The sequence below is a fragment of the Ovis canadensis genome, chromosome 5 (assembly GCF_042477335.2).
Source record: "Ovis canadensis isolate MfBH-ARS-UI-01 breed Bighorn chromosome 5, ARS-UI_OviCan_v2, whole genome shotgun sequence".
NCBI classification, from domain to species: domain Eukaryota; kingdom Metazoa; phylum Chordata; class Mammalia; order Artiodactyla; family Bovidae; genus Ovis; species Ovis canadensis.
In genome coordinates this window covers 114,947,588-115,019,676 of record NC_091249.1, presented here as the reverse complement: position 1 = coordinate 115,019,676, position 72,089 = coordinate 114,947,588, and the positions used below count along the sequence as shown (strand labels likewise).

The following is a 72,089-nucleotide window of genomic DNA, read 5'->3' as shown; positions in this document are numbered from 1 at the left end:
CCGCTTCCTCACCCACATAGAGGAATGTGATTTTAGCTGACAGATTCAGTTTGCGTTCAAGTTTGTATGTTCTCCCTGTGAGAGAATAATTTCTATTTTTCAATACCAGTTCCAACAAATTGAAACAGACTGATTACTCATGATCAAGGAGGTGGGGTCACATGATGAGAAAGTGGATTCTTACCTACTGGTAGCATTACTTCGCAGGTAACTCTGCAATCCTAACCCTGTTTCTGTTTGGAATGCAGTAGGGGGAGGAAGCATTGTATTTCCAGAAAAATGGAGACTTGGGAAAGTCAAATGTTGGGATTTTATCCTACTTAAAAAGTTTAATGATATACAAAAGTCCTAGAAATGAAAAAAAAATCCCCATCAAAATGACTATACAGTGAGTTCATGTGCTGAAGTGCCATGGATGTTTACAAAGGACATGAGATTCCTGTGTCAGAGACAAAAGACTTTACTACTCACAGCAAAAGCAGCCGTCGCTCACCACTATTATACTTTTAAAAGGTTACTATGTTATATAGCAAATCATTATATAGTTTGAGATTTTGAGGATGCTATGAAAAGTGAAAGTGTTAGTTGCTCAAGCATGTCTGACTCTTTGTGACCCCATGGACTATAGCCTATCAGGCTCTTCTGTCCATGGAATTCTTCAGGCAAGATTATTAGAGTGGGTAGCCATTCCCTTCTCTTGGGCATCCTCCTGACCCAGGGATCAAACATGGGTTTCCTGCACTGCAGGAACATTCTTTACCATCTGTACCACCGAGGATGGTAGTTATCTGTAATTAAAATTATAAATATAAAACCAGAGACTCCTTTTGATGGTGTATGTGCTGTTGCTCAGTAATGTCTGACTTTACAATACTATGGACTCTGTAACCAGCCAGTCTCCTCTCTCCATGGGATTCTCTCAGCAAGAATACTGGAGTGGATTACCATTTTCTTTTCTCTTCCAGGGGATCTTCCCAACCCAGGTCTCCTGTGTCTCCTTGCATTTGTAGGACGATTCTTTACTGAACCACCTGGGAAGCCCCTTTTGCTGGACACTATTCATATCTACTACGGTGGGCAAGAATCCCCTAGAAGAAATGGAGTACCTTCATAGTCAACAAAAGAGTCCAAAGTGCTGTACTTGGGGGCAATCTCAAAAATGACAGAATGATCTCTATTTGTTTCCAAGGCAAAACCATTCAATGTCACAGTAATCCAAGTCTATGCCCCAGCTAGTAATGCTGAAGAAGCTGAAGTTGAATGGGTCTATGAAAACCTACAAGACCTTCTAGAACTAACACCCAAAAAATATATCCTTTTCATTATAAGGAACTGGAATGCAAAAGTAGGAAGTCAAGAAACACCTGGAGTAACAGGCAAATTTGGTCTTGGAGTACAGAATGAAGCAGGCAAAGGCTAATACAATTTGCACTGGTCATAGCAAACACCCTCTTCCAACAACAAAAGAGAAAACTCTACACCTGGACGTCACCAGATGGTCAATATCAAAATCAGTTTGATAATATTCTTTGCAGACAAAGATGGAGAAGCTCTATACAGTCAGCAAAAACAAGACCGAGAGTTGACTGTGGCTCAGATCATGAACTCCTTATTGCCAAATTCAGACTCAAATTGAAGAAAGTAGGGAAAACCACAAGATCATTCAGGTATGAGCTAAGTCAAACCCCTTACAATTAGACAGTGGATGGGACAAAAGGATTCAAGGGATTAGATCTGATAGATAGAGTGCCAGAACTATGGACAGAGTTTCATGACATTGTACAGGAGGCAGTGATCATGACCATCTGCAAGAAAAAGAAATGCAAAAAGGCAAAATGGTTGTCTGAGGAGGCCTTACAAATAGCTGAGAAAAGAAGAGAAAGCAAAAGGCAAAGGAGAAAAAGAAAGACATACCCATTTGAATGCAGTGTTCCAAACAATAGCAAGGAGAGATAAGAAAGCCTTCCTCAGCAATCAATGCAAAGAAATAGAGGACAACAATAGAATGGGAAAGACCAGAGATCTCTTCAAGAAAATTAGAGATATGAAGGGAACATTTCATGCAAAGATGGGCTCCATAAAGGACAGAAATGGTATAGACCTAACAGAAGCAGAAGATATTAAGAAGAGGTGGCAAGAATACACGGAAGAACTATACAAAAAAGATCCTGATGATCCAGATAACCACGATGGTGGTCTGATCACTCACCTAGAGCCAGACATCCTGGAATATGAAGTCAAGTGGGGCTTAGGAAGCATCACTATGAACAAAGTTAGTAAAGGTGATGGAATTCCAGTTGAGTTATTTCAAATCCTAAGGGTTGATGCTGTGGAAGTGCTGCACTCAATATGACAGCAAATTTGGAAAACTCAACAGTGCACACAGGACATGAAAAGGTCAGTTTTCATTCCAATCCCTAAGAAAGGCAATGCCAAAGAATGTTCAAACTGCCACAGAATTGCACTCATCTCACATGCTAGTAAAGTAATGCTCAAAATTCTTCAAGCCAGGCTTCAACAGTACACGAACTGTGATTTCCAGATGTTCAAGCTGGAATTAGAAAAGGCAGAGGAACCAGAAATCAAAATGCCAACATCGATGGATCACTGAAAAAGTAAAAGAGCTCCAGAAAAATATTTGCTTTATTGACTACACAAAAGCCTTTGACTGTGTGGATCACAACAAACTGTGGAAAATTCTGAAAGAGATGAGAATACCAGACCACCTGACCTGCCTCTTGAGAAATCTGTATGCAGGTCAGGAAGCAACAGTTAGAACTGGACATGGAACAACAGACTGGTGCCAAATTGGGAAAGGAGAATGTCAAGGCTGTATATTGTCACCCTGCTTATTTAACTTATATGCAGAGTACATCATGAGAAACACTGGGCTGGATGAAGCACAATCTGGAATCAAGATTACTGGGAGAAATATCAATAACCTCAGATATGCAGATGACACCATCCTTATGGCAGAAAGAGAAGAACTAAAGAGCCTCTTGATGAAAGTGAAAGAGGAGAGTGAAAAAGTTGGCTTAAAGCACAACATTCAGAAAACGAAGATCATGGCATCTGGTCCCATCACTTCCTGGGAAATAGATGGGGAAACAATAGGAACAGTGGCAGAATTTATTTGGGGGGGGGGCTCCAAAATCACTGCAGGTGGTGACAGCAGCCATGAAATTATAAGACGCTTATTCCTTGGAAGAAAAGCTATTACCAACCTAGATAGCATATTCAAAAGCAGAGACATTACTTTGTCAACAAAGGTCTGTCTAGTCAAAGCTATGGTTTTTCCTGTGGTCATGTATGGATGTGAGAGTTGGACAATAAAGAAAGCTGAGCACCAAAGAATTGATGCTTTTGATCTGTGGTGTTGGAGAAGACTCTTGAGAGTCCCTTGGACTGCAAGGAGATCCAACCAGTCCATTCTAAAGGAGATCAGTCCTGGGTGTTCTTTGGAAGGAATGATGCTAAAGCTGAAACTCCGATACTTTGGCCACCTGATGTGAAGAGCTGACTCATTAGAAAAGACCCTGATGCTGGGAAAGATTGAGGGCTGGAGGAGAAGGGGACGACAGAGGATGAGATGGTTGGATGGCATCACTGACTCAATGGACATGACTTTGAGTAAACTCCGGGAGTAGGTGATGGACAGGGAAGTCTGGCTTGCTGCAGTCCATGGGGTCGCAAAGAGTCAGGCATAACTGAGCAATTGAACTGAACTGAAATCATATAATGCTGGAATCAAACTTGACCCATTTATAGAGCTCTACCACTGTTTTGATTTAGCAGGAAAGCAATGAAGTGTTATGTTGTGAATGTGAGTTTGAAACAGGAACTCTCCTGGGTGAATGCCTTTGATCCACACCAAATCCTTTCTTTTGCTAAAATCCCCCCTCAGACTTTCCAACTGATTATACATATTTGTCCTTTATGCTTCATCAGTTTCTCAACTTGTAGATAAAAATAAAATGTTTTGCTCAGTGAATCTGTTCAATTGTAGTCACTGCAATTATGACTTTATTTTTAAATGATCCATGTGGTATTTTTTATGCTGTATAATAAATTAAAATTTTGTTTTAGGGAATTTCACTCTATTCTTTGTAGCAGCATAAGGTAACAGTTTTGCTCTACTTTCAAACAGACTTTTCACTATCTTCTCTCACTGTCCTCTGGAGTGTTAATTACATGTGAAATCAGCCATACTTCTTTCAAATTATTATATTTACCATGATTTATTTAACTATAGATTTCCACAAAAATATACTAATGATGTTGTTTTGTGTCTCCCCCTCCTTATTCTCATCAGAACATCTTCCTGACCTTTTGAAGGGAATTTGTGTGTGTGTGTGTTTATCATATTTTTATAAAAATTATTTCTTAGTAATTTCTAAGCCATGAGGTGACACAGATTAAATTTTATGACAGAGTTTCAGTTGAACAAAATGTCCCTTAAAATGCAGTAGCAAAAAAGGAGGTTCTCGTTCCACTATAGTCATGGGAAGCAAAGTATGAAAAACTGGATGTTTCTCTTTCTCCTACGGCACCCATTTTTCTGTTCACAACAGTGATGTTTTTACACCATGAACAGCTAACACCTGGTTCCAAATGCAGTAGTAGCTTAAAGTTATATGCACATCAGTTTCAGCTATAGAAATTTTAGGTGTTCACTCAGGCATTAGCAGCAAGGTAAAATTTCCAAAATTTTACTAAGAATGTATAAATATGCCATGTCAAATCATTATTCCATCATATCCTGCTATAAAGTCTAAATGCTTTAGAAACCAAGTAAATTAAATTTGGCCACCTAACAAACCTGTATGGAATCTGTTTATTTGCTCATGCACATTTGTAAAAGAAGCAACGTATTGATCCAAAAGATAAATATTCAATTTATGAGGTAAGAAAAGTTGGACCATAGCATCAATATATTTATTCAAAAGATAGAATTAGTTTTTAAGTGTATTCAAATTTTTAGCCTCTGCGATGATTCATTTATCATGACTGAATGATAATATTCATTCATTCATTCATTCTCAACATGTGTCAGAGCCTGGGAAGCATTTACCTGGTATACAGAGTCTCTGACCTAGTGTAGCAGCCTGGCAGTAAGCTAGCGATAAAATAAATCAGTGAACTAAATACGTAAAAAAGGTGATGAGTACAAGGGAAAAAATGACCAGTTCATTCTGAGAGAGAATAAAAATGATGATGTCAGACAAGAAAGGTCTTTCTATGAAACTAAGACTCAGAGCTTGCTTTGGCAGCATATACATTAACCTGAGACTCAGGAGGTGAGAAAAGCCTCTATGGAGATAGTTGTGGGTCTTGTAATTCTGCTGGAGCAAGGAAAATAAGTGAACGATCAGAAAATGGACTGTTGATTAAAACAGTTAGCTGATCATGGAGTAGGAGCTCCAGGACACAAGTGGTGACCGAGCGAGAGTGAGTTCGACTGGCCGCAGTGCACAGCGCTCAGAGCAGACGAGGCAATGGCACGGACTGGAAGGGCTCGGGCTTCATGTCACCATGGAAACGAACTGGGAAGACAGGCAGTTAATTGCAATATAGTCTTAATTAAAAGTAAGCGTTGTTTCAGCACTGTGGTCTCAAATACTTTGTTTGGTGGTATGGCATCCTACCACCAAAGAGGTGGCAAAAATACACAGAAGAACTGTACAAAAAAGATCTTAATGACCCAGATAACCACGATGGTGTGATCACTCACCTAGGGCCAGACATCCTGGAGTGCAAAGTCAATTGGGCCTTAGGAAGCATGACTATGAACAAAGCTAGTGGAGGTGATAGAATTCCAACTGAGCTATTTCAAATCCTAAAGGATGATGCTGTGAAAGTGCTGCACTCAATATGCCAGCAAATTTGGAAAACTCAGCAGTGGCCACAGGACTGGAGACGGTCAGTTTTTACTCCAATCCCAAAGAAAGGCAATGCTAAAGGATGTTAAAACTATGGCACAATTGTAAACCTCTCACACACTAGCAAAGTAATGTTCAAAATTCTCCAATCTAAGCTTCAACAATACCAAGAACTTCCAGATGTTTAAGCTGGATTTAGAAAAGGCAGAGGAACCAGAGATCAAGTTGCCAACATCCACTGGGTCATAGAAAAAGCTAGAAAATTCCAGAAAAACATCTGCTTCTGCTTCATTGACTATGCTAAAGCCTTTGACTATGTGGATCACAACAAACTATGGAAAATTCTTAAAGAGATGGGAATACCAGACCACATTACCCGCCTCCTTGAAGGTCAAGAAGCCACAGCTAGAACCAGATATGGAATGATGGACTGGTTCAAAATTGGGAAAGGAGTACATCAAAGCTGTTACCTTGCTTATTTAACTTATATGCAGAGTACATCATGAGAAATGCTGGGCTGAAGCACAAGCTGGAATCAAGATTGCCAGGAGAAATATCAATAACTTCAGATATGCAGATGACACCACCCTTATGACAGAAAGCGAAGAGGAACTAAAGGGCCTCTTGATGAAAGTGAAAGAGGAGAGTGAAAAAGTTGACTTAACACTCAACATTCAAAAAACTAAGATCATGGTATCCAGTCCATCACCTCATGGCAAATAAATGGAGACACAATGGAAACAGTGACAGACTTTATTTTCTTGGGCTTCAAAATCACTGCAGATGGTGACTGCAGCCATGAAATTAAAAGATGCTTGCTCCTTGGGAGGAAAGCTATGACCAACCTAGGCAGCATATTAAAAAGTAGAGACATTACTTTGCCAACAAAAGTCCATTTAGTCAAAGCTATGGTTTTTCCAATACTTATGTATGGATGTGAGAGTGGAACCATAAAGAAAGCTGAGCACCAAAGAATTGTTGGAAAAGACTCTTGAGAGTCCCTTGAACTGCAGGGAGATCAAACCAGTCCATCCTAACGGAAATCCTGAGTATCCATTGGAAGGACTGATGCTGAAGCTGAAACTCCAATACTTTGGCCACCTGATGCAGAGAGCCAACTCCTTGGAAAAGACCCTGATGCTGGGAAAGACTGAAGGCAGGAGAAGGGGACGACAGAGGATGAGATGGTTGGATGCCATCACCAACTCAATGGACATGGGTTTGAGTAAACTCTGGGAGTTGGTGATGACATGGAGGCCTGGCACGCTGCAGTCCATGGGGTCACAAAGAGTTGGACACGACTGAGTGGCTGAACAACTGTAACAAATGGCATCCTAAGCCAACTGATTAGTTAATAAAGCACCACAGCTCAAGTTTATGATGACAAAATGTTTTCATCATTATTTTCAACTAATTACAACAATTTAAAAATAAAACATGATAAATTTGCATGACATTTTTTGACACTACCTAATACCTCTTGTATACCTAAAAGCCTCTTGATGAAAGTGAAAGTGGAGAGTGAAAAAGTTGGCTTAAAGCTCAACATTCAGAAAATGAAGATCATGGCATCCGGTCCCATCACTTCATGGGAAATAGATGGGGAAACAGGGGAAACAGTGTCAGACTTTATTTTGAGGGGCTCCAAAATCACTGCAGATGGTGACTACAGCCATGAAATTAAAAGACGCTTACTCCTTGGAAGAAAAGTTATGACCAACCTAGACAGTATATTGAAAACCAGAGATATTACTTTGCCACCAAAAGTCCGTCTAGTCAAGGCTATGGTTTTTCCAGTAGTCATATATGGATGTGAGAGTTGGAGTGTGAAGAAAGCTGAGAGCTGAAGAATTGATACTTTTGAACTATGGTGTTGGAGAAGACTCTTGAGAGTCCCTTGGACTGCAAGGAGATCCAACCAGTCCATTCTGAAGGAGATCAGCCCTGGGATTTCTTTGGAAGGAATGATGCTAAAGCTGAAACTCCAGTACTTTGGCCACCTCATGCGAAGAGTTGACTCATTGGAAAAGACTCTGATGCTGGGAGGGATTGGGGGCAGGAGGAGAAGGGAACGACAGAGGATGAGATGGCTGGATGGCATCACGGACTCAATGGACGTGAGTCTGAGTGAACTCTGGGAGTTGGTGATGGACAGGGAGGCCTGGCGTGCTGCGATTCCTGGGGTCACAAAGAGTCGGACACGACTGAGCGACTGAACTGAACTAAATACCTCTTTTTGGGCTGAACATTCAGCAAAAGCAGAACTGGGTACTAATGTATTTTGACTCCCTACCACTCCTGGAGGCTCCCCCGGTGGCTCAGTGGCAAAGAATCCACATGCCAATGCAGGAAACATGGGTTCGATCCCTGGGTTGGGAGGATTCCTTGGAGAAGGAAATGGCAACTCACTCCCATGTGCTTGCCTAGAAAATCCGCATGGGAGAGAAGCCTGGGGGGCTATAGTCCATATGGTTGCAAAGAGGCAGACATGACTTAGTGACTGAACAACAGCAACCGCTCCTGGAACTTTTACCACCAATAAATACACTGTCAAACGATGGTTTTAGGATAACAAAGTATTGTGTGCTAAATCACTTCTTCTTTACACAAAGCTGGTTATCACAAAGTTGGCTCAGTTGATCATTGCCAATGCTGATGGTTAATAACTGAGTTAGATTTGCTCTCTTCCAAGTTGTCAAGTGGTACTCCTAAAACAACCAGTTTCACAAAAGAGCATGTCTGTTGTTACTGTTAAATTATCTGCCATTACAAAATAACTCATAGCACAATTCCTAAAATCACAGGTCAAAAGTGTCATACTCAAAAGATGTTTAGCACATTCTTTTGCCATGTAGTAAAATTTTTGTATCATATGAAAACATCGACATTGAAAAATGTATGTGAATTGCTGGAATCATAAAGAACAACTACGATGAAAAAGAGAAATGAATACCCAGCCTGGACAGTAAAGAATATTGAGGCTTCAATTGTGTTAAAAGTAGCCCTATCACATATATGATCACTAACATGACCCATAAAGAACTGCCTGGCCATTTACAGGCAAATGTGGTAAAACATGGAGAAGGCAATGGCACCCCACTCCAGTACCCTTGCCTGGAAAATCCCATGGATGGAGGAGCCTGGTGGGCTGCAGTCCATGGGGTCACTACGAGTCAGACATGAATGAGTGACTTCACGTTCACTTTTCACTTTCACACATTGGAGAAGGAAATAGCAACCCACTTCAGTGTTCTTGTCTGGAAAATCCCAGGGACGCAGAAGCCTGGAGGGCTGCCGTCTATGGGGTCGCACAGAGTCGGACACGACTGAAGCGACTTAGCAGCAGCAGCAGCAGCAGCACTGAATCTCAGAGAAGGCAATGGCACCCCACTCCAGTACCCTTGCCTGGAAAATCCCATGGATGGAGGAGCCTGGTGGGCTGCAGTCCATGGGGTCGCACAGAGTCGGACACGACTGAAGCGACTTAGCAGCAGCAGCAGCAATGGTAGAACAGGAGGAGAAAGGATCACGTTAACCAATTCATCTGAAGTTTCCATCTTCCTTAAAAAAATAAGAGTGAAAAGAATGCATTTTTTAATCTTTACTGTCAGGACAAAGAAACAAAAGTCTGTTAGAAGCTGGAAAAATCTAGGTGTCTGGAGGTTACCTAAGAATAATAGAATTAAAGGCACAAGCTTCTATAAACATAGAAGTAATAGTCTGAGAGGCAGAGATTTACTTAGAGAACCCAATAACAGAGCAAGGAACTCTGGTAAACTGTAGAAAAGCTTTTTAAAAAGGGTGACCTCTAGAGAAATGCATTAGGTTACCTTTTATCCTCTGCTAAAGAATTGAAGTCAGCTCATTAACAGAGCAAACTGAGAGCATAGTCATAACACAGTGAGCCTTGATGTGTCTAAAGAAGATCTAACCCCAAGGACATTGTGACTTTGTCACCAGAAGCAATGGCTGTATTATTGCATATGACAAGGTATCCAAATGGTTTCCTCAAAATCCAAAGCCCAGTGAATTTTGGAAGCTTTCCATAATCACACCAAAACACTCTGAATCTGGAGTAGAACAGACTTCCCTGGCCCCAAATGACAAGCTTGTTTTGCTTCCACTGGACATGATTGACAGGAAATATTACAAGTTCAGGCAACAGAGGTGCAGAATATAATAAATAGTAAATGTGTAGTTCTAGAGAACACTGACTTTCTGGTCCATGAAGGGATAGCAAAAGATCGTCAATCACTTTTTTGGTTGGGAAGAAAGTACAAATCCAGGCCCCCTGCATCAAGGATCTAAATGTCTCACCATTTCACTACAAGAGTAATAGAAAAGAAGTACTTTCCATGTTACAGTTTCTGTGTCAAACTCCAATCCAACTAAGAATGTCCTTGAAAGAAATAAGGTCCCCAGGGCATTGGGTACTAAGAAGTCTAGCCTAAGCTCCACCAGTCACAAAGTTATCTTTAACCAGAACTTTTCAGCCATACATCCTTAAAGAGGCTGAAGATACTTAGGTCAGAACAGATGGCATGATGGTGTTACCAGCTTCCTGCTACATGTTTACATCACTGAAAGAAGTGATGTGAATGGTATTAATTCCCCTTAAGGTGTCCCTGAGTCACAGTGATGCAAAGCAATGAGTACCAAAAGAAATAAGACCATCACATTCTGAACCAAAGTAAGCAGTTTTATCTTTAGTCATAATAGCATTGCCCAGTAGGTAGCCTCTAGCTACATGTGGCTATCGAATACTTGAAATGTGGCTGGTAATGTGTTTATAGTACAAAATACGAACTAGCTTTAGAAGACCTAGTACCCAAAAATGCACAATAATTCATTAATAATCTTTACATTTACTACATGTCCAAATTATACTCTATTAGAGATACTAGGTTAAATAAAACATATTATTAAAACAATTTTACTTCTTTTCAATTTTTAACATTACTAGAAAATTTAAAATTACATATGTGTCTCACAATATTTTTTTATTAGATAGCACTGAGTTACAGCTGCCATATGGTCCTGATTGAAAAAAATGAAACAGCCATGGAGACAGGAGTTTCCTCTTCCAGGAAGTCTTGGCTGGAAACTGAGCCCTACCGCATAGTCTTTGTATCACTAAGAAGCTGATGGGGAAGGCTGTACTTTTCCAAGGTAACTAACAAACTAGGAAATCTGTGAGTCTGCAAAAATTAAACTGTGGAGCTATGAAATAAACTATTCATCTTGGAAACTGTAAGGGCTTTTCAAAGAACAAGAGAAAAGGGGCTCAAAGAATCATGGGCACAGACATCACTCACACAGATGTACTAAAGATAATCAGTGTGAGAACTGTGTGAATTCAGACATAGAAACCAAAGTGAGACACACTCCAGAATGCATAGGTAATCATGTTGTAGGCATACTCCCACATAAACCAATCCCAAATGTGAGAATGTTGCTGTGAGATACTGAGGATTAGCTTGTCCTACATCTATGCTTATACCCTTCTGCTGTTCCTTCCTATGACACAGAGACAGAAAGCTGAAGAGTACCTCTCCTAGACTCTGTAACAGCTCGGCTTCTAGATGTGAGTTCGGTTGTATCTCAAATCATCGGAGAATAAGTCACTGATACGACGTGCCATCACACTCACGAAGCTGATATTCATTTCCTACTAACGAGGACATTCTGCTATACATCCACAACACAATCATGACAAAAGTTTTTTTTCAGATTTTTTGTTTTTTTTTTCTGGAATTCTCTCGGTTTTTCTATGATCCAGCAGATGTTGGCAATTTGATCTCTGTTCCTGTGCCTTTTCTAAATCCACAGCCTTCACAGATAGAATTAAATAAAAAACCTTGAGATGAGTAAGTTATCCTGAGTAACTGGGCTCAATGTCATCACATGGGTTCTTCTAAGAGAGAAACATGAGCACCAGAATCAGACAAGGAGATACAATGATGGAAGCAAAGAAGCAAAGGAGGGGGTGATATAGGGCCACCAGGCAAGGTATGCTGGCAGCTTGTAGAATCCAGAAAAAGCAAGAAAATGGGTTCTCCCCTATAGCCTCCAGGAGGAATATTAACTCTGCCAAAATGTTGATTTCAGCCCAGTAAAACTGATATTGGATTTCTGGCCTCCAGAACTGTGAGAAAATAAATTTCTGGTGTTTTAAGTCACCACCTTTTCGGTGATTTTTTAATGGTAGTCATAGAAAATTAACCCCAAATCTATGACAACATGGAAGCTCAGGCCACCATCCTCCTCACCACCCTGCGCGTCATGCTGTGGCACAAAGCCCCCGGGGAGAGTGACCAGCTCACCCTGCTCAGAGCGGAGACCTCATCCATCTGGGCCGCGCTCAGCGCAGACACTGCGTCTCACCGAGGTTCCCACGCCGCAGGCCTAGCCCCGCGCTGCCTTTCTGTGCGTTTGCCCTCCTCCCTGTCTTGCACCCCCATAAGCGCTCCAATCTGCCTTCCTTGGCTATATCTTTTCCCCACTGTCGGCAATGAAATAAACGTCTTGAGAATACCAGGCCTCTGGGGGACTAACAGACTCTCTTCGGCCTTTCTCCAAAAAGACTGTCAAGAGAAATCGCACTCAACCGGGGAGAAGTTAGGGGAACTGTCTCTGGAGAAAGTGAAAGTGAAAGTCGCTCAGTCGCGGCCGACTCTTTGCGACCCCGTGGACTATCCCCATGGAATTCTCCAGGCCAGAATACTGGAGTGGGTAGCCTCTCCCTTCTCCAGGGGATCTTCACTACCGAGGGATCGAACCCAGGTCTCCCATATTGCAGGCGGATTCTTTACCAGCTGAGCCCCAAGGGAAGCCCGGAAATACTGGACTGGGTAGCCTATCCCTTCTCCAAGAAATCTTCCTAACCCAGGAATTGAACTCGGGTCTCCTGCATTTCAGGCAGATTCTTTAGCAGGTGAGCACCAAGGAGAAAGTCAATAGCTTCAAGGAGGAGACCTACAGATACTTGTATTTGAAGGAACTCTCCCAACAAACAGACTGTTCCACTGTTATAAGTTGACAGGTTCCATTCAGGCAAACAGGTTGATAAGGGTCTTCATAAACAACACTTGATTTTTTTGGACAGCAAGTATCATCAGATTATTCAGAAAAATCCAAAATGAAAGTTCTTTTAAAAAATCAAGAAGTCAAAAGAACTAAAAAAAAAAAAAAAAACAGTGCAGGGAATAGCAAAACAAAATTTTAAACGTATTCTCAGAAGGATAAAAGGAAAAATAGAATTATATAAAAGACAAATGGACAACAAGAAAGAGCTCTTAGAAATTAAAATAAAATTGACTCAATTTTTAAACTCAGGAAAAATGGTAACTATGAAAAATTACAGATGAGTTAATTAACCTAATTGTGGTAATTATTTCATAAAGCATGCATATACCAAATCAACATGTTGTGCACCTTAAATATATATAATTTTGTCAATTATACCTCAGTAAAGCTGCAGAAAACATTTTAAATAAATGAAAATTCAGAAGAAGGATTGAAAGTTAAAATCGAGCCTTTTTTTTTCTTCACAAAACAAAACAAAAAGACAAAGGAAATAAAAAATCAGAGAGAAAAAAATGAGGAAAAAGAGTATCATTCTAGCCTATATAACATCCAACTAATAGGGATTATTGAAAGAAAAATATGGAAAATTATCAAAGGTGTAATACAAAATTTATCAGAGATGAATGACATAAATCTCAATAATGGCATAAACCTCAATATATAAAAGCAAAAATGCTCACATCAAGACTCATTATAGTGAAATTTCTAAGTATTGGGGTAAGTAGAGGACCCTAAAAGCTTCCAGAAAAATCTGAGTGAAGTCGCTCAGTCGTGTCTGACTCTTTGCGACCCCATGGACTGTAGCCTACCAGGCTCCTCCCTCCATGGGATTCTCCTGGCAAGAGTACTGGAGTGGGTTGCCATTTCCTTCTCCAGGGGATCTTCCCGACCCAGGGATCGAACTAGGGTCTCCCGCATTCCAGGCAGACACTTTAACCTCTGAGCCACCAGGGAAGCCGGTTACGTAAAAAGGGGCCTGCGTGCATGCATGTTCAGGCATGCCGACTGTTTGCCACTGCATGGACTGCAGCCCTCCAGGCTCCTTCTGTCCGTGGAATTTTCCAGGCAAGAATGTTGGAGCGGGTTGCCATTTCCTACTCCAACAAAGGGATTGGATTAGAATATAATCAAATTTCTCTATAATTTAGAATTCTACATTCAACTACTCTGTTAGTCAAAGAAGAGGGTGGTAGAGCAATGTTTTCCGATCAGAATGGCTCAAAAATCTATTTCCCATGAAAACTTTTGAATCAGTCAGGTGAGGCAGGTTACAAGTAATACCAAAATCTGAATCTTAATACAGCATAGTTTTCTCAGTGTACTTGAAATTTATGTGAGTACAGGAGATTATCTGGGATTCCCACCTACCAGTGAAGGAGACGTAAGAGACATGGTTTAGATGTCGGGGTTGGGAAGGTCCTCTGGAGGGAGCAACCCACTCCAGTATTCTTGCCTGGAGAATCCCATGCACAGAGGAGCCTGGGGGGCTACTGTCCAGAGAGCCAGACACGACTGAAGCGACTGAGCATGCACGCATACATGCACAAGAGATTCTCCAGGTCAACCATCTTGCATGGCAACTTAGCAATCCAGGTTTAGTCTTGGTCTCATGACTATCGCTGTTCAAGGCCTGGCCTCTTCTTCCATTGGTAAGGAGTGTGCTTTTGCCTGAACTGGTATGTGCCACTTCCACTCACAGACCACTGGCCAGAACTAGATAATGACTTACATAAAGCAAGAAGACAATGAAGTGTCTCTCTCCCCTTTGTCCAGGGAGGTCTTAGAGAAATACTATAAGTGTCTGATTATTTTTTTAAGAGTCACTGTTGAATGTGCTCAACCCAAGCAAGGAATTATCCAAGAAAAGGAAAAATATGAGATCCAGAAAATAAGGATTCCACATCATTAGGTCTGGGAAACAATCAGTCCAAATTAAAGCAGGAGAATTCAGGGCTCTGGGAAACAGGTCATGAAAGGAGGGGGAAAAATGGAATTGATGGACTATATTGCATGTGTGAGGATTTATAAAAAGTGATCATAGTCATCTATAATAGAATATATCAGAAAAGTTCTTAGAAAACAATAGAAATAAAAATGAGTTAATTAGGGAAAATGAAAATTGTATAAGAAATAAAATGTAATTATATTCATTACTTGGCTTAGCCATAACATAATTTAACAAAATAATGCAAACATTACTTTGAAACAATTATTATTATTATTTATTTATTTATTTTAATTGGAGGCTAATTACTTTACAATATTGTTGTGGTTTTTGCCATACATCGACATGAATCAGCCATGGGTACACATGTGTTCCCCATCCTGAACCCCCCTCCCACCTCCCTCCCCACCCCATCCCTCTGGGTGGTCCCAGAGCACCAGCTTTGAGTGCCCTGCTTCATGCATTGAACTTGCACAGCTCATCTATTTTACATATGGTAATATACACGATGGTGGTGGTTTAGTTGCTAAGTCATGTCCGACTCTTGTGACCCCGTGGACTGTAACCTGCCAGGCTCCTCTGTCCACGGGATTCTCTAGGCAAGAACACTGGAGTAGGTTGCCATTTCGCTTCTGCAGGGGATCTTCCTGACTCAGGAATCACACCTGGGTCTCCTGCATTCCAGGCAGATGATTTACCAACCGAGCTACAAGGGAAGCCCAGTAATATACGTTTCAGTGCTATTCTCTCAAATCATCCCATCCTCGCCTTCTCCCACAGAGTCCAACTGTCTGTTCTTTACATCTGTGTCTCTTTTGCTGCCTTGCATATAGGATCGTCATTACTGTCTTTCTAAATTCCATATATATGCATTAATGAAACAAAACTTGTTATATAACTATACTGGAGTGAGAAAGAAAAGAAAGAGGGTATAAGAGATAGGTAAATGCTCATCAGCCTGAATCAAGAAGTCAATACTTACTGTCTAAAATTGATATATCAAGAAATAAACACGGCATATGTATTGTACAACCACTCACATTGCCCCCACTGTCTCCTTTCTGAAGGTGCTGTCTATACCCTGGGCTGATCCACCACCCCACCTCCATCACTTTTGCCAAGGTCCCCAGCTGGCTGGAGGTAAGGTGAAGTCTAGCGCTTGGATAGCCTACACAAGCCCTCGTCCCATACTGAGCCTGTCCATGCAATGCGATACAACACCACCAGGCGTGGGATAAGCTTCGAGGAGGTCACCCCCAGATGGCATGGTTCTGAACTATGGCAGAGTTAGCTCCCCACAGAGTGAACTCAGATTAAAGAGAAAAAGTAGATCAGAGCAAAACAAGCAGAGGAACTTCTGTCCAAGAAGTATTTGAAGGCAGGGCTACTGATCACATTCCGTGGGGACAAAACCACATGCCGAGTTGACATGCTTGCTAGGTATCCATCATGTAATGTATTACGTGGCACTGCTTTGTAGCTTTCCTTGCTTCACTTTTTTCTTACCTTCATCTACTTGGGCTTATACCATCTGAATAAAGTATCAAAACATTAATCCCTGAGTTTAATCTGTTTTTAGAGAATCTAGGCCAAGATAGCACATTATTTTTAAATATAGAGGTGTACTGTTGCTGGGGAATATGATTATATGATTACAGTATTGCAAGAATGAGAAGAAAGATTATTAATTTCTTTTATATATTTTCTGATATTATTGACTTTAAAAACTATCTCCATATATTACTTTTATAAATAAAAATTAATTTAGGAAGAAAACGTGTGATGATTACCATTACATGCCTTTAGAATTGCTTGCAGAAGTTTATATTGCTTTTGTAAGTTTTCCCCATAGACCAAAGAAACAAGCTAACAATTATTTTAGTAGTAGTATAATAATGTTGTAACTTAAATCTCTGTAGTCATACACATATTATAGATTTTTCTAAAAATAAAAAACCCTTTTATGAAAAACGAAGGAAGATGTCACCTGAAGATCAATACTTTCTTGTATCCTGTTAAAGTGCTATATTCTTGAAATGACAGCAAGTGCTTTATGGCAGAGTAGCAATAAGTCAATCTATACTCATCTTAATGAATTATAGAGGAAAGAGAAGCAGCTAAAAAAAGAAACCATTTTATTTTTACATTGACTGTCTTTTGAAAAATGAAACTGAGGGTAGAATTAATGATTTAATTAAACCACTTAATGTTTTATTAAAGTCAATATGGCCTAGTGTTTCTGTGCAACCATCAGCTTATCAATAAAACCTCATATTTGTTTTTGCCAAAGAATTCATAATTTTTATTAGAGGTGCCTGTATTATAGAGCCTGTAACTGTTTGGGGGAAATTACATATACCTTTATCTTATAAAACCTTTCCATTAGGGGATCACAAAATTCTACTGAAAAAAAAAAATAGGTCAGATTCTGAAGGCATGATTTATTCAGCCTGGTTTACTACTTACCATGAGGAGCTTTATTTCGGCTCTATTCAGCAGAATATCAACAGCAAAGGAGGGACTCAAGGTCACCAGAGCAAAACCCACCTGAGGCTGATGTACTCAGCAAGAAGGACTGAAGCGCTGAGAATAGTTCTCTCACTAGAACCTGTTAGTCCTTCCCATCTCTTTGGAGTATGTCTTTATTCATCTCCAACTCCCCCATTTCTATATCCATCATAATTACTGACAGTAAATAGCCAGTTAAGGAAAGAGGAAAGTAGGTAAGAAGAGGCCTCCAGGATGATTTACAAATGCGAACCCATCTATTTCATCTGAAGCATTGAGATCAGGTGGGAACAATTCTAGCAGAGAGGAAGGAAGTGGAAATGCAAGGCCAAAGAATAAAATGTGACATACATTTATGCGTCCCCTGCCACCCCGTTATCTTATCTGACTTCCCTTACACGTCTTCACTTATAAGACCTAAGACGGTGTGAGACTATAGATCAGTGAGACAGAGGACACAGCCCCATGCTTACGCCATCCTATTGGTATTTTTTCTTTGGTCTGTGTACTGCTGGAGGGCAACTTTGCAGACAAAAAGCTGCCTTTTAACTAGGAGAGAGTATCTGTCCCTGAAATGCTGACTTCTATGTTCACAGATCAAAGTCTCTGTGGGTGGGTCATGTTCCCACCCTCTCTTCAGTTCAGTTCAGTTCAGTCGCTCAGTCGTGTCCGACTCTTTGCGACCCCATGAATCGCAGCACGCCAGGCCTCCCTGTCCATCACCATCTCCCGGAGTTCACCCAGACCCACATCCATCGAGTCAGTGATACCATCCAGCCATCTCATCCTGGGTCGTCCCCTTCTCCTCCTGCCCCGAATCGCTCCCAGCATCAGAGTCTTTTCCAATGAGTCAACTCTTCGCATGAGGTGGCCAAAGTACTGGACCTTCAGCTTTAGCATCATTCCTTCCAAAGAAATCCTAGGGTTGATCTCCTTCAGAATGGACTGGTTAGATCTCCTTGCAGTCCAAAGGACTCTCAAGAGTCTTCTCCAACACCACAGTTCAAAAGCATCAATTCTTCGGCACTCAGCCTTCTTCACAGTCCAACTCTCACATCCATACATGACCACAGGAAAAACCATAGCCTTGACTAGACGGACCTTTGTTGGCAAAGTAATGTCTCTGCTTTTGAATATACTATATAGGTTGGTCATACCTTTTCTTCCAAGGAGTAAGCGCCTTTTAATTTCATGGCTGCAGTCACCATCTGCAGTGATTTTGGAGCCCAAAAAAATAAAGTCTGACACTGTTTCTACTGTTTCCCCATCTATTTCCCAGGAAGTGATGGGACCAGATGCCATGATCTTCATCTTCTGAATGTTGAGCTTTAAGCCATCTTTTTCACTCTCCTCTTTCACTTTCATCAACAGGCTCTTTAGCTCCTCTTCACTTTCGACCATAAAGGTGGTGTCATCTGCATATCTGAGGTTATTGATATTTCCCCCGGCAATCTTGATTCCAGGTTGTGTTTCTTCCAGTCCAGCGTTTCTCATGATGTACTCTGCATAGCAGTTAAATAAGCAGGGTGACAATATACAGCCTTGATGTACTCCTTTTCCTATTTGGAACCAGTCTGTTGTTCCATGTCCAGTTCTAACTGTTGCTTCCTGACCTGCATACAGATTTCTCAAGAGGCAGGTTAGGTGGTCTGGTATGCCCATCTCTTGAAGAATTTTCCACAGTTTATTGTGATCCACATAGTCAAAGGCTTTGGCACAGTCAATAAAGCAGAAATAGATATTTTTCTGGAACTCTCTTGCTTTTTCCATGATCCAGCAGATGTTGGCAATTTGATCTCTGGTTCCTCTGCCTTTTCTAAAACCAGCTTGAACATCAGGGAGTTCACGGTTCACATATTGCTGAAGTCTGGCTTGGAGAATTTTGAGCATTACTTTACTAGCATGTGAAAAGAGTGCAATTGTGTGATAGTTTGAGCATTCTTTTGCATTGCCTTTCTTTGGAATTGGAATGAAAACTGACCTTTTCCAGTCCTGTGGCCACTGCTGAGTTTTCCAAATTTGGTGGCATATTGAGTGCAGCACTTTCACAGTGTCACCTTTCAGGATTTGAAATAGCTCAACTGGAATTCCATCACCTCCACTAGCTTTGTTCATAGTGATGCTTTCTAAGGCCCACTTGACTTCACATTCCAAGATGTCTGGCTCTAGATTAGTGATCACATCATCATGATTATCTGGGTCGTGAAGATCTTTTTTGTACAGTTCTTCCATGTATTCTTGCCACCTCTTCTGAATATCTTCTGTTTCTGTTAGGTCCAGACCATTTCTGTCCTTTATTGAGCCCATCTTTGCATGAAATGTTCCCTTGGTATCTCTAATTTTCCTGAAGAGATCTCTAGTCTTTCCCATTCTGTTGTTTTCCTCTATTTCTTTGCATTGATCGCTGAAGAAGGCTTTCTTATCTCTTCTTGCTATTCTTTGGAACTCTGCATTCAGATGCTTATATCTTTCCTTTTCTCCTTTGCTTTTCGCCTCTCTTCTTTTCACAGCTATTTGTAAGGCCTCCGCAGACAGCCATTTTGCTTTTTTGCATTTCTTTTCCATGGGGATGGTCTTGATCCTTGTCTCCTGTACAATGTCACGAACCTCATTCCATAGTTCATCAGGCACTCTATCTATCAGATCTAGACCCTTAAATCTATTTCTCACTTCCACTCTCTTAGGACAAGCATCTTCTCAGGCCCCTCATTCGTCATAAATGCTTCAGCCCCACCCAATGCCACAGACTCATGTTCTCCACACTTTAGTCTAATGGATCTTCATGACACAGCTCAAAATAGAAATTTGAAATTCACAAGTTTCACACTATTTGTTTCACAAGATATTGACCAACTGGAATGACTGACTCTAAAGTAATTGATTTGCTATGTAATATAATATATGTATGTAATATATATATAGGCCTTTACCACAATACTCTGTTTATTTTGTCTGCGTCATCTTTTCGTCCACTATTTGTCCCTTATGTGTTTCTACTCACCTTCGATCCTCTGCCTCGAGCGTTTCCACCTTCTTATTCTTGTTCTGATTGCTGCTTCTGCTGCTGCTATTTCGTCACTGAGTTGAGCCTGACTCTTTGTGACCCCCTGCCAGGCTTGTCCTCATTATGGAATATGAAGTAGGAGTTCTTTTTCTCGTTCTTTTCTTCTCCTGGTTGCTGCTAAGGAGTATGTGGTAGGAAAACAGAAGACTGGTGTTAATATCAGAATTTTAATATACTGAGCATGATATGGTGACCTTCAGTAAATCCTCTTTTTTCCCCCAAAACATACAAAAATTAACACATATATTCTTACTATCCATTTCCAAAATTATTAACTTTTATACTGAATTAATTGCTCTAATATTGCTTCATGTGGATAATTCAAAATAAAACTGCACAAGCTATTTATGCTTGCTTTCTTTAGGGAAGGAAGGGGTAAAGGGAAGACCAGAGGGGAAGGAGGAAATAAAGGGCTCTTTGACAACCAGCAAACTCCTTTCTCATTTCTCCTCCTTATTCTCTGCCCCACAGGGAACTCGCCCACACCAGGCAACCAGTAGCACCACATACATAGATTTTTTTTCATGCTTATATATGTATCTAGAAATAACACACTCTGCATATCTTCTGTCACTTGCTTTTTCACTCAGCATTAAGTTTTTGAGCTCCGTCCCTGATGATTTATATAGATCTAGGGCACTGTCATTTATAGCTTTGTCAAAAGTCCCCTCCCTACTTGCTAAGGAAGTAGTGTCATTTGCTAAGTATATAGGGATATGCTCAGCCTCTACCCACATCAAGCCCTCTCATAAGTATATTCACAATCACTGAAAAGTGGAGGCTACTTTGGCAAATTCATAGAAAGACAAATTTACAGTAAAGTCCAGATTTAAAACCAAAATGAAAACTTTCTGTTGGAAAGTTTAAATAATTTTATATTCAAAAAAAAAAAAAAGCATTTTTCCAGCTGGCTAAATTAAGGCACTACTAAAGTTCAAACCAAGAATATTCCTTGGCTTTGAATCTATTGCCTTTTCTTATGGCTGGAAATCAGATACTTTTTTTTTTTTTCCCTAAAAACTCTTGCCAATGTATACTTTCTCTCTAAAAGAGTTAAATAAATGTCAAAAGGCAAGCCAGCTCCCTTAATATTTCCTTTACTCAGATGATCTATTTTGGTTGAAGTTTTGCATATAGAGATACACTCGCTCTTCTTGACACATTTCCAGAAAACATGCAAATAAGGCTCATATTCTTCTAAAGTCTTTTGCTCCACTGATGTTCAATATGTAACATTCCTTCCCTTCACTGCCCTGAAGGATTAACTGTCTCTTTATTTTGATGCTCTCAGAGAAGAGAAGATGCTTTTGAGAAGTTCTTCCTTTTCATTCGTTGATCTTATCCTGCTGGTGATTGGTTAGGAACTGTTCTCGGGTAGTATATACCTGTTTTTTCATTCATTTCACTTCTTCAAACTCTCTTTCTGGACCCCACTGGTCCTTATCCTTTAGAATTGTGATAAAAGTGCCCAAGAAAGGCACACATGTGAACAGCGACTCCAACATTGTGCATATATGTAGCAGAAGGATGGGGGCTCTTTAGATACCCACCTAGACTCCAGTCTTGGCTAATCAACACTTGCCTATCTGCTGCTGTATCTGAGACCTCTTACCTGGCACAGGTAACACTGCCTCTTCTCTTTTAATTCCTACTTCCCCAAGCTCTTGTATTCTCAATCACACACACACACAAACTATTTCTGCTCATAAATGCATACAAGTTTGCTTGACAGTATCATTTTAGGAACCATAAAACCTGTCCTGTGTGCCCGAATGGAAATGAATGCTGCCTTTAGCCATCAGTAGGCTAAAAAGTGGCATTTGTTGACGAGGAACGGCAGCACAGTGAATGAAAACAGTAAATGCTCCAGATATTGAGAAGCATACCATCTCTGCAGACACTCTGCTGGACCCACTGCCCCCCAGATGGTCTCTGCCCTTCTGCTATTCACTCTCTACTCCAAAATATTTTTCCATTCCTTCCACAATATGAACTAGAATGACCTAAAGGTTAAGGTTTAGAGGTGTTAAAAGAGGAATTGCTGGTCACGTAAGCTGCCAAAAACCAGCTCACTCCAGCTGCTCTGGAGAATTCAATACTGAAAACGAAGAAACACGAGCTCTTGGTTCTGGGACATCACTTCTTCTGTGTATTTTTTCCAGTTTTACCAGGAGTTCATTGTGAAAGCTGGAGACAACCAAGGTAATACCCGGACAGATTTACCTTAAGCCCGTCAATGACTCAGCTTTGTTTCTACCATGTGTACAAGAGGAATACAAATACTGTGGTTTCTTAATTATCTCCATGTGTTATTATTCAGGCTTCCCTGGTGGCTCACGCAGTAAAGTGTCTGCCTGCAATGTGGGAGACCCAGGTTCAATCCCTAGGTAGGGAAGATCCTGGAGGAGGAAATGGCAACCCACTCCAGTACTCTTGCCTGGAAAATTCCATGGACAGAGGAGCCTGGTAGGCTACAGTCCACTGGATCACAAAGAGTTGGACATGACTGAGCGACTTCACTTTCACTTTCTTTTGCTATTCTTCTGTAAAATTCATATTTAATCTGATTTCCTTGCAACATGCTTCCAAAGGAAATACCCCAGCCACCAATTGACTCATACTGAGAGAACCTATTTCGATATCAGCCTAAGTAAAACACTGTAGAAGATGTGTATTTCGCCTAGAATTCTAAATGCATTCTGTCATCTGCTGCTAAGTCACTTCAGTCGTGTCTGACTGTGTGACCCCATAGACGGCCCACCAGGCTCCCCCGTCCCTGGGATTCTCCAGGCAAGAACACTGGAGTGGGTTGCCATTTCCTTCTCCAGTGCATGAAAGTGAAGTTGCTCAGTCATGTCTGACTCTTCGCGACCCCATGAACTGCAGCCTATGAGGCTCCTCCGTCCATGGGATTTTCCAGGCAAGAATAGTAGAGTGGGGTGCCATTGCCTTCTCTGATTCTGTCATCAAAGGCATGTAATTTAGACCTTAAAATTTTATTTTGGATGATTTGCACTTATCATCCATCCTATCTGGGTAGGTAATTGCCCTATTTTATTGCTTGTCACAGAGAGTTTCTAGAATGAGTGTTTTTAGGATCAAAAATGAAAACACATGTCTGATATAGAGTGCTGCTCCATGTAATCCTGCCTCTGTGTCAGAGAGTAAGTTGTGATAAGTCTCAGATGGTCCCAATTATGCAGCTTCACACTAGGGTGAGAACACTGAACCCAATCTGCTCATCACCTTTCAAACACAGTGTCTCATGTAACCCACTACCCTGTCCTGCACCCCATAAGTCTGCCATCAGATCTGATCGGATATTCCTAAACTCTTTAACTGAAGTTCACATCTTTCTTGTTCTCATTATCATTGCCCTCATCTCCATCACTATGATTTTATTTTCTGTTAGATTTAGCCTCTTCCTTCACTGTCTCCTTGGCCCTATCCACACTCTACCTGACTGCTGAGATAGAAAGCAAAAGTTGCTCAGTTGTGTCCAATTCTTTGTGACCCCATGGACTATAGCCCGCCAGGCTCCTCTACCCATGGGGTTTTTCAGGCAAGAATAACTGGAGTGGTTTGCCATTTCCTCCTCCAGGGGATCTTCTCAACTCAGGAATCAAACTCATGTTTCTTGTATCTCCTGCCTTGGCAGGCGGACTTTTTACCATCTGACTGAGAGATCTTCCTAAAATGCCAGTTTTATCATGCCAAGACCCATTCCTGAAACCTCTGCTCCCCAGAAGTGTAGTCAATACAATGTCCCCCAAGGCTGTTGCATGTCAGATGTCCTTGACATGTCATGTTATATGACAAAAGATACTTTGTACACATAATTAAGGCTACTAGTCTTAAAAATAAGGAGTCAACCATGGTTCAGTTCAGTTCAGTCACTCAGTCGTGTCCAACTCTTTGCGACACCATGAATCACAGTGCGCCAAGCCTCCCTGTCCATCACCAACTCCCAGAGTTTACCCAAACTCATGTCCATCAAGTCAGTTATGCCATCCAGCCATCTCATCCTCTGTCGTCCCCTTCTCCTCCTGCCCTCAATCCCTCCCAGCATCAGGGTCTTTTCAAATGAGTCAACTCTTCGCATGAGGTGGCCAAAGTATTGGAGTTTCAGCTTCAGCATCAGTCCTTCCAATGAATATTCAAGATTTATTTCCTTTAGGTTGGACTGGTTGGATCTCCTTGCAGTCCAAGGGACTCTCAAGAGTCTTCTCCAACACCGCACTTCAAAAGCATCAATTCTTTGGTGCTCAACTTTCTTCACAGTCCAACTCTCACATGCATACATGACCACAGGAAAAACCACAGCCTTGACTAGATGGACCTTTGTTGGCAAAGTAATGTCTCTGCTTTTTAATATGCTCTCTAGGTTGGCCATAACTTTCCTTCCAAGGAGTAAGCATCTTTTAATTTCATGGCAGGCCCGATTTAATCATGTGAGCTCTTGAAAACAGAACATTCTTAGGCTGGAAGCTGAAGAAATGCAACAGAAAGGAAAGTCAGAGAGATTCAAAACATGAAGACTCAACTCATCATTGCTGGTTCGAAGCTGAAAGGAAAGATGAGAAGGAGTGTAAGCAGCCTGAAGGAGCTAAGAGAGGAGTCCAGCTGGCAGCCAGCAAGGATGCACACTCAGCACCATGACCCCGAGGAACTGAATTCTGCCAACAATCTGAATTATCTGGGGGACAGATTCTGCCCCAAGGTGTCTGACTAATAGCCCAGCACGTCCAACGTCTTGACTTCAGCTCTAGGAGATCCAGAGGAACCAGATTTCTGATCCACAGAACCATGAGCTAGTACATGTGTACTGTTTTAAGCCACTCAGTATAGGATCGTTCATTATGACAGCAAGAGAAAAATACTGCACCCGATGATCAATCCAAACTGTTCCACTCCAAGAGCCATCAAGTCTAGGCCTCCTTGAATAAGCCCAGCTGATTGCCTTCTGCTCACAAACACTTGTTTTGATTTCCCCTAGGTCAGGTTAAGCTTTGTACACAGAGCTTTTATTTTTTGGAGTAGGAGAGAAAAAAAAAAAAAAACTAAAACAGTACAGAAATATCTGAATATTATGAATTCAGAGAGTGCATGGTAGATGCAGAACCATGCTATCGCAACCTCCCTCAAGGGAGCACTTTCTGCCCAGCTGCAGCATGCGGTCAGCAGCAGCCCTGGCCGCCACCCCTCTGAGGATCCGCTTGAGCTGCAGGCAGTCATCTGCCTCAAGGCCACACTCTTCCCAAGGAAGTCTGTATCTGTGACTAAGTGGAGAAGTGGGGATAGGGGAGAGTGAAAGCCACTCAGTCGTGTCCGACTCTTTGCCACCCCATGGACTATACAGTTCATGGAATTCACTGGAGTGGGTAGCCTTTCCCTTCTCCAGGGGATCTTCCCAACCCAGGGATTGAACCCAGGTCGCCCACATTGCAGGCGGATTCTTTGCCAGCTGAGCCACCAGGGGAGCCTGGGAATGGAGAGGCTCAGACATCTGGGCTCACAGGGGCCACTCTAAGACGCTCTTCACGAGGCCGGCTGAGGCTCTTTCTGGCCCACATAGCAGTTTGACTTCTTCCTGTGCCCAAACCTGCGCCCCACTTTCTTCACAGATTCATTCCTAAGAAACGATTCAAACTCCACCCTCCATCTCAGCATCTTCTTCTGTGACAGAATGATGAGTACTAGTAAGAAAATAAGGTTGCAGGTTAAAGAAAGAAATAAGAATGCAGGTTAAAAAGACAGTATCTGGGATAACAACCCAGAGGAAGAAGGTAGCATAAAATAATCATGCTACAAAGACTCAGAAAAGTGATATCAAAAAAGAGCTTTTACAAATTAGGTCTAAGCATATGTGAAAGTAAGAGATACCCCAGATTGTAAGAAATAAAAGCTAAACTGAAAATCAAAATAACAAAAGTATAAGCTGATATGGATGGGATATGGGAAATAATTGTACCTGGAAATAGGACCTGATGGCCAGAAGCTATTTTTAAATATAAACATAGCTGATTTACAATATTGTGTTAGCTCCAGCTGTACCGAATAGTGATTTTTTTCTCAATTATATTCCATTATAGGTTATTACAAGATATTGGGTATATAATTACCATTGCTATACAGTAAATCCATGGAATATAAAAAAATAATGCAGATGAATCTATGTACAAAACAGGAACAGACATACAGACCTAGAAAACAAACTTCTGGTTACCAAAGGAAAGGGGTGGGGGTGGGGGGACAAATTAGGAGCATGTGATTAACAGAGCAAACCACTCTACAGAAGCTTTGGTTGCAATTAACACAGGGGGAGGAAAATAGAGTTCAGGTCCACATGAAACAGAAATTGGAGCTGAGATTCTGCATAAACATAGGACATTGAAAGAGCTGCATCCTCAGTAGAAGAAAGACTGAAAACACAACCTATCTGCCAGTGAAAACTGGCTCTGCCTTGAGTAGGAAAAAGAAACATCCCCTGTATGAGTGACAGGCAGACAGAATAGATTATAAGTATAAACAAAAGAATGCAAGGGATAAAAAGGTATAGAAATGACAGGAAAAGAGTAAGACACTAAAAATAAAAAAACAAAACTAGATAAATTGAGGAAAAAATAGAACCCCTAATAGTGAAAAGTTTTATAAGTTGAAAGTAAAAATTCAGTGATTAGATTAAGCAGAAGATCAAATAGAACTGAAGAGAGAATTAGCAAAGTGGAAAATGGATCTGGGAACATTTGTCCAAGGCTGTGGAGGCCATGGAGGAGTGCCACTTAGATTTCCCTCTAAGATATTCTGTTGAAGAGAGCATAGTTGACCAATAGCCTACTTAAACCTTTGGATTCACCAGTCTGTTCACTTTGAGACCTAGTCTCAGGGGTCCTAGAGCCAAGCCTTCCTACTCAGGATGAAGTGGGCATCTTTTTTTTAATGTCTTTTTTTTTTCTTTCTTTTTTTTCAGAAACTTTCCATTATCCTGACCTAAACCTTTCTAAAACTACACTCCAGTCTAAGGTTCTCCCTACTAACTCCTCCTTTCAATCTCTCTTTCCACAGCTGTCAGCCATGCAGCACATTCTGTAGAGTCTCCTTGTCAATCCCTGCTCTTTCTCTATCTTTAATGTCTTCCAGAAAAAATCTCTTGCATATATATTTCTGTCTTGGCTTCTCTTTCTTAGAGAATCCAAACTGACACAAAAAAAGAACCAGCAACATTAGCATTGAGTATAGGAGGACATGATCAACATTAGGACACTAAGCAGTCTTTTTATTGTATGAAGGCAAAGAGTTTCCCAAAGCATTTGATTAGATTTGTATATTTTAAGAATAAATGTTTACAATGTGAAGACAAACATTTTTTCTTTTTTTATCGAAGGAAGATTGCTTTACAATGTTGTGTTGGTTTGTGCCACACAACAATGAGAATCAGCCATAATTATACATATGATTCTCCCTCTTGAGCCTCCCTCCCCTCACCCCATTAAAACTTTAACAACTGCAAATAGAGTGCATTATTGCAAATGCAGACGAGTTAAGAAAACTTTATCAATCTAATAAAAGAAGAAAAAGCAAAGCAAGACAAAAGTAAGATAACTAAAAGGTACAATTTATGATAATCAAAAGGTACTATTACTGCACAATTGAACTCATATCACATGCCAGCAAAGTAATGCTCAAAATTGTCCAAGCCAAGTTTCAACAGTATGTGAACTGTGAACTTCCAGATGTACAAGCTGGATTTAGAAAAGGCAGAGGAATCAGAGATCAAATTGCCAACATCTGCTGGATCATCAAAAAAGCAAGAGAGTTCCAGAAAAACATCTGCTTCTGCTTTATTGTATGCAGGTCAGGAAGCAACAGTTATAAATGGACATGGGAAAAAAAATTTTAATTAAAAAAAGAAAAGAAATGGACATGGAACAACAGATGGGTTCCAAATTGGGAAAGGAGTACATCAAGGTTGTATGTTGTCACTCTGCTTATTCAATTTATATGCAGAGTACATCATGAGAAATGCTGGACTACATGAAGCACAAATTGGAATCAAGATTGCCAGGAGATATATCAACAAGCTCAGATACACAGATGACACCACCCTTACGTCAGAAAGTGAAGAACTAAAGTGCCTCTTGATAAAAGTAAAAGAGGAGAGTGAAAAAGTTGGCTTAAAGCTCAACATTCAGAAAACTAAGATCATGGCATCCAGTCTCATCACTTCATGAGAAATAGATGGGGAAACAGTGGAAACAGTGTCAGACATTTGGCGGGGGGGGGGGCTCCAAAACCACTGCAGATGATAACTGCAGCCATGAAATTAAAAGACGCTTACTCCTTGGAAGGAAAGTTATGACCAACCTAGACAGCATATTAAAAAGCAGAGACATTACTTTGTCAACAGAGGTCCACCTGGTCAAGGCTATGGTTTTTCCAGTAGTCATGTATGGATGTGAGAGTTGGACTATAAAGAAAGCTGAGCGCTGAAGAATTGATGCTTTTGAGCTGTGGTGTGGAGAAGACTCTTGAGAGTCCCTTGGACTGCAAGGAAATCCAACCAGTCCATCCTAAAGGAGATCAGTCCTGAATATTCATTGGAAGGACTGATGCTAAAGCTGAAACTCCAATACTTTGGCCACCTGCTGCAAAGAACTGACTCATTTGAAAAGATCCTGATGCTGGGAAAGATTGAGGACAGGAGGAGAAGGGGACAACAGAGGATGAGCTGGTTGGAAGGCATCACTGACTCAATGGACATGAGTTTGAGTGAACCCTGGGAGTTGATGATGGGCAGGGAGGCCTGGTGTGCTGCAGTCCATGGGGTCACAAAGAGTCGGATATGACAGAGCAGCTGAACTAAAGTGAACAATTTTCAACGGCAGAAAATTCAAATTCATTTAAATTGAAACTATTATATGAGCTTATTTTAAAAATCAAGCTGCATATGGTAATAAGAGAAACACCTAACTACAATGTCCCCTCAAGATAGAAACTAAAATTATGAAGATAGATGTTAAGAATTTTAAAAAGTGGGATAGCATTTTAAATATCAGATAAAAAGGTGATTTTAAGATGTTTTTTTAAACATTATAGAGAAAACAAGGAACATTTCATAATGATAACTAAATTTACTGGAAATATAATAATCTTAAAACTGTAAGCACTAAGTAACATAGCTTGAAAATATCTAGGTGTGAGGGCAAGATCTCAAGAGATATAAAAGAATACACAATCATAATGAGAGTATTTGATACATCTCTCTCAGGCACTTGAGAATCAAGTGAATAAAAATTATTAAGGACACAGAAGACTTGAATATCTCAATTAACAAGAACAACCTAAAAAAAAAAAATATATATATATATATATATATATATCCACTGTTATTTGAGAACATACATTCTTTTTAATGTTTTCCTGGTGGCTCAGCTGGTAAAGAGCCTGCATGCCAATGCAGGAAATCCAAGAGATCCGGGTTCCATCCCCAGGTCAAGAAGATCTCCCAGAGAAGGAAATGCAACCCACTCCAGTATTCTTGACTGGAAAATTCCATGGACAGATGCGCTTCATGGGTCTGTATAGTCAAAGCTATGGTTTTTCCAATAGCCACATACAGATGTGAGAGTTGGACCATAAAGAAGGCTGAGCACCAAAGAACTGATGCTTTCAAACTGTGGTGTTGGATAAGACTCTTGAGAGTCCCTTGGACTGCAAGAAGATCAAATCAGATAATCCTAAAGGAAATCAACCCTGAATATTCATGGGAAGGACTGGTGCTGAAGCTGAAGCTCTAATACTTTGGCCACCTGATGCAAAGACCCAACTCATTGGAAAAGATCTTGGTGTTTGGAAAGATTGAGGGCAGGAGGAGAAGGGGACGACAGAGGATGAGATGGTTGGATGGCCTCACTGACTCAATGGACATGAGTTTGGGCAAGCTCCGGGAGATGGTGAAGGACAGGGAAGCCTGGCGTGCTGCAGTCCATTCTCCTTAACTGTACAATAATGCAATAAAACTAGAAATCAGCAACAAAATAAATCCCAAATTCCATACACTTGAAAATCCTTTTAAAAACTATTATGCAAACAATGTGACCAAAAAGGGCTTAATATCCAAAATACACAAATAGCTCATAAGACTCAATAATGAAAATAAAACATACAACCCAGTTTTTAAAAACGGGCAGAAGACCTACATAGGATTTCCTCAAAGACATCCAGATGGCCAACAGACATGTGAAAGGATGCTCAACATTGCTCGTTATTATTGGAGAAATGTAAGTTAAAACTATAATGAGGTATCATCTCACAGTGGTCAGAATGGCCATCATCAAAAAGTCTACAAATAATAAATGTTGGCAAAAGTATGGAGAAAAGAGAACTCTTCTAAACTGTTGGTGGGAATGTAAGTTTGTGCAGCCACTATGGAGAACAGTATAGAGGTTCCGTATATAACTAAACAAAGAGCTACCACATGATCCAGCAATCCCACTTCTGGGCATATATCTGGAGAAAACTCTAATTTGAAAAGATACATATACCCCAATGCTGCTAGCAGCACTGTTCACAATAGCCAAGTCATGGAAGCAACCGAAATGTTCATTAACAGATGAATGGATATATACATAATAGACTATTGTGCTCAGTTGCTTAGTCATGTCTGACCCTTTGAGACCCTGTGGACTATAGTCCACCAGGTTCCTCTGTCCACGGACCTTTCCAGGTAAGAATACTGGAGGGGTTGCCATTTCCAACTCCAGGGGATCTTCCCAACCCAAGAATTGAACCCATATCTCCTGCATTAACAGGCAGATTCTTTACCACTGAGCCACCTGGAAAGCCCACAATGGAATATGACTCAGCCATGAAAAAGAATGAAATCATGTCATCTGCAGCAACATGGGTGGACCTAGAGATTATCATACTAAGTGAAGTAAGTCAAAGAAAGACAAGGGTATGCTATGGCTTATATGTGGAATCTGAAATATAATCCCAATGAATTTATTTACAAAACAGAGACTCATAGACATAGAAAACAAACTTATGGTTACCAAAGGGAAAAGGGGATAGGAGGGATAAATTAGGAGTTTGAGATTAGCAGATATAAACTACTAGTATAAATAGATACAAGTTCCTACTATATAGCACAGGGAACTATATTCAATATGTTGTAATAAACTATAATGGAAAAGAATTTTTAAAACTTGTTAAATAATTTGTTGTCCAAAAATTGAATCATCATGAAAATTTGAAAAAAAATATTAGAATTGAACAGCAATTCAAAAAAGGTAAAAACTATGTATCAGAACTAGTGGGATATAGCTGCTATCATACCTGAGAGTGATTAACATAACCCACCTTAAATTCATGGGTTAAAATAATGAGTTCAGCATCCAACTTAAAAAGTCAGTGTAAAATATAAAAAGTAATCCTGAATAAACCAAAAGTAAATAATTGAGAAAAGGTAATAAATGAGTACAAGGGGTGTTGGTATTTATTTTAGACAAGATGGGAAGAAACGGTCCCTCTAAAAAGAGGAATTTGAACAGAAATATGCAAAGTGAAGATTTAAAATACCAATAACGTACTTTTTAAACATAACAATATGCACATTTTGCTTTCTCATCTGCCACGAATAAAGACAGAAAATTGGCTTCCCGATCTGCAGTTCACAGCAGGTGTATATATAGAGTGGAAACAATCATGCGTCTCTTGGCTCACGAATCATCCCTCAGGGATACAGCATAGGTGCAGCCAGTGCTGTGAGGCTGGATCCTTGGGGAGAGGCTGATGACAGAATATATGAGGGAAAATGTACCCACCTGAAAGGTGGGTAGGCTCCCAGCACTGTCATCCAGCTGCCTCAGCGGAAGTCAGCACTTTCACTTTGCAGCCAGCCGCCCAACCCTGCACCTCGCGTGACCTGGCCTCGTGCCAGCGATTGAGACTCCTTTGTAACACCACGGCCCAGCAGTGCCCCTGGGGGCTTGTGCTCCCAATCTTAAAGTTCCTTTTACTTATCCTCATTTCCCTTGTACTCTGCTGATCACCTCATCCAGATTACGTTGATTACTGATGTTCTCACAGCAGAGGACTCCCTCATCACAGTCACATCACTGCCACCAACGAGGGTCATCCATCATCATGAGACCCTCTCACTTCCCACTATTCTGTAACTCCACTAGTTGGATCCAACTTTCCATACCCACCAGCCTTCTGAAAATCCATCAAGGGACTCCCTGTCAAATCATTCTACTCCTCTAGAGAGTACTTGAAAGTGAAAGTGAAGTCGCTCAGTCGTGTCCGGCTCTTTGCGATCCCATGGACTACAGTCTACCAGGCTTCTCTGTTGATGGGATTTTCCAGGTAAGAGTACTGGAGTGGGTTGCCATTTCCTTCTCCAGGGGATCTTCCTGACCCAGGGATAGAACCTGGGTCTCCCGCATTGCAGGCAGACACTTTAACCTCTGAGCCACCAGGGAAGCCCAGTACTTAGCATCTGATCGTTTCCTTGTTTCTTTATCTGGTTGCTTCTTTCACGTCTCCCCACCATCACAACCACCACCACCATCAGAATGTTATCTGCATGAAACAAGAATCTTCGTCTTGTTCACTACCACATACTAGTTGCCAGCACATTGTGGGAACTTAATAAATACTTTAAAAGATGAATCGAGTAATGAGTGAATTTTTCCACATATATCCAGGGACTCTTCTCTCTGTGTAAAGGCAAGAGGGAGGAACATTAGCACCAACATCCATTCTTTAGCATGATGCTGTCATTTCAGAGTTTGTAAGCAACTCCAGAGATAACGTTGTCCAGCCCCCTCATGTCCATCTTTGCCTCATGAGAATTATGCTCCTGCTATGCTGGCCCCACTCCCAGATTCAAAGGACTGTACTACATTGATTTTAGCTGGGGCAAGATGCCAGCCAAGGACCATTTGGGAAGAATTTCCCACAGTAGGCAGAAAATGACACCACAGTTGCAAGCTTAAATGCCTCTCAGCAGCAAGTGATGCTAAACAGGCCCCATTTGAGGCTGCACTGTGGGAGAGCACACCTGGGCATTCTGGAACATGATATCAGCAGCCAAATATACATCTTGTTTAAACCCCAACCCAGGCAAACCTAGGAAATCCACTCGCACAGCAAGAACCTATTGAACCTTGTTAATCGTGAACATAATTAATCCCTGCCTCCTGGAAAGTTTTTCTCTTTGGCATTTGCTTGCTTCAAAGTTGTCTAAAAGTTCAACAACTGGGAACGCTCAGGTCATAGTCACTTTTTTTTTTTTTTTTTTGGCAAAGTTGTGTGTAGAGCCAAAAAATAAAATGTCAGCTGGGGAAAAAATGGCCGTAGAATGGAAAAACATGTTTCTTAGTCAACCAACGATTTCCCTGCCAAATTTCACACCATGGCAGAGAACCAATTCTAACAGTTAATAAGTAAATTTGATAGAAATTGCTAAAAACTAAATTTTAACAGATAAAACTGTCAGAATTGCAACCAGTTCAGCTAATTTCTATTGAGTATCATAACACCAATCCTAGTAAGGTCTAACTGGCTACACCCAAGCTGTCCAAACCACCTTAAATTTTGCTTCTTCCATGAAAAAGAATCTTCTCTGATTCTTTCAGGACTAAGTGTCAGTGCTGTTTGTTATGGAATCTTTTATTGACTCCTGCTAATTTTTATGAACTCTTGTTTCTTCAATAAAATGTAAGCTCTTTAAAGATGAGGATCAGGATTGTGTCTTTAGGGCTTAGCACATGACCTGGGATAGACGGGTGACAGTTAAGTGCATTTGGTTAAATAGAGGGATGAACACGTGGTGGACAAATGGACTGATGAGGGAACCAGAATGCGCATTCTAGAAGACTTTTTAAGTACCCTGTGTCACAGTCCCCTCTGATTCTAGGACAGCTGCAGTGGACGGTATGTGGAAGCTCAGACTAAACCATCTCACTGCATTCCACTTCAATCTGCACGTCTTTCTGCTCTGCCCAGGGTCTAACACGGCAGGTACCTCCCTCTTCAGCCTACACACAGGCAGTCTGGTCCACAAGGACAGTGGAATGAACATTCTTAGGGAAATCCTCACCTGCAGGGTGCAAGAGTCAGTGGATGGATGTCCCAGCGTCCAGCCCTGCAGGCAGACGAGCCTCAGCTGTACAGATCTCATCAAGTCTCAGCAGAATCAAGCCTCTGCTGCCTACAGCAGCGTCCTCGATATTACATCTTGATGCTGGCTTTCTCTCTGCTCAGTCCTTCCCGTAAGCTTCCTAGGATCACCTCGCAAATAAAACGTCTTCACCCAAACCTCTGTCTCAAGCTTTACTTTCTTGGAAACCCAAAGAACTCGTGTCATGATGAATCTAATGTGAGATGCTCAACCTAGGAAAAACGTCCAAGGACCTGAGTGATCCAAGACGGGATAGCCTCAGAAAACGTCCGTGAGACAGTACACCACATGTGGCCCACCAGTAACAACGGATGAAAGGAGAGACAGCGAGCACAGTCCCTAGAAAAGGCAGACGCGTCTCGATCCCTCCTTCCTGTTTCCTGGCTGCTTCCGCACCCGCGTGCGCCGCGTCTTCTGCAGGCTCGGGACAGAGCACAGACGTCAGCCTCGAAGGCGCTCCCACCACCACCGGTCAGACAGGAGGCTCTGTCTGCCTGGCTTTCCACCGCCCTCTTCAGCTTCCTGCTACTAATAAGCCTAAACGGGGTTATACCCATTGCCACTCAAAAACAAGAGAGTGTTTCTTTAAATTATTAGCAGCTTCACTTCAGAGTGTCTCTGTGGAGTAATAATTAAACCCCAGGCTCTAAGCCTTTGAGAGGGTTGATATAAAAAGGCTAGATAGACCATCTTCACAAAAAATATAATGAACCTAACTAGGCCACTGACATGGGCTTTGCCGGTGACTCAGTGGTAAAGAATCCAAATGCCAGTGCAGAAGATGCAGGGCTAATCTCCGGGTGAGAAAGATCCCCTGCAGAAGCAAACGGCAACCCGCTCCAGTCTTCTTGCCTAGGAAATCCCATGGACAGAAGAGCCTGGCGGGCTACAGTTCATGGGGTTACAAAGGAGATAGACACAACTCAGAGACTAAACAATAACAACCCTAAAGCCACAGAGGCTCAAAACCCCTCAAGAATTTGAATTTTGTACAGAAATGCGCGGAGGTAGAGGAAGTCCTAGCCGAATCATTTGGATGGCCCTGCCGGAGTTCAAGAGGCTGCCCATGTCCTCCCGCCAGCATCCTCTGAGCTGCCCTGGTTTCTGCACGTCTCAGCGCCTGAGTGCTCATCCTCTTAATAACATGAGCCATCTCTCCAGAATTCATCTCTTTAATTTCTCTCTTTTATTGGCTTAAGCTACCGAGGCAGTTTTCACTGTCTTACAAATAAAAAATGCTAAATGATAAAATTTTATTACTGTAAATCATGTCCTCATTCCAATAAAAGTGCCGGGAATTCCCTAAAGCAGCCACCCTGGTCACTCTCTACCTCCTGCTGGATCGTCCTCCTGGAATAACTCACCTGATTGGTGACTCTTTAAGAAGGAAATAAGCATGCCCAGCTCAGACCTTCTTTGCCCCTCTTTCCCTCAGCCAGATGATCGATAGGAAACCCTATTTAAAGGGAAATGGGTTTGCCCCTTTGCACCACTGACTGTTTTGCAATCTCACTAATTCAGCATCAGCCAAGCACATGTGGCTGCTGTCTCCCCGGCATCTGCAGACAAACCTGATTCTTCGATATCCATCTCTCTGTCTCTCTATCTGTCTGACTTCTGTCTCTCTGTCTCTATCTGTCTCTCTTTTGGTTCTGACTCAGATGGTAAGGAGCAGCACTGTTTACTAGGCCTCATCAAACCCAGACAGAAAGCTAACATCTAAAATGGTTTTGGGAATGAGTGGAAAGCTTCCGAAATTAATAGTGATGGACTGAAAAGTAGATTTAATATGTTCACATACTGACCCTAAATTCAATGGTTAGGGATCTGGGCAAGAAAAGTACACGTGAAGGATAATCTCCAACTGTAAGTTAATACACTTGTTTTGTGACTGTTAGCATGTTATGGTCATAATATTTCATTTCTTCCTCTGTTCTTTGCTTACCACAAGGAAAAACAGGTATAAGAAAACAGAAGTCTTGATACAGTGTGTTCTTAGAAGCATGATAGCTCCTTCAGCTAAAAGGGCCAATGAGTTATTAAGTTGCTTTTGAGATCTGCTACCAGATTTTAATGAATTCTAAACTGTGACATCTTTCTGTATAAATGTCTCAGGAGGCTTCTTATTCTAAAATGTGAGGCTAATGGTGAATAACTATCTTAGCTTATAAATCAAAAAGAAGTATTGACCAATAAAAGTTATAAAAGTTGATGTTTAGTGTAAAAGGTACAAATTATACTCTAGGGTTGGTATTTAGATCTTCCACTTTTACAGAAAGTATTCATTCATTAATTAATATTATCAGTTGACTAAATGAGCAAAATCAATAACAATATTACAAGTACTGGAGTATAGCCTCTGCATTCAGTCATCCTTGCCTATACAAAGCTTCATTGCTTATTCCATAAAATTAAACATGGATGTAGCTCCTAGGAGGGTCACATATAGACAAGCAGCATAAATCTGGATTTGCAAAATGAGTGTAGACATCACAACTTCTCCAAGATTACATTTTCATTTTAGTGATTTTTACCCAAAGATGTCAGATATCTTGGAGTTTCCGTCACTGAGGTTAACCAGACGAAGAAGTTTGGGAGACAAAGTGACCTTAAGACAAATATTGCTAGCATCCCACCTAACTGCAAAATCTAACCTTATTCTTTGACCCTTTGAAATGCCGAAAGTACATTTCATAAAAAAAGAGACTATAGTATTCCTGTCTCTTTACTACCCTTGGATTACTGAGGCATCCAAACACAAAGTGAGCAACATCACAGTTCCTGTAAACACACTGTATCTTAGGAAAGAAATCACAGCGCGCGCATAACTCTGATCCCACATTTGCAACTCTCAACCGCTTTTTCAAGCACCTTGTTTCTGCAAAGAGAAAAATCTTTCCAAGTCTAGGAATTAGTGGCGAGTGAAGTTGGCAACACTTGAATTCTTCACATGTCTAATCTTCACACTATATTTTAAACAAATTCAACTTAAAACAGAAATGCTAAATATATCGTGGACAGAATTTATCTAAGTGGTGGCTAAAATGAATTGCAGTCCCACCTCTGTCTCTACCAATACACTGAAACTGTTTATCCCAATAAACACACTGGTTAAGCAATAAAATTGAGTTTGCAGCTTTAGGAGTGGCCCTAAATCTTCATGAGCTTCGGAGTTATCCCCAATAAGTATGCAATCTGGATAAAAACAGTGGGCGTGCTATGCAAACATAACATCAAAAGGAACTCTAGTTTTTCCTTCCAATCTGATTGTTGTCCTAAGCCTACTTATATAGATACTCTGGGCCCATGATTTATCACTTAATTTTCTAAATTTAACAAGTAAGCTGAGAAGTATAATAACAATACTTAGCCAGTGATAGGCTTGATGATACTATTCTTGGTACTTTGTTTTTTATTATTATTATATGAAAGTCTCCAAAAAGATCTTTGACCCTTCATAGAACATTTGTTTTAATTAAAATATGGGAGGATTTCTATTGTCAAAATTAATAATTTAACACCATGAAATTTGATGAGAGATTCAAAGCGATTTTGTCAAATGGATTTTCCAGCCAGGTAAATATATGCTCTGATCAATTTCAGGACACTTTTTTTCTTTTTTCACATGTTCAGTGTTGGTCTTCCTACTCAATGAAGGGAATAAAAGAGAAAGTAAATTGAAGGTTTTCATCTGTGTTGGGTTCTGTGCTAACCCAAGGCCCAGTGAGGACTGAACTTTGCTTCTGTCATCCTATTTAAGGAGCCTCAGGGTCAGAGTTGTTTAATAGCTTGCTCAGTATCACAGTGACAAAGACGGAACACAGACAAGAGAGGTTGAACATTCCCGGCTAATACTTGCGGCTGATGTTACAGAAGACAGTTACTGCGGATCAAACGATATATCCCTGTCTCTCTCTTTCTCATCTCATTGGAATTTTAGGAATAAGATGCTACGACGCTGTGTCTAGTATATACTATATCATGTTTGAAAAAATGCTCTGGGGCTTCAATAGAAAACTTCTTTTAAACCAGGAGTGAGAAATTATTAAATTTTGCCCAAACAAGGGATAACAAGATCCAGGAGCCAAAACAGGCGTGCAGGATTTGTGTCACTATTACCTTGGGCAGAAAATGGTAGAGCATCCAGCTAAAAGCAGGAACAGAGGGTCCGTGTGTGGGCAACACTGAAGTGGGAATTCAGAACCAGATGATGGTTCAGCTCACACCCGTCAGTGAGTTTCAAACAATCAACTAGGAAAGAAGAGAAGTAAAAACTGTCTTCTCTCTGAATTCTTCAGTAATGCACATTGAGCACAAATTGAATGCAGAGGCTAACATAAGTCTGGGTTTAAAAAGCAGAAGTAAGCTTAGCCACCCTGAGAGTTGTTTCAAAAAAACAGCTGCTCCCAGAATCAAACTTTCATTAACCATCAAGGGCAACAACTACAACCAGTGGTCACCTCGCTTCAAGGTCCAGAGAACAGTGGAAGGCGCTATGAGCTGTATTCACGAGTGAGAACTGGCAGTCTCCTCAGGTGACACGCCTGCAGAGACTCATGGCAAGGTCAGGGTCAAGAGCACGCCAAGGAATGGCACCAGGAAAGGGGTGAGTGTGTCCTATCTCTGTTTGCTTGTGAGTTTCGTCACTTGAGAAAAATTATCTGGAAAAACCAAAGTACTTCCGGGGCCTGAGGACAAGGTTAAATGAAACAGAATTTCTTCCTGGGGTTGGAAGGAATGGGAAGAGGATAACTGTGGAATCCTTATTCCTCAAGGCCGCAATATTAGCAAAGAGCAAGCCAAAACACAGGCACACGCCCACTGAAATGAGGAGCAATCCAACCCTACATTTGGCATACACAAGCTGTATCTTAGAGGTTGACATTCCTCAGCCTCCTCGGCCTGCCCATCTCTTTCACCCAGGAGTTTAATTTTAGCTCTGTATTAATTATACATTACAATTACACATAGACTTGGGCACGCGCACACACTGTAATGATCCTGCCGATATCACGGACTCTCTCCGGAGCTCATTCGGGTCACCTCCGTCCCTGTGGGATATGATGTTGTTTACTGCCTACTGCCTCACACTCATTTTCCCTGGAGATGGTTGCCCGGAAATAAGCTTCCTCCAAAATGAAAGCTCTCTGCCAAGGCTTTTCAGGGGGAAGAGATAAGCTCTCTGCATCACAGGCCATGCAAAGACAGCAAGTGTACACAGCCACAAAACCAAAATTCTCCAACCAAATGTCTTCAGCAAGAGTGGCTTCATGTGCCTGGAGGTCCACACAGGTGGCCACGCCTCACCCGGCTGATCCAGTTCAGAAATGCGGCTCTCGTGTGGCAAGGGAAGTGGGCGCTGAAGGCTTTTCCTGTCGTTGCGGCAGTGCTGGTGATTGCCAGAAGGGCTGGGAAACAAAGGCTCAGCAGAATTATCTCTGCACTTCCCCCAAGCCCAGCTGCTTGCCCTTGACATCTTGAAAGGAGCACTTCAATGAGCTCTTAGCCTCTGAGAGTGATGCCTGAAATGTAAGACCAGAAGCATCTATTTATTAAGCTCGGTCACTAAATGAATCTTGCCCCATGGCCAGCTACGCAGTGGAGTTAATGAGGATGGAGCAGACGCTGAGCTAGGACATATTTAGCCAGGAGCTGCACCCCGAGGCCTGCCTCCCTGCAAAAGAATGAGGACAGCTCTCTCCTGACATCAAAAGGGCTTGAAGGGGACGTGCAGGCAGAGAATTCAGGCAACTTTGACTCCTCACACCCTCCCTTTCTCTATTACTGGATGCCTGGCTGTGTGGTTCCTCCAACACCATGCTGGCCTGACAGGACTGCAGGCTTTTCTCAAGAGTCAGGGCTCTTCACTTGCAAAAGGGTCGCATATCTACTGTGAACCTCCCACGTCTGAGCACTAGGCCGTGTGCTGCAGATACAGCTTGAACAAAGCCAAAGTCTCTGTCATGGACTCCTCTCCACCAGTGGGAGTAGCCGGCAAGGACTCAAACAAATACACCTGTGATTTTCCGATTCTGATACTGCCTTGGAGGCGGCTGTGGTGTGGAAGAATAACAATCTCAGAGAGTGTGTCAGGGGAAGCGTCTCTCAGGAGGCATCACATCCCCTGAGCCCTGCCAAGCCCTGGGTTGGAGGCCCGAGCACATCCTCCAAAGAACATGGAGGAGGTGAGGTGTCCAGGGGGTTAAACACATCTCTGCTTTGATAAATGCGCCTGCATTTTATCCCCCCAATCACCTAGGGGGAAGGGTTTACTACTGGGGACATGGCTGTGTAATGAATTCAGTTATTTGGGCACTGAAGCTTTGAGGAGGCCACAATACTGAGAGAGAGATATGGGTCCAAATTCCCAGCACTCCGATGACTGTGCAATGTGAAGCATGTTCTTTAACTTCTATGAGCCTTGGTTTTCTCATTGGGAAGAACAGGCTGACATAGGGATTAAATTACAGAGCATGCCATAGTTCTGTGGCATGGTTCTTGGCACATAGTAGGTGTTCCAGGAGCGCTCATTAGAGTCAACAATTGTGCCTGCTCCAGACATGAATAAGGTAAGCCCTTTGCCGACTTTTAAAAATGTAATTCTCCCAATGAAACAGCTGCTATCGTTATCACCATCTTAAACAGGAAGAAACCAGAGTCTAGAGGACCTAAGAATAAACTGCTCCATTCGTAAAGCTGGTCAGCAGGAAAAGTGGTACTCAACCCTGGATCTGCTCCCAGGCCAAACATTTAACTCACTTCCCTAGAACATCATAGGCATTTGGGGAATTTTAACTGTAAGCCGAGTTGCACTTCTTTGGGTGGAATCAGAAATCACACACTGCTCTCTCATCTTCCTTTGAGGAGGTCACAAAGGAAAGGGAGTTCCATTCAATCCTGACCTTCTCTTTCTAGTTTCTTCTCAGCTGAAATGGCGCAAGGCTGGAAGCTCTTTGGCTTACTTCTGTTTATTAAGGAAATAGGCTGGAGTGGGCGTAGCTGGGGTGAGATTCCTATTGCTCTGTGCAGGGAGAGGTTTATCACACAAACACACCATGACAGATGAGGTCTGGGGATAGAAATGGCCCTTGAGCAGCCTACTGCTTCGCCACTATCGCCAAAGAAAAGCTGTTTCTGTAAGGATGATAAAAACTTGGTCTGAAAAATCAACAAAGTAAAAAATAGCTCAAGTTCAACGAGACTGTCCATGAAAAACATCCTACCATCACTCTATACTCTATTGAGAATTTACAAGGACTTAGGCAGTCAACTGCATACAAACAAAGGGGGTAAGAAACCAAGAATTAGCTATTTAAATAATAATAATGACTATGTTATGTATATTCTAGGAAAGTAGTAAGAATATAAAAGGAAAGCCATGTGGAAATGTAAGGTTTTCCATTCATTTGGTGCACAAAATTTATTAAGAGCATATTATTAAATATGAGATGGTTGGATGGCATCACTGACTCAATGGACATGAGTTTGAGTAAACTCCAGAAGCTGGTGATGGACAGGGAGGCCTGGCATGCTGCAGTCCATGGGGTCTCAAAGAGCTACCAAGTGACTGATGAAATATACTCAGCACTGTTCTAAATCCTGGGGATTCAGCAAGCAGTAAACGAAACAAATAAAAAGACATACCACCAAAGCAATCATAGCGGTAAATACCTAGCATCATGGAACTAGTCTACTTGTGTGACTATTGATCATACAAATATTCACCATTTTTATCTCCTTAGCTTTGAGGTTGACTCCTATTTCAGGGTAAGTACCTAACAGTACATTCCTTCCATCAATTCTGTGTCAAGTGAGCCTTACCCCTTCCACAGCTGCCAGAGAGTTCAGTCTGATAAGAGAAGGGGAAAATGAAAAGCAACGTATGATATGGCATCAGGAGGAGTCCGTCCCAGGTGAGGCTGGGGGCAGAGGAGGAAAGAAGGGAATGGTAACCTCTCACAGTTTTGCCTACCCCAAACACAGGCAATATGAAAGTAACTTCACCATCGTTCTAAGTAAACCACCTGCTACTGGGTTCAAAAAGGAAAAAAAAAAAAAAGAAAAGAAATCAGTAACACATTTCAAAGTCCAGAAACAACACGTATGGTCTGAATTACCATTCCCTGTATTAGCATGGATAATCAAGAGTCCACTGTGTTCAGCTCCAGCTAGCCCCAGGCAGGTCCTGAAATACCACAATTCCTGGCCTGCAGAATGGATGCAGAAAGGGTGTTCAAACAGGCTGGAGCATCGTTTTTAGTGCGGGGGTAAACCTGGAGAAAAGCACAGCGTTTTTAAAACAGGTGGAAGAAAGGAGTTCCCCCCAACACCACGAACAGTCCCGTTTTAGGAGGAAAGAAAGATGAGGCCAGAGTGACACAATGCAATCTGATTGGTTGGTTACCCTTGACTTCCAAAAGAAGATTCCAGGAGACCAAGGCCAGAGGCCAATCCAAAACAGTAGTTAGCCAGGAGCAGAGAACAAGTGAGTGAGAGCGGGGCGAGCAGGCTCCGGGGACTGTCAGATCTGCGATAAGGAATGGCACCATTATGCCTGCAGTTTCAGAAGTGGCCCTCCTCTCGTCCTGCTTTCAAAAGAAGCCCCTCCATTCACCTTTTCATTAAAACAGCCTCTCCAGAAAAAAAGTGCTGAGACCACACAAAGCAGAACATTCATCACCAGGGCAACCCGTGTGCTCAATGAGAGCTGGCGAGCACAAAGGGGCTTGCTTAAGGCTTTGCAGGGAAACTGGTTCTCTTCTCCTCAGACCATATTTCAGATTTAACGCTGGATTTCAGACAGGAAACAAATTCTTTTTTGGGGGGGTTTTATGCACTAGGAATAGTCATGAAGAATGAAATCATCCTTTTAATTTATTTTTTCAAAGTAGGCAAGTTCTTGGCTGCTATTAAGCACCAAATTTCATTTATCAAAACAACTAACACCATCTACATTCCATCCCATTTTATACCATCCCATATATAGCATCTAAATTCAGTGTGGCTCATTGTCCCCCAAGATGTCCTGGACACAATGTGCAAGGACCATTCAGATATACTTCTTCCCAGCTCTATTCCAACCTACTCCCCAAGCCCAGCTGCCTTTCACCCTGTAAAAGCCCACACACACATACACACACAGACATAGACACACACACACACACACACACACACACCCCACACGTCTCAGGGCTGGTAGAAGCCTACCCAGCTATAGCCCAAATATAATGTGTGAAATGATGCAAGAATCTGGCTACAGCACTATCCACACATATAATGGAATTTACTGAAAGTCATTTTTGTCTTATAAATCCTTTTAAGGGCTTTGAGATATTACAGTTACAAAAAAGAAGAAACCCTCCCTTCGGTAGAGGCAAGGGGGGCAAATTATCTTACAGCGCACCATGTCTGGCTTTTAGCTAGTGTGGTTACCTAATCAACTCTACTTAATTCCTGGACATCCTTATATATACCTCTTTCTTTTCCTGAAGATGAAATAGAACCACTACATTTGACTGGAAAAATAATATTTTATCTCAGTTTTATTTTAATCTGCTGTTGACAAAGCTTTTTCTCAGTCACTTTTCAGAGAAATATCATCTCCTGAGAAGTCATCTTTAGCATATTAGAATCTCAAGCAGAAGTTCCATTGTGGACACCTGGGGTAATTTTCTCAGATATAGGACAGACTTCAGCTGGAGTGTGAAATTGCATCTTTTTTTTGTTTTCAGTCTTTCTCATGTATTCCAAAGAGTGGGGTGAATTGGTTTAACACTCCTGTTTCATAAACTGTTTTTTTTTTTTCATTTTGTTTAAAATCTATGCAAAGCACCTAAAAAAAAAAAAACTTAAAAAGAAATGCAGCTGAAATACTAACTCTTTCACGTTCACCAACAAAGAATTAGAGAAATCAGGGGCATAACCAGACAGAGTTAATAATAAGCAAAAGGAGTACCAAGTCCTGAGTCAGTTAACAGATTTCAAGATTAACAGGACATAAATTCTGCTCTGGTGATATTTAGGCAAAAATAAAGAGGACAGAGTATTTATCCATCTACAGGGAAAAGTTAAGTGTCTAAGAATAGGCAATACCTTGTAGCTAATTACCTAAACAAGAGCTGTTTGCACTCTTCTCAATAATTCAATGATTTTCAAGAGTCTAAAAACATCCTGAGATCAAAATATTAGAAAGTTGCTATTTTAATCAGATTGAGTACAAAGTGAGGAAACAGGGGCAGAGTAAAAGCAAAGCTTTCAGGAACTCTGGCTCTGAGGGAAAAAAATAGGATCATTTAGAAGGGAACTTTGGAATCAAAGGTGTTGGGTGTGTATGTGTTTTAAGATAGATGGTATTTAAATTTGAGCATGTTTAAATACGAACAATAAGGGTCCATTAAAGAGAGGGACGCTGTATATAGATGGGAGATGGGGTAAAGAGAACACAATCCCTGAGAAGAAATGAAGAATTAGTCTTAGGTTGGAAAACCTGTGAAATTTCTCCTTTTAACAGGAGAAAATTAACAAAGGATTGATCCTGATGCTGGGGAAACTAGTATTTGTAGCAGAAAGTGGAGGGCACTCTCATCTTACGGTTGCTGTATACTCTGAATTAGGAGGTGAGGTTATGTGTTGAAGAAGAGGAGAAATGTTGGGAGCCAGGGAAGAGAAGGAGGCAGGAGAGACCGGAGAACATCTGGAAGCATTCCTACAGAGGACGCGAGGGACACGGCTGGAAGCCACGTGGGATGGGCCAGGAAGCTTTGGAATATTGTTGGCGAAAGTTAAAGACCATCAGCTTATAGTGGACCAAATCAGCGGGTTAATTTCGTTTTACTTTGCTGTGAAATATAACATACATACAGAAACATACATTAAATACATTTCAAAATTACACAAATGTTTCTAAAGTTAATCAATACCTTTACCCTACCAGATAGAAAGGCTGTCACTGAGTTTACTCACCCACCATTATGTCATTATTATCATGTATTTTCCTCTATAATACATTATTATCACTTTACATAGTAAGTGTTGATATTTACCTACGTATTCATCATTTTCTTTCCTCCCCATTCCATCTTTCATTTTAGGCCTTTCATTTGGGCTTACCTTCCATTAGAATTTCCTTTAGTGAGAGTACACTGGCACAAACACTCCTTACTTTTATTTGCCTGACAATAATTGTATTTAACCTTTATTTTTTTAAGATTTTTCTCAGGATATATAGAGCTCTAACTTAGCATGTATTTTCTTTCATCACTTTGGAGACATCATTCCACTGACTTCTGGCTTTCATTGCTAGGATTGCGAAGTCAACAGTCAGCTGTTGCTCCTTTTAAAGTATTCTAACATTTTTCTCTGGCTGCGTTGAATATTTTCTTTTTTGGTGCTATGCAGTTTATTGTAAAATATCTAGGTATGAAGTCATATTTACTCTGCTTAAGATTTTTTTTTTTTGATCTTTGGATTGGTATATTTCATCAGTTCTGCAAAATTCTCAGTCATCAGTTCTTCAAGTATTACCTCTGCCCCTACTCTCTCTCTTCAGTTAAATGATATACTTCCCTCTGTGACTTTTAACCTTAGTTTTATACTCTTGTCTCTTTATCATTTATTCTGTATATTTTTTCTCATCTAATTTCTATTCACCTTCTGATTAAGTCTGTGGATAATTTACTGTTAAATCCAGACATTGAGTTTAATTGGGGTTACATTTTGATTCTCATTTCCCTAAGTTTTACTTGGCTCCTTTTCATCTGTTAGGCTAAATTTTAGAATTTCCTGTGTTTGCTACTTATTTTATAGAGTACACAAAAGTGTTTGTGATTTGTGTCCAGCGAATCCAAACTATGAAGTATTTGTAGACCTGTTTCTTCAATCTGCTAGTCCTAATTTTTCCTCTTCATAATATTCTGTTGCTTTCGTTAAGTCGCTCAGTCATGTCCTACTCTTTCCGACCCCATGGACTGTAGCCTACCAGGCTCCTCAGTCCATGGAATTCTCCAGGCAAGAGTACTAGAGCGGGTTGCCATTTCCGTCTCCAATTCTGTTGCTTAATGTGATTGATTTTATTTTTGACTATATACTTTTAATTTTTCCTGGAAAAAAAAATTTGTGGGGATTCCTTGAAGCTTAGCATCAAGTTACCTACCTCCAAAGAAATCTGAATTTACTTCTGCCTGGAAACCAAGGCCATTACAGTATAGAACCACCTTAAATCACATTTTTTTAACTTGAGGTTTCCCTAGACACCCTTCAGGATATATGAACTTAGCTTGAAAATCTGCATACAGATTGGCCTGTGGCCACAACTTTTCAAAAAGTAGTTTTTCTTTCTGTTTTTTCTCTTCTATGCACAGTTCCAAAACAACTTTTCCAGCAGTTTCTTTCTGATATACCCTGAGAGTCTAGTCTTTTGTGATTATGGCTTAATGTGAGGAGAATCTGTTATTAGATCTCCCACTTACATTGGCCCTGGGTCTGAAATTATGACCCCTTACCTGATAAAGCTGCCAAAAACAAGTGAAGTTTTTCCAATGTTAGAAACTGCTTCTGGGCCAAGCGGCTTCAGTGTTCAAGTTACTTCTTTGAGTCTCCAGTTGGTCTTAAATTTCAGCCTGGTAATTCCTTAATATCTTAAAAATTCTTCAGTGTTTTAAATGAGGTACTTTAAACATTATATCCACATTTTAAAATATTTTCAGCAGGAGAAAATAGTCCAAATAATCTAGTCAATCATTACCAAAGTGAAAATCATGATATTTCTTCAGGAATACCCATCTGTTCAAGTACAGACACAGGGGAAATGGGCATTTTATTTCATTCAGGACTGGGGTTTCACCAAATAAGAATAGAAAGTGGATGTGGCAAGTCAGCTTAGGGAATTAATGTTTGAAGTCTTAAATTATAAAATGTGATCTGGATGAGAAAAACAGGAGATATTTGAAAGTAGACTGATAAACAGAGTAGATATCTCCCTGAGGTCAAAGAACTGATATGTTAGGAACAACTTAGTAAGTTAGATCTGATGAACAAGGGGAAACTGAGGGCAGTACACCAAGTGTCATTTGCTTTGCAGAGCCGGATAATTTTCACAGCAGTAGAATTATGACAAGGCAGATCTGGAAAACAACCAAATGGGTCTTCAAGATATGAAACATTTCTTAGCTTTTATCATTTCACTGTGGAGATTCACTTTCCTCTCTTCAGGGATCAAATCAAAGCAAGAGGAGAGGCCAGGAAATGGCCTCTCTTAACATTCAAAGAGTTAGTTTTATTAATGGTCCAGACGAGTGCTTCACAACCTGCAACTTTTGGAAATCTCTAGTATATCTGGAATGGATTGGATTACATGGCTTAGAAGAACTCTGGAAGTATGGTATGCTTGACACTCTGAACAACAAATAAAAGTGCTTGAAGAATTTCCACAGAAAAGATCCAAGATACCTGAGCTCAACATTAGAGGCGATCACAAAACTCACAAGTAGACAAATACCCTATAGGCCAATGAGGGGTGAGCAGCAGAATCAGATCTATAGCACCTTCAGACTCTTGAATTAGCAGCAGAGAATTTAAACTATGTATGCTTGATATGTTTAAAGAAGCAAAAAGAGATATAAAATATGAATAAGATGTCCAGATATGTTTAAAAAAGAAGCAAACAGGATTTCTACATCTTAAAAGAAAAAAAAAAGTAATAATGAAATTAAAAATCCAATGATGGGTTTAAGAGCTGATTAGACACAACTGAGGAGTTAATGAATCAGAGATATGGAGAATTATCCAGAATACAGCATGAAGACCCTAAGAGATGGAAAATATGAAAGAGTTAAGATAAATGAAAAAAAAAAAAGAGAGATTCTAACATAAATCTAATTAGATTTTCAAGAGCAGAGATCGGGAGAGACAATTTCCGAAGTTTATGGCTAAGAATTGCTTAAAGTACAGCAACCCAAAGCACCAAAAAAAAGAACTCACACCTAAACTCATTTTAGCAATTATAGGACACTAAAGAGCAGATAACCTACAAAGAACTATAGCAGACTTAAGCAAGTATTTTTTCTGAATTGAACCAAATAGCAAGTATTTTAGGCTTTACAAGTTTCACAGTCTTCATTTCAGCTATCAACTCTGCCATTTTTGTGCAAAAACACCCACAGGCAACATGTAAATAAATGACCACGACTGTGTTCTAGTCAACTTTATTTAGAAAAACACGTGGTTCATGAGTCATAGTCTGCCAGTCCCTACAGAATGTCACCCTGACTCTGGATATGCAATAGATGTCTCCAGTTCCCTCCCCAAAGCCCTCATTGCCCACCCAACCTAATTAATCCTGTTCAACATGAGAAGTTAGAACTAAAAGTGACCCTGTCTGCTCGATTAGAATCAGCCAAGTAGAAAACTGCTACCCACATCTCCAGCGACACTTCCCCAGTGTGCCCCAATGTGACCAGTGTAGACAAAAGGAGCTCACAGAAGGTTATTTAGGATCTGCCTTCAGTATCCCTCAATCCTTATGCTCACCCCATCCCCAGGTTGGAGGGTAAGGCCCATGGACACATAGGCATCGGCCCATCATTTTCACAGGGGGTACCAATATCACATCCAAGAAGCTAAATAATGGACCAGTTTATGAAGAAGGATTATGGCCGCATTTTCTGTGACTATCCCACAACAGCAATGCCAGGAAGCTGAATATACCTCTGGAAGTACTACTGTGGACAGTGTGTGAGATGACGAAGTTGGGGAAAAAGCGTTCTAAGGATGTCCTTTTATAGCAATGCCCCTAGAGGCCAATAGAGACTACCAAGGACCTTGACCAAAACTGCAGCCAGTGGTGGACGCAAAACAAAATGCAAAGTTGTAAACACCAAAACACCCTGAGGAGCACATTTCTGCAAGGTTCCCAGAAGTTCAGGTTAGCATTCATCATCGCTCCTAATTGCTGTCAGTTAACTCTCCTGAGCCCTCTCCCGGCCAAGCCACCATCCCACGAAACATGTTGTCTTTCCCTATAATGCATTTTCAGTCTTGCCAGTAACAGAATCTGTGGCTTTGGGGTTCTTTTACAAGAACACTGATCGAATTACCTGAAGACATTTTGGTGTGTTCTGGGTTACTGGGCAGAATTCCAGAAACAAATGCCTACATTACCCTCAAATAGAATACCTAACTTTTCAAGACTGCACAGAAGTAGATGTCTCTCAGGCTTTTCCAGCTTAGCCACTGATAAAAGGTGCAGTGTATTTGACATCCTACTCTCTGTCCGCTAGGTTACACAGGCTGCACGTAATCTCATAACCCCTAAAACATTTCCAGTAAAGGCCCTTTGTTGCCACAGCATCCGATGTTTGCCACTGGAGATGCAAACAGACCAAGCTTCTTTTAGTCTAGGCCTGCACACTGCAGACTCGTTTCCCAGCCTTATAAATCTCATTGTGATTTCCATTCCATTAAATCCATTCACTTAAGAAACTGCTGCCTATTCTATTATTTAAGTGCTCAGAAAAAAAAAATCAAACAAGCAAACAAAAACCTTGCATCCTTTTCCCCCTAATAAGTTTCAATACATTGCAACATTTCGGAAGTTCTTCCTAATGGTATCCAGAAAGCCTATCCCTTAAGATATGAATGGCCGTATAGACTAGGGCAGCGCTGTAGTTTATTCTCCTGAAAGGTGGAGAAACTGAGGCCTACAGTCTGAATGACTTGTCAAAGAGCAAACTATCAGAATCACGTACAATTTCATTCTAATGATTCATTTCCTGCCATCTGATGCATATCTTAAAATCTGAGCTTTTCATTTGCGCTATGATTCCAAGATTGCTAACTTCCTTTTCCCACAAATGTTGCTGACTATATTTATATATGTGTGTATATATATATATAATGTGTAGCACTAATAGAAGTTGATAATTGAATAGCCATCATGTTAACTTGACTTTCGTGTGACCTTGTGTCAGTGTTACTTAAAGTGAAGAAATCAAGATGATAGCACAGCAGATGCTGCCAAATGAAGAAATTTGCTGCAACGAGCTTTTTATGAAATATTGAGGCTGAGCGGAGAGCCAGTGCCTCTGACAAAAATACTCCCCGTCACTCTCCTCCCTAAATCACAGTGTGGAGGCTGCTGGCACTCTGGGTTTTCCACTGCCGTCCTGAATGTGCTGAGCTGGGAAACATCCAAGATCAAGAGATGACCTTTTTATTGCAGACTGTGAGATCATCTTCATTCCCATAGGTTTACATTGCAAACAAGCGTTTTGTTTTTGCAGGTTTTGGAAATTCCACACAAATTCTCCTTTGTACAAAGGTAAAAAAGAAAGAATTCTCACACTGAGCAGCAAAGGAGACTGCAAACCCTCTACCAGCAGCAGCAGGAGAGGCAGTCAGACACGGGTGGCGCTGCGTTCCCCCACCGCCATCGCCATGGCATTTGGCCTTCACCCTCCCCTCCAGCGGCGAATCTAGCATCACACGCCTAAACAGGCGCACAGCTTATTAGGTCGACGCCTCTGACTGATCACTGAGTGAGGTCAGCCTCAGTTTAGAGGAAGGAAAGGAAGGCGTACCTAGAGACGGTGCCAGCGGGACAGGGAGGCTTTTCTGGGCCTAACCAGTGTGGCGGTAAAGACCACCTGAGGTTCCTTCAGTTCTCCTTGTGTCACTGGCTGGGGCACTCCAGACCAGACGACACTGACTGGGCACCCACGTGATCACGTTCTGGGTCCTGCCGGACACCGTCACTCGAGGCTTGGCAGCTTCCGGGGGACAGGCTTAGGAGACAAGGGCCATGCAGCTCCCCTCGGCGGACACACAGAGCCCGCAGCCCCTCCACTCAGCGGCGCGGAGCCCTGGGCAGGGGGCGAAGAGGCATCCGGTCCAGCTACCGTTCGACCACTCCTCGTTGACAGCACAGGAACCTTCTGCTTCGCCGACTGCAGTGGGCCCGCTGTTCTATTCCCGGCACGATGCTCGTGCTGGCCAGGATTCATTTCTCTCTTTTCAGCTCAAGTTGCAGTCACACAACAAAATGCACAGTGACAAGATTTCCTGAGGCTTTCAGGTGCACTTGGCCTGGCAGGCTGTGGCTTGCTGTGTTTCCAAGTCAGGGGTGAATAAATGAAGGTACTGATTGCTTCCAGACTCCAGTCAGCTTCCAACATATCTCTCAAATTAGATACTCAGGAGACAGTTAAGGATCATTTGAGTCATTCATGCAACAAAATATTTCAGAGCACCAACTATGTCCTCGGCATATGCTCAGCCCTGGCTGATACAAATATAACAGAGAGAGAAGCGTCCGCGCAGTGCAATACAGTGAGCGCAAGTCAGAGATACGTGCAGGAACCTCAGGAGATCAGCGTCTACCCCACTCTGAAATGCGTGAGAAGGCTTTCTTAGGAAAGTGTGCCCAGGAAAGGAGGGCAAAGGGATGAAGGGGTGTGTGTTACAAGCAAAACCAAATATACGCAAAGGGGGAAGAGCTTGACCCAGAACGCTACAGCCTGGAGCTGGTTACTGCCAGAGTATGTCATGCGTGTGCACCGCAGAAATGGGAGCCGGTCAGGAGTTAGCAATCCAGGCAGAGGTCAGGTTAAGGAAATGTTAGGGTCCCGTGGAGGGAAATTCATTCAGGAACTGAGAAGCCACCGAAGGCTTTGAGCAGGGAGGAACACGGTCAATATGCACTCCTGAAACATCACTCTGGCAACATCGTAGAGGAGAGCGCTCCGGGGACAAGCATGAAGAAGAGAAGGACAGTAAGGAGCTTATTTCAAAAGCCGGGATAGAGAGTGGTGAGGCCTTGACTCCCATAGCAGACCACCAAGTCTGGAAACCCCAGGCATCCCCATTTAAACACAGTGTACAACCAACCTCGAACCCACTGCAAAAAATCTACTGTGTAAAGTGTACCTAAAGTTGGAATTCTTCCTAAAGCAGATGGAAATAAGGACAGAAGAGGGTGAGAAAGTCCATTCACCTCCCCAGTTGCCCAGGCCTGCTTCTGACCCCATTCCATGAGGGCCCCGAGCAGCCCCTACCTGGCGGTACCCGGCCTGGTTCTCGGGACGTAGCTGAGAACATCCACATGGATGTAGTGGCCGCATCCGTGACCGCTGCACATGCCTCCACCAGCTTCTGAGGACTCGCTTCTCATCTGTTTTATGGCATTGTCATGTCCGCCTCCTCATCAACTGACCTACAGAGTCGGCGCCTCCTTGACAGCTCAGCTCTGTGGTTGTTCAAATTCCATGTGATATAACGCTTGATGAGGGTGAAGCGGAAATCCCAGCACATTACAGAGGGACGTGCAAGGTTCCTTCCTCCTAGTAAGATAACACCAGGCATTGCAGTCTCATGGGGAGAATGTCTTTCAATCTTAAGCATTGAAAGGCCAGTCCTGTCTCCCTTTTAGTGCATCCGAGACAAGGACTCACCCTCTCGTCACACTTTAAGGGGTACTGTCATTCAAACTTGTCAAGCAGCCAGCGCTCCTCAGCCTTCCGTCATCCCCAGGCAGCAGAGCCCGTGTTGAGGCTCTTGGCTTCTCGCCTAGACTGGCTGAGCAGAGGTCTCTCTGGGCTGCAGACTCTCCCTCGCTAGGTGACAGTTCCTCCTGCTGCCAGCCCCCTACAACCCCTGGTGGCGATAAAAACTTTCCTTTTCTGTTTTCATCGAAAAAGTAAAGAGAAAGAACGCATGCCTGGCACGTTCTTGTACACCTTCAGCTCTCCTCTCCCTTCTCAACTCTAAAAAATCAAGCCAAGAAAACAAGGATCTATCGCTCGCCTCCTTCCCACTCCCCACTAGGGAGCTTCAGGATTACTTTTTGGAAGCAAGCTTGACGGAGTAGAGGTTGAAACAGACAACCTGTGCTTGCTCCCCTGGTCACAGTGTCATATGACAGTATAACTGCAGCTTTCTCATTGTCTCTTCCCTGAGACTATACACCCCTTGAAGAAACTGTGCCTGCTTCTTCATCATCCTCCAGCCTAACAGTGTCTGGGGTTCCATGGTTGTGCCATTAATGTTGACCGAATAAATGCGCAGGGCCCACCTCCACTCGCATGAGCAAATGACCATTCAGTCGAGCCTGTAACACACCAAGGGTCACACCTCTGGGATACTCCCATCATACAGGCTGTCCTTTGCATGATTTTGAGGTCAGTATTTTTTCCTTCTAGGACAGTCATGACCCTAGGCAGCTGTTCTTGAATAGCAGGTGTTTAAAAACTAATCAAAAGAAGAGAAAATGCTGCACAGCTACTCAAGAGTAAGCACTAGAAACATGCACCGTGAATAAGAAGTCAGTGCACGTACTGGAGAGAGGCATCCGTGGCTATTTTAAGTGACAAGACTTGGGCTGATGCTGGACAGAGTCATAAGTGGCAGTTTGCCTCACATCTTCTCTTCTTCCTGTTGGTATCATTTCCCACCTCAGTTGCTGCCATGGAGCCCAGGACACTGCAAAACACTCATAGCTGTATGCAGCTTGCGGCGAAATCAGGACTGTCACGTCATGCCAGGCCAGGCGTGAGGCTCAGCATTAGGACCTAGAACTATGGGGACTCTCCCAGATAGACCCCAAGGTCAGTCAGTCAGTTCAGTTGCTCAGTTGTGTCTGACTCTCTGAGATCCCATGGACTGCAACACATCAGGCCTCCCTGTCCATCACCAACTCCTAGAGTTTAGTCAGACTCATGTCCATTGAGTTTGTGATGCCATCCAGCCATCTCATCCTCTGTTGTCCCCTTCTCCTCCTGCCTTCAATCTTTCTCAGCATCAGGGGCTTTCAAATGAGTCAGCTCTTCGCATCAGGTGGCCAAAGTATTGCAGTTGCAGCTTCAGCATCAGTCCTTCCAATGAACACCCAGGACTGATCTCCTTTAGAATGGATTGGTTGGATCTCCTTGCAGTCCAAGGGATTCTCAAGAGTCTTCTCCAACACCACAGTTCAAAAGTATCAATTCTTCAGCGATCAGCTTTCTTCACAGTCCAACTCTCACATCCATACATGACTACCGGAAAAGCCATAGCCTTGACTAGACGGACCTTTGTTGGCAAAGTAATGTCTCTGCTTTTTAATATGCTGCCTAGGTTGGTCATAACTTTCCTTCCAAGGAATAAGCGTCTTTTAACTTCATGGCTGCAGTCACCATCTGCAGTGATTTTGGAACCCCCCAAAAATAAAGTCTGACACTGTTTCCACTGTTTCCCCATCTATTTCCCATGAAGTGATGGGACCAGATGTGTGGAGTTGAATAGCTGGGTGAGTCTAGGTCTCTTTCTAGATACCCCTACCAACACCACTGTCATCCCAGGGTGAGTGAGGAATACCCAAAGCTGCACCTTCCTGAGGAGCAACGTAAGAGACTTATTACTGTGGGAAGGAAATACACTTCTGCTTTATTGACTATGCCAAATCCTTTGATTGTGTGGACCACAACAAACTGTGGAAAATTCTGAAAGAGATGGGAATACCAGAACACCTTACCTGTCTCTTGAGAAATCTATATGCAGGTCAGGAAGCAACAGTTAGAACTGGACATGGAACAATAGACTGGCTCCAAATCAGGAAAGGAGTACATTAAAGCTGTATATTTTCACCCTGCTTGTTTAACTTATATGCAGGGTACATCATGAGAAATGCTAGGCTGGATGAAGCACAAGCTGGAATCAAGATTGCCAGGAGAAATATCAATAACTTCAGATATGCATATGACACCACCCTTATGGCAGAAAGTGAAGAGGAACTAAAGCTCCTCTTGATGAAAGTGAAAGAGGAGAGTGAAAAAGCTGGCTTAAAGCTCAACATTCAGAAAACAAACATCATGGTATCTGGTCCCATCACTTCATGGGAAATAGATAGGGAAACAGTGGAAACAGTGACAGACTTTATTTTGGGGGGCTCCAAAATCGCTGCATATGGTGACTGCAGCCATGAAATTAAAAGACACTTGTTCCTTGGAAGAAAAGTTATGATCAACCTAGACAGCATATTCAAAAGCAGAGACATTACTTTGCCAACAAATATCCATCTAGTCAAAGCTATGGCTTTTCCAGTAGTCATGTACGGATGTGAGAGTTGGACTACAAAGAAAGCTGAGCGCCAAAGAATTGATGCTTTTGAACTGTGGTGTTGGAGAAGACTCTTGAAGTTTCCTTGGACTGCAAGGAGATCCAACCAGTCAATCCTAAAGGAAATCAGTCCTGACTATTAATTGGAAGGACTGATGTTGAATCTGAAACTCCAATACTTTGGCCACCTCATGTGAAGAGCTGACTCATTTGAAAAGACCCTGATGCTGGGAAAGATTGAAGGCAGGAGGAGAAGGGGATGACAGAGGATGAGATGGCTGGATGGCATCACCGACTCGATGGACGTGAGTTTGAGTGAACTCCGGGAGTTGGTGATGGACAGAGAGGCCTCGCGTGCTGCAGTCCATGGGGTTGCAGAGTCGGACACGACTGAGTGACTGAACTGACTGTGATTACTTCAGAGATGTGTGATCATTTATTAAGATTAAAGATCTTTTTCGGAGACACTGAGAAGAGAGAGCAGGAGTGGGGGGGGGGGTTGCTCTTCTTCTGTTAATTTTGGACCTAGAAAGGCTTAGGTCTGGAGTGGCCACTGTACCACCATATAGAGATGAAAAATGAAGTCAGTTTTGAGGTGAGGCGAGAGCTGGAGAACAGATCTTGGTGCAGTCCTTTCAGCCCTGGATCAAACACACCTGAATCTTGCATTGCCCTGTGAACCAATGAAATTCCTATTTCCTTTGGGCTTTGTCATTTGCAATTTTAAAAATGGAGGAAGCTACTATGACAACTTAGTGACCAAGTGAATAGACAAAGCAGAACAAGCTATATGGCATAGTATGGGAGATAATGTTTCCATGGAGAGTTATGAAGAGAGGCATCTACACGCAACGGGGCAGACTTCTAAAAGGTAGACCAAGATGGTCAGGACTTCGTGTGACCACATGAGTACTCGGATGGAAAAACAGGTATGAAGATTCTGCCAAATCCAATGTTCAGAGGAGTGTCGGAGGCAAGCAAGAGGGAAGGGACGCAGAACCAACCAGGCACCCCAAGAGCAGCCTAGAAGGTCCTCAGGCTCAGACCTGACCGACACTAAGGTGACTCACAGACCAGCGTATACACCTGCCCTCTCGGTTCCCTCTTTGTTAACCCTCTGATTTCTGGTCCTACCATTCTCTTCCTGCCGACTCCACTCCAGCCATCGTGGCCACCTCATGGGTCTTCCAAGTGCATCAGACGTGCTCTCCCCGGGGACCCCTGCCCTTGTTTCATGTCCCCGGGAGGCTCTTTCCCCAGGTATTTGCATGTCTCTTGCCTTCACTTCCTGCAGGCCTCTGCTCAGATGTCAACATATTAGACAGGTCTTTCTGGATCAGTCTATCTGAAATAGCAAAACTCCACCAGCAACCTGATTCATTCTAAGCTCCCTTCCTGCTTTCTCTTTCTCCATAGTGCCTAATACTATCTGACACACTACATGTGTGCTGTTCATTTGTTATTGACTTTCCTTAATATTAATAGAAAGTTAAGCACTGTGAGGACACAGGCTTGTATTTTTTGCTGCTATGTCTCTGATACCTAGAACAGTCTAGATCACAGTATGTGCTCAATAAAATGCTATGGGAGGAAGGCAGGAAGAGAACGGGGGAGGAGGGAACCAAGATTTGGCAGCCGTAATTGGGGCACTGAATCCTAAGTCTGTGTGAAGGTGTCAACTATGGCCACCACTTAATGAAACTGAAGTGGAAGCTTGCCTCCCTCAGGGTGCCAGGCTCCACTTTCTCCTACCAGTTCCGTGACTACCTTTTGACTACCACTGAACCCCTGCTAAAAAAAATAAAGGTTGTTCACTGACAGATTGAAGGTAAAGTATATTTTAGATGTCTGCACAATTTTTACTGGTAAGGCTTTCCTTAGCGCCTAAGATATGCATGAACTATAGTACTGGGCCAGGAGCTACTGGAGTTACAGATATTAGAATAGTGGAGAGGATGCCTGGTGAAGCTATAGCCTCATTTACAATGTTCAAAAAGGACTATTGGCGATCTAACCATCTTCAAAACTCAAAGAGCTGCAATTATGGTGACATCAGAAGTGGTGAGGTTTATATCTGGGAGTAAGAAGTCTTATCCAGCCCTCTCAGTGGTAGGCTAGAGTTGGCTTACAGCGGCTCATGAAAGCCAATTGATTTTTCAGGAATTTTTTAAGGACAGTTGTTAAACACAAACACTGTTTAAAATTAAATTACTTAAGCTGCAATTAAATAAATTAAAAACAAAGGTAGTAAAAAATAAGTAAAGGCATCCCTTTCTAGGATTTTATTACACCTTATTACTTTATGCTCTCAGGGTTGTTTACACCTATTATTTTCATCACAGTCACACTATATAATGGCAAGCTACTGAGCATCTTTCCCCAGCTCCACATTCCATGATACCATATTGGAGGCCTGGAATCTGTCATAGTGAAAGTATTTCCACCATGGAAATTGGCAAATTGCGGCAAGCCTGGGCTTAATTTATTGTTTTGATGATTGTCAAGACTTAAAATGGTGGAGGAGCTGCTGGTAGAGTTAATTAGAATTAAAAGTGCATCACGTCTATAGCTGGCATATCGTGAAAACTCAAAATATTCTTCTAGTATTTGAAAACTGTTACCCGAGTCAGCAAAACGTAACTTACGTCATTGAGAAACAAAGTTTCAAAGTACATCTTTGTCCGTTCACTGTATTCACGTCGTAACATGACATTCATGCCATAACTGTACCCGCTCATCAACTGTACTCATAGCTGATTAGGGACACAAATGTTTGGCAGAAACCGATGAAAGCATTCTGAACAGCAAAGAGGATTGTGTATTTTATTACTTGTAAATAGTGTGCTACCCATCCTTATATCAGAAAAACGGGTAATAAGCTAATGAATATACAAACTGGCATACTTTTTTTCAGCAAGCTGGTTGTTAAATATTTCCAGCACGCTACTGCCCACCTTCTTCCCGAACCTATATTAAACCGAGGATATTAAGTCACTTCGTATGACATAATAAGAAATGTAAATTCAGTCTGTATGCCAACTTCCTAGCACAGGGTTCCTAGAACTTTGTAATTTCTTGAATGATAGGGCTAATGGAAGCATCTTTTATTTTGCATTTTTTCTTCACCCCAGGTTCCAGAGAACTTTTATTAAGATCAGTGGAATCCCTGAAGTGACCAGTGTCTTTTTGTATGCTAATGAGGTAACTGGGAGCTGGGGTCCCCAGGAAGCTTCAGGCTGAACACCAGAAAAACCAAGGCGTGATTAGAGGACTGGAACTTTCAGCTTCACCTGCCAACCTCTGGATAGGGGAAAAGGCTAACAGTTGATTTGATCACCAAAGGCCAGTAGTTTAATCAATAATGACTATGGAATGAAGCCACTAAAAGACTCTAAAAAATGGGAGTTAGAGTTCCTGGGTTGGTAAACATACCCACATGCCAGGAGCATGACACACGATCACAGCCCAAGACACAGAAGCTCCTAAATTTTATTTTCATGTATAATGGTGATTCTATTTGTTATTGTGGCAGAAATCTTTAGTGTTCACCAAAATTCATATGCTCCTTTGCACTTTCCAGCCTTTTTTTTCAGTTAACTTGGGCTGTGTGAATAGTGCTACCCAGTGGAATATGCACAGATGTGACATGTGACCTTCCAGACCAAGACAAGAGCTGATGCGTCTCCTTTCCTCTTCCCCTGCCTGCTCAGCTCCGGTCCAGTTGGCATGGTTACAAGATGAAGTCGGTCCACACTGCTGAGTCAGCTTTTGGGTGAGAGCCTCATGGGAATGTCAGCTAAGCCACATCAAACTTTGAGTGAGTATGAAATAAACTCTCTTTGTGTCAAGCTACTAATATTTAACATGTTATATATAGCCTATGGTTCACTTCAGTTCAGTTCAGTCCCTCAGTCGTGTCCAACTCTTTGTGACCCCATGAATCGCAGCACACCAGGCCTCCCTGTCCATCAGCAACTCCCGGAGTTCACTCAGACTCACGTCTATCGAGTCAGTGATGCCATCCAGCCACCTCATCCTCTGTCGTCTCCTTCTCCTCCTGCCCCCAATCCCTCCCAGCATCAGAGTCTTTTCCAATAAGTCAACTCTTCGCATGAGGTGGCCAAAGTACTGGAGTTTCAGCTTTAGCATCATTCCTTCCAAAGAACACCCAGGACTGATCTCCTTTAGGATGGACTGGTTGGATCTCCTTGCAGTCCAAGGGACTCTCAAGAGTCTTCTCCAACACCACACTTCAAAAGCATCAATTGTTCGGCGCTCAGCTTTCTTCACAGTCCAACTCTCATATCCATACATGACTACTGGAAAAACCATAGCCTTGACTAGATGGACCTTTGTTGGCAAAGTAATGTCTCTGCTTTTTAATATGCTGTCTAGGTTGGTCATAACTTTCCTTCCAGGAAGTAAGCGTCTTTTAATTTCATGGCTGCAATAGTCTATGGTACATCTATGAAATTCCAATTTACCCCAGTATGAAATAATATCAAAAGCAATCAGCAACTGAAACAATGATTAATTTATATACATAATGTACCACAAAAAGGCGTTGGACCCTGCTACCTAATTCAAATACCAGCTCTACTTGCATTAGAGCTTAGACACGTGACTGACCTGGGATGCATTCCTTAATCACTCTGTGTTTCTCGTGTGCAAAATAGGACAGTGGTGATGATCAAATGAATAATGTAACAAATCTGTGTGTCGGTATGTACTGAGTGTATACAAAATGGGTTATGCATGTGAAGAACAATTTGAACTCGTCAACATAAAGTTTTTACTATCATTCACTCAAGTTTATCAAACAATCTACAAACAAACACATTTGATGAAACCATACAGCCAACACTAAACTAGATTCTGAGCATACAGAGATGAAGGGAACATGGCTCTATTCTCATAGAACTCACAACTTAGAGGCCATTGATGACAACATACAGAACCATGTTCTGCGCTTCATAAATATGTCTTGTTCCAAAAATATTTCATTTCCAGTGCCCTCTGGAATGCAATTTGAGTATTCTGGCACAAATAACCTAGCCTATATCAGTCAGTCAGTTCAGTTGCTCAGTCGTGTCCAACTCTTTGTGACCCCAACATCAATCTCCAAATGCCCTTTCTGGATTCATTTTCCCCTCTCTCCGAATTGTCTCGTTTGCCTCTTAGAACAGGGATCTGATTAAAATTATTCTACTTAAAAATCCTTATCATATCTCCATTGATTGCATATAGAATAAAATATCGTAGAGTAGCAAGACTTGCCTGCAACCCTAAACCATGTGTGCCTAGTATCCTCTCATGTGGGAGAATGGGAGAAATATAGTCTCAATAGAACTGGACTAGAAACTCTGAATATAGATCTAATTCTGCCTCCTATGTCTTTGGAACCTTCAGTGAGAAACTTAACTTCTCTAGATCTCAGTTTCCCCATAAATACAAAGGAGATGTTACTGTTCAAGGTTGAGTCAAATAACATCATAAGTGTTATGAGTTATCATTTATAAAATATATACACATATAGGTAATGCTTCTAAAACTTTAGTGTAGGGAAAAAAGTCTTCTGAGGATGCTGTTAACTACATATTCATCTAGCCACCTTCCCCAAGGACCTTGATTCAGTAAGTCCAACCTAGAGACAGGAAATCTGACTTTTTGCTAAGCACTCCAAGTGATTCTGATGTAGGTAGTCCATGGACCGCACTTCGAGAAACACTGATGCAAAATATCATAACGGCTTCCCTGGTGGCTCAGTGGTAAACGATCTGCCTGCCAATGCAGGAGACACGGGTTTGATCCCCGGGTCAGGAAGATGCCCTGGAGGAGGAAATGGCATCCCACTCCAGAATTCTGGCCCGGGAAATCCCATGGATACAGGAGCTTGGTGGGCTACAGTCCACGGGGTCACAAGAGTCAGACCACGACTTATTGATTAAACAACCAAAGTATCATAAATTCCAGAATGAAGAGTCCTTGTAACTATGTAGTCCAATGTAACTATTACTTGACTCAATAAAAATATATCTTCAGCAATATCTTTCATATTTTTATTATTATTCTAACAATGGAAACTGTTGTCAGACTTAGTAAACTGGAAACATGTATTTACTGAGAAACTCAGAAACATTTACTGAGACACCCAGAAAATTTCATCTCATTTTAGTCTTTTCATTTCATCTCAGTCCTTGGGAAAACAAATTTTAAATATACATTTACTCCCAATTTAATGATAAGGAAACTGAGGCTTAGATGTTGTAGAAACAAATTTCAAATCTCTGGTGCTGTCTGGACTGGAATTTGAGAACTTTTGGAGCCTGAGTATAAACCCACGGCCTTTCCATTTCATGTGGCTGCCTCCTAGATGGAGCCAGAATTGGCCAGAAGCCAGATTCTGTAGCTGCTCTTGAGGTGTAAAGGCAGCTATTATCAGTCCTGATGAACTTCAATTCACAAATCAATATTTTTCCATTACCGGTTCTGCCTCCAGACATTTTTTGTATCGTATTTGAAACATAGAAAATATTACCTGTATTGTAGTTATTTCTCTTCTCTGAATTGAGCACGTGACCCAAGGCAACTTGTGGGAGGTGGAATGGAGGCTAGGGCTGTCCCTAAGAGAGTTGCCTGCAGTTAAGAGATTCAGAGGAGACTGATGGTGATAATTCTTGAAGTCCTGTGGAAATTCCATTCTACCTTATAGTGAGAAATGTAAATAAGGAGCTGAATATATATGAATATATACATGTATTTACTGAAAGACTATTGGCAAAGATAAAATTAAGCTATCTAAAGGACTTACACTTCTGCCACCCAAGTGTTCTTTGTTTTGTTGTTAAGCTATCAATAAAACAGATGAGAAGTTATCAATAAAACAGATGAGAAGCTTATTTACATTTCTCACTAAAAGGTAGAATGGAAATAAAACAGATGAGAAAGTATCACACAATGTACTGCCCAAAGTATACAGAAGCCTTAATAAAAAGAGAGAACTTACCTCTCAAACCTAGTTTATCTTAATATTGTAATTAATAGCTATAATTAAGCACTGTAAAATTCAGAGATACATGATCATATAGGAAAAAATCATTTTCATATATGAAAATAATAATGCCAATATAATTTAAATTCTAAATAAATCTTTATTTTAACAGAGGGAAGAAGCATTCCTATTTTTATTTACTCCTAGGTGTCTGCTTGAAGCTAAGTGGCTACAATACATTAACCAAGGAGTTTTAGGAAATGAGGCAAAGTAATAAAAAAAATATGCAGAAAAACATTTTAAATATAGGGAAAAAACTCCCATGCACCATCCTATAACTCACCATTCACATACACACACACAAAAAACTGTAACAGATGTGCAGCAGAAATTGAAGGAAAATTTTTCTTGTGCTAATCTGAGCTAACAGCTGTTATTAAGGCTGACTCTTTAATACTTTTGTCATCACTTCTAAACCAGCTTTTCAAATGCAGAAAGGAGAATTCGCAAATAGGGAGGGAACCTTTAGGAATATAAATTTGTCTGTTCTCAGTACTGAAGTTCCTCACCTTTTTAAACTCACAATCAATAATTTTCCATTACCAGCTCTGCCTCCGTACACTTTTATATGGAAGCCTTGAAAATATCACTTCTGTTGTGGTTATTCCCCTTCACTCTATTAACCACATTTCTGAAGGAGATCATATAGCATCTTGAAACTCTTGTATTGCAGGTAAACTTCAAATGACTGTATCTCAACAAGCAAAGGTTCCAGCGACTCAAACGAAGGGCTCTATCAGTTCAGTTCAGTTCAGTCACTCAGTCGAGTCCGACTCTGTGCGACCCCACAGATGGCAGCCCACCAGGCTCCTCTGTCCCTGGAATTCTCCAGGCAAGAACACTGGAGTAGGTTGCCATTTCCTTCTCTAATGCGTGAAAGTGAAAAGTAAAAGTGAAGTCTCTCAGTCGTGCCCAACTCTTAGCGACCCCATGGACTGCACCTACCAGGCTCCTCCATCCATGGGACTTTCCAGGCAGGAGTACTGGAGTGGGTTGCCATTGCCTTCTCTGAAGGGCTCTATGGGTAGTGATAAATAAGAAGCAGGGGCGTTACAATCAAAGGGTCCAGATCTAATACCACCCTCACCATTCTGTGATGCTAGGCGAATTATTTCAGCTCTTTGAGCCTCTATTTCCTTCTTTGCAAAATGGGATAATAAGAGCATCTACTGATATCAAGTAGTCATGTATGGATGTGAGAGTTGGACTATTAAGAAAGCTGAGTGCTAAAGAATTGATGCTTTTGAACTGTGCTATTGGAGAAGACTCTTGAGAATCCCTTGGACTGCAAGGAGATCCAACCAGTCCATCCTAAAGGAGATCAGTCCTGGGTGTTCATTGGAAGGATTGATGCTGAGGCTGAAACTCCAATCCTTTGGCCACCTGATGGGAAGAGTTGACTCATTTGGGAAATATTGAGGGCAGGAAGAGAAAGGGATGACAGAGGATGAGATGGTTGGATGGCATCACTGACCCAGTGGACATGAGTTTGGGAAAGCTCCAGGAGTTGGTGATGGACAGGGAGGCCTGGCATGCTGCAGTTCACGGGGTCGCAGAGAGTCGAACATGACTGAGTGACTGAACTGAACTGAACTGAACCGATATCAAGGATGTCTTGAGGATTAAATAGTATACACATATATATGTGTGTGGGTTTCCCTGGTGGTTCAGTGGTATAAAATCTGCCTGCCAATGCAGCAGATGTGGGTTCTATCCCTGGGTCAGTAGGAAACCCTGGAGAAGTAAATGGCAACCCCCTCTAGAATTATTGACTGGGAAATCCCATGGACAGAGGAGCATGGCAGACTAAAGCCAACGGGGTCTCGAAAGAGCTGGACACAGCGACTAAACAACAGTATATACATATGTATATGTGAGGTATATGTACGTGTGTACATGTATACACGTGTGTGTGTGGCTTAAAGCCGTGAGTAGTACATCATATGCGTTTTTTAGGGGTCAGATGCTATTGTTGTTATTTATTATTTTATTGTATGTTATTTATTATTAGCATCATTACAAAACTACCATACAACTTAGCCTACAGATCACACTGGGGCATTAATTTAGAATCTGTGTCTCTGTAAATGTTAACTCATGAGGAAACTCCAGCTAAATAAATATATATGTATATATATATATATATATATATATTTTTTTTTTTTTTTTTCTTCCACTGAGCACTGTTTTGAGGATGTTAAATTTACTGAATGGACTGACTGACTGGTGCTGTGTACATGCAGGGAGAATGTAACCATGACTCTTTAGAAGCTGTTTTATCAAGTTCACTTCTCTATCACGAGTCAGAAGACATCAAAAATTTCTACAATTTCACAGTCAGCTTGTGGCAACCAGGGGGATTTGGTTAAGCGAATTACTTTAATGACATTTCACTTGGTGCTTATCCAGTACTTAAGCAGAAGGTAGCATTCTTTTCTGCATTCTTTAATGAGGGTTGTTTTAGGGGCTGGAACTAATTTCCTTAAGTCTCTGAGTTGAGTTGATTGTTAGCATGGGATAGTGAAGTGTGGTTTTCCAAAGGAGATAAAGAGATTATGTTTTCAACCAATTTTTCTAAAAACTGAAGAGCCATATTCTTTCACCATGAGTAATGCAATTTCATTTTTGTCTTCACTAACAAAAATATATAGTTTTGTCTTCACCAACAAAACTATATATTGACAAAAAAAATAGGAAGTATACATAGCTATAGGATTATTACTCTTCCTTATGCTAAATTAAAAAAAATTCCAACTCTTCCTTTCAGAACATACCTTTACTTATTCTTTTCCAAATAGCTCTTCTATTTCTTCTCTTTTTCATCTATCAGATATTAATATTTTTCAGCACTTAATGAAATGAAAATTAAGTGGCTCACACTGTATAAAATTAAAATCACTTTTTGTCTTATTTTGATAAAATATGCTCTCAAACACCAACACATCCAACTGGGTGAGCTCCAGCTTGGGAAGAAATACGTTTTTTTTTTCATTCCCTCTTTCTATAGGAGGACTGAGTGTGAGCTTTTATAGAAACTACTATAAAAGCTATATCTTGGCCTTGAGGCTAAAATACGAACGCTCGCTCTTTATCTGCCTTGTCATTGGAGATATTTTAAACAATGCATGGGTTTTAGGTGATTAACAAACAGCAACTGAAAGGTACCAGATAACAGGGTAATAAAGCAAGTGATAGCGCCCTTCCTGCCAGACAAACGTGCCTCACAGAAAGCTTAACTGTCAGATACCTACAGTTTCATCTGTTTGAAAGAGATTTAATAATAGCCTGAAATGTCAAAATTCAGCTGCCAATACTAAACAGTGGCTTTCAAAATGCTCCATGGTCCCATTGGCATAAATTCCAAGAAGCAACTGAGCTGCCTCACAGCTTGACAGCCTGTCCTAGTCCTGGGAGAGCCTTGCATCTGTGCAAGTCCAGTAACTGTCAGGACTCTTTGCGACCTCATGGATCATCTGATGATCCATGATCATTTGATCATCTGTCCGTGGGATTTTCCAGGCGAGAATACTGGAGTGGGTTGCCACTGCCTACTCTAGGGGATCTTCCCCACCCAGGGATCGAACGCATGTCCGCTGCGTCTCCTGCATCGGCAGTAGGATTCTTTACTGCTGCGCCACCCAGGCACCCAACTGGGGCTCAACCTCTCACAAAATAGCACAGAAGCCATTTGGATGCTAGAATATTCCAAAGCCTTTTAAGGTCTCTGGAGAGGAAACTAAATTCAGCTCCACGAGTTGGATCACAGCTGGGTGGAAAGCATTCGGGCACTACTTCAGCCAAGATTCTCAAGGTGGAAAATGATATCCTGGGACTGCTCCTTCCTCGCCGATGACCCTGCTAACTAGAAGCAATTTCCCCAATTACAACTGCAGTTTCTCATCAAGCATTACATAACCCGTATCATTTCATCTGCCTAAAATAAATTATTCATGTCGTTTGGGAATTCATCTGGGAGCTGCAGATCAAATGCCCCATTTGCTGCTAAATTACTGTTAACATTTTTCTTTCTCTTTTTTTTCCCTCTGATTTATTAGTTGTTTACACAGAGTATTGCTTGCATATAACTCATTTTCCTCAGTGGTTTTTTTTCTGTGAAAAATTACATCCTTATTTTCTTTTGAATCCTCAGGGGCAAGTTGAAGATTCTTTTTGGCCCTATAAAAAGTAGAGTACCACCCTCAAAAATTTCCATTATATACAAAAAATTTCTCAATTGATGCTATCCCATCAAAATCTTGAACACATAAAATGCAATTCTATGAAGACAGCAGTGTGATGGAAAGTAGTCTGACTGTGGGCTTTTTACCCCATCTCCTCTGCTTCCTAGCTGGGAGACAAGAGGCAAAGTATTTTCTTCTCTTGGTCTAACTGGTTTAATCTCTATTACAAACACACTGTTAGCACAAATTTTGGTAACTACCATAAAGATTAAATTAACTAATGCATAGAGTGTTTACACCAGCACTAAACATTTAGTAAATGCTTGTTAATGGGGTTGCTGATGGACAGGGAGGCCTGGCGTGCAGCAGTCCACGGGTCGCAAAGAGTCGGACACGACCGAGCGACTGAACTGAACTGAACTATTAATACTAACTGTTGTTTTTTGTTCATTTAAAATAAATGTCACATTATCCTGATTTGATCTTTTCAGGAATTCATTATTTTACATGAACGATAGTGATAGTGAGTCCACAGTGGAATTATGTGACTTCTGGAATGTGTTACTACTAATATCGCCATGCCATTCAGTCATTCATCTATCAAGGATTAGTGAATTAGTAGCCCAAGGCATGTGTCTAGGAAAGGGATAAATTGCCATTTTACTTGGGAAGTGTCAGTAGAAATCACAGAGCTCCAGTTCTTATCGATACAAGTGAACATCCTCTGAGGGCCAGCCTGGACCCTCCTGGTTTGGGCTGTTTTTTCTCCTTTCATTTCTTGTTATTTTGTTTATTTGGGTTCTCCCTCTTTTCTTTTTGGTGAGCCTGGCTAAAGGTTTATCAATTTCATTTATATTTTCAGAAAACCATCCCTTGGTTTCAATAATCTTTTTTGTTCTTAATCTCTATTTTATTTATTTTGTCTCTGGGCTTTATTATTTCCTTCCTTCTATTGGCTTTAGGCGTAGTTTGTTCTTTTTCTAACTCCTTTAGGTGGTAGATTTGGCTATTTGAGATTTTTCTTGTTTCTTGAGAAAGGCCTGTATCACTATAAATTGCATCCCGTCCATCTTAGAGTGCTGTATTTCCATTTTCACTTGTCTGGCGTATTTTCTAATTTCCTCTTTGATTTCTTCATTGACCCATTGATTTTTTTTTAGTAGCGTGTTATTCAGTCTCCACATGTTTGTTCTTTTTCCATTTTTCTTTCTGTAATTGATTTCCAGTTTCGTAAAGTTGTGGTTGGAAAAAAGGCTTGATATAATTTCTATCTTCTTAATTTTCTTGAGGCTTGTTTATGGCCTAAGAGAATATTCCATGTGCACTTGAAAAGAATTTATATTGTGTTATTTGGGGATGTAAGGTCCTGTAGATTTTAAGTCCAACTGGTCTATTATATCACTTAAGATCACTGTTGCCTTACTGATTTTCTGTCTGAATGATCTGTCCATAGATGCAAGTGGGGTGTTAAAGCCCTCTACTATTATCTATTATTATCAAATTCTCTTTTTATGTATCTTGCTGCTGCTGCTGCTAAGTCGCTTCAGTCGTGTCCAACTCTGTGCGACCCCATAGACGGCAGCCCACCAGGCTCCCCCGTCCCTGGGATTCTCCAGACAAGAACACTGGAGTGGGTTGCCATTTCCTTCTCCAATGCATGAAAGTGAAAAGTGAAAGTGAAGTTGCTCAGTCGTGTCCAACTCAGCGATCCCACGGACTGCAGCCCACCAGGCTCCTCCATCCATGAGATTTTCCAGGCAAGAGTACTGGAGAGGGGTGCCATTCCCTTCTCCATTTTATGTATCTTAGTATTTGCTTTATCCATTTAGCTGTTCCTATATTGGGTATGCATATGTTAATGAGTGTACTATCTTCTTATAGTGGTGCCTTTATCATTATATAATGTGCTTCTTTGCCTTTTGTTACAGTTTTTGTTTGAAAGTCTATTTTTTTCTGATATGAATACTGTTGCCCTTCTTTCTTGTTTCCATTTGCATTAGATTTCTTTTCCTAGTCCCTCACTTTCAGTCTTTGAGTCTGTTGTAGGCAGGATATAGAAGGGTCTTGAGTTTTGTTGGTGGTTGTTTTCTCTCTTTAATCCAATCAGCTCCCTGTGTCTTTTGATTGGAGCATTTAGTCCATTGACATTTAAAATAATTATTAATGAGTACGAACTTATAGCCATTCTGTTACTTGTTTTTCCATTGACTTTCTAGTTCTCTCTTCATCTTTTGTGCTTTGATACTTTTCTTTAGTTGCATGCTTGTGTTCCTTTTTATTTTGTCTGTACCTATTGTAAATTTTTGATTTGCGTTATCATAGAGTTAGTATATAGCTGTGAAAAGAAGAGAGGCGAAAAGCAAAGGAGAAAAGGAAAGATATAAGCATCTGAATGCAGAGTTCCAAAGAATAGCAAGAAGAGATAAGAAAGCCTTCTTCAGCGATCAATGCAAAGAAATAGAGGAAAACAACAGAATGGGAAAGACTAGAGATCTCTTCAAGAAAATTAGAGATACCAAGGGAACATTTCATGCAAAGATGGGCTCAATAAAGGACAGAAATGGTCTGGACCTAACAGAAGCAGAAGATATTAAGAAGAGGTGGCAAGAATACACAGAAGAATTGTACAAAAAAGATCTTCACGACCCAGATAATCATGATGGTGTGATCACTCATCTAGAGCCAGACATCCTGGAATGTGAAGTCAAGTGGGCCTTAGAAATCATCACTATGAACAAAGCTAGTGGAGGTGATGGCATTCCAGTTGAGCTATTTCAAATCCTGAAAGATGATGCTGTGAAAGTGCTGCACTCAATATGCCACCAAATTTGGAAAACTCAGCAGTGGCCACAGGACTGGAAAAGGTCAGTTTTCATTCCAATCCCAAAGAAAGGCAATGCCAAAGAATGCTCAAACTACCGCACAATTGCACTCATCTCACATGCTAGTAAAGTAATGCTCAAAATTCTCCAAGCCAGGCTTCAGAAATATGTGAACCATGGACTTCCTGATGTTCAAGCTGGTTTTAGAAAAGGCAGAGGAACCAGAGATCAAATGGCCAACATCCGCTGAGTCATGGAAAAAGCAAGAGAGTTCCAGAAAAACATCTATTTCTGCTTTATTGACTATGCCAAAGCCTTTGACTGTGTGGATCACAATAAACTGTGGAAAATTGTGAAAGAGATGGGAATACCAGACCACCTGACCTGCCTCTTGAGAAATCTGTATGCAGGTCAGGAAGCAACAGTTAAAACTGGACATGGAACAACAGACTGGTTCCAAATAGGAAAAGGAGTACGTCAAGGCTGTATATTGTCACCCTGCTTATTTAACTTATATGCAGAGTACATCATGAGAAACGCTGGACTGGAAGAAGCACAAGCTGGAATCAGGATTGCCGGGAGAAATATCAGTAACCTCAGATATGCAGATGACACCACCCTTATGGCAGAAAGTGAAGAGGAGCTAAAGAGCCTCTTGATGAAAGTGAAAGAGGAGAGTGAAACTTAGCTTAAAGCTCAACATTCAGAAAACGAAGATCATGGCATCTGGTCCCATCACTTTATGGGAAATAGATGGGGAAACAGTGGAAACAGTGTCAGACTTTATTTTGGGGGGCTCCAAAATCACTGCAGATGGTGACTGCAGCCGTGAAATTGAAAGACGCTTACTCCTTGGAAGAAAAGTTATGACCAACCTAGATAGCATATTCAAAAGCAGAGGTATTACTTTGCCAACTAAGGTCCGTCTAGTCAAGGCTATGGTTTTTCCAGTGATCATGCATGGATGTGAGAGTTGTATTATAAAGAAAGCTGAGCACCGAAGAATTAATGCTTTTGAACTGTGGTGTTGGAGAAGACTCTTGAGAGTCCCTTGGACTGCAAGGAGATCCAACCAGTCCATTCTGAAGATCAGCCCTGGGATTTCTTTGGAAGGAATGATGCTAAAGCTGAAACTCCAGTACTTTGGCCACCTCATGTGAAGAGTTGACTCATTAGAAAAGACTCTGATGCTGGGAGCAACTGGGGACAGGAGGAGAAGGGGACAACAGAAGATGTGATGGCTGGATGGCATGACTGACTCGATGGACATGAGTCTGAGTGAACTCCAGGAGTTGGTGATGGACAGGGAGGCCTGGCATGCTGTGATTCATGGGGTCGCAAAGAGTCAGACACGACTGAGCGACTGAACTGAACTGAGGGTTAGTATATGTTGACCTGTAACTATATCTACTTGTTTTAAACTGGTGGTCATTTAAAATCTACATATTTTGACTCCCCTACCCCACATTCTGTGTTTTGATGTTGTATTTTACATCTTCACATTAATCCCTTAACTGTTCATTGTAGTTATTGTTGCTTTTGTAATTTTTTGTTTTATAATCTTCATACTGGCTTGTTTAAGTGATTGACCCTCAATCCTTGCTGTGTATTTATGTTTCCTAGAGGGATTTTCCTTTTCCTATAGATTTCTCTTTTCCACCTAGAGAAAACCCTTCACATTTCTTTTAGTGTGGGTTTAGTACTGATGAACTCTTTCAGTTTTTGCTTGTCTGAGAAGTTCTCTATCCCTCCTGCTATTCTAAATGACACCTTGATGGGGAGAGTATTTCAGGGTTTTCCCTTTCAGAACTTTGAAAATATCATGCCACTACTTTCTGACTGCAAAGGTCTGTGCAGAGAAATCAGCTGATCGCCTTATGGGGATTCCCTTGTATAAGACTGGTTTATTCTTGCTGCCTTTAGCGTTGTCTCATGTTTCCTTTTTAATTATATGTCTTGGTATGGGTCTGTTTGAGTTCATCTTGTTTGGGAACCTGTGTGCTTCCTGTACCTGGATAACCGTTTCCTTCTTCAGGTCTGGAATTTTTTAGCCATGATTCCCTCAAATGCATTTTTTAATTTTTTAAAGTTTAACTTTGTTTGTTCATTGATTCATGCCTGCCCTGTGGCCTCACTGCTGCCTGGGCTTTGCTCCAGTTGCGGTGAGCGTGTGTTACTCCCTGGTCGTGGTGTGCAGGCTTCTCATCGCAGAGGCTTCTCTTGTTGCACGCCACAGGCACTCGAGCATGCAGGCTTCAACAGTACAGGCTCATGGGCTCAG

General features: G+C 41.5%; 1 long non-coding RNA gene across 1 annotated transcript; it reads right to left on the bottom strand.

Moving 5' to 3' along the window:
• Nucleotides 1–15,324: 15,324 nt before the first annotated feature.
• LOC138440546 (uncharacterized) lies at nt 15,325–62,609 on the bottom strand. Its single transcript, XR_011257074.2, has 4 exons — nt 62,566–62,609; nt 62,293–62,455; nt 20,420–20,599; nt 15,325–15,616 (listed from the first exon to the last, which is right to left on the bottom strand). It is a non-coding gene; the product is annotated as an uncharacterized lncRNA (long non-coding RNA).
• Between the last annotated feature and the right edge of the window lie 9,480 nt (nt 62,610–72,089).